Raw genomic sequence first — 72,089 nt, forward strand, 5'->3', positions numbered from 1 at the left:
AGTCATGAGATACCGATATGCACATATACAGGTCGTGGTAGCTCCTCGTACACGAGGTATGAAAGCAGAGAGCATTGGTGGAGCTGTCATTTGTATTTATATGATTCATGTGAAAAGAGTATCAGTACGGACGGGAGGGATTGTGCCTAGTCGGTCACACAGGGAATTATGAAAGCCGAAACGAGCTATCGCGAAGAACATGATGAGAATACACTTGAACAAGGCATGTTTATTCCATGTAATTCCCGGGTTCCCGGGTTCGATTCCCGGCGGGGTCAGGGATTTTCTCTGCCTCGTGATGACTGGGTGTTGTGTGATGTCCTTAGGTTAGTTAGGTTCAAGTAGTTGTAAGTTCTAGGGCACTGATGACCATAGATGTTAAGTCCCATAGTGCTCAGAGTCATTCGAACCATTTTTTTCCATGAAATTATACCAAAATATGCAAGAACTAAAGAACTTCAACTTCTCCAGAACAGCAGCCAAGATTGAAAAGCAATTCGAAGGACCACTGGTAAAATGTGAAAGAAAACATGCATATAGATTAAGAGACATGTACAGGAGAGAATTTTTCCATCTAGAAACATTCTTTATTAACAATTTTATTGTGTTGATATGCACTACCTTGTTCAAAGCTAGTGGTGATTTGGAGCCGTATGGACACAAATGTATTTTACAAAAGCATGAAAAGAAAATTTCCGAGATAACTACACACTTTAGGCACGGGAATAACAATGAAGCTAGGCATGTATTTGTTAGTAGGGAATCTAATTAGAGTAACGTTAATTTAAATAATGATGAACTGAATTTGACAGACACCGAGCGAGGTGGCGTAGTGGTTAGCACACTGGACTCGCATTCGATAGAACGACGGTTCAAACTGGCGTCCAGATATCCTGATTTAGGTTTACCGTGATTTCCCTTATTCGCTTCGGGCAGTTGTCGGGATGGTTTTCTTAAAAGAGTACGGTCGACTTCCTTCCCCATCCTTCCCGAATCCGAGTTCGTGCTCCATCTCTAATGACGTCATATATATGGCATGTTAAACACTAATCTCCTCCTCCCCAATTTGACGGTAAATGAATCAAAAGCACAATTGCTGAAGTAAAAACAAATTGCGAATTAGCTAAACTAAACAAAAGTCAGCAGGCAGACATCGCCTTTAACCTAAAGAGTGCAACAGGCAAAGCCAAACAAGACATCCATCTACATCATACTCCGAATGCCACCAAATGGCGTGTGGCTGAGGGTACTTTCTGCACCACTGACTGAGCCTCCAACGATGTTCCACACTCAAATAGCGCGTGGGAAAAATAATTGTCAGTAAACCTCTGTACTGGCTCTAATTTTTCGAATTTTCTGCTCATAGTCATTATGCGAGACGTATGTGGGTGGAAGCAATACGTTTACCGACCCTTCCCGGAAAGTGCTCTCTCGAAATTTCAATAGTAGATCTCTCCAGTGGAGTTTGTTGAGTATTTCCGTAACACTTTCGCGCCTGCTAAACTATCCCGTGACGAAACGCGCCGCTCTTCGTTGGATCTTCTGTATCTCTTCTATCAGTTCTATCTGGTAGGGATCCCAGACAGATGAACGACACTCAGGAATCGGTCGAACAAGCTCCTTATAAGCCACTTCCTTCGTAGATGACTTAATTTATTTCCTATGAATCTGGGTTTGGCATCTGCTTTTCCCACTGTTTGTTTTATGACGTCATTTCATTTAAGGTCGTTCTGGATAGTTACTCCTAGATACGTTACAGTAGGTAGTGTTTCTAGTGGTTGGTCGTCAATAGTATAGCTGTGCAGCAGTGATTTTCTTTTCATATGCAGGCGCTAGGTTTCTTTTCCTACGTATGCGCATTGTGTTACATTTACCTACGTTGAAGGTGAACTGCCTGAGACTGCACCACTCATCAACTCTCTGTAGGTCATTCTGCAAATCGTTCCTGTCTTCTGACGTTGTTACTTCGTTACAGACAAGCACATCATCTGCGAACAACCTTAAAGAGAATGCTTTACTCGATAATCTCGTATTTTTTTCACTAAACGGCAGTGTGGGACCGTGCCAAACTGTATCAATCTGAGCGCTGTTTCCTAGGCCCTGTGGGTCTCATGCAGGATCTCTGTTCGCGGAATCCAAGTTGATTTCTACAGTGGATATTTTCATTCTCTAAAAAGGTCATAATCCTTTAGCGTGAAACACGTGCCATAGTTCTACAACATATTGGCGTTTCCCAGTTATACTGAAAATCGTAAGGCGATTGAATGCAAAATTGTATGACAACACAGCCAAAGGGACTAAAGCTGACAAAAGCAACTTGTGTTAATTAACAATTATGATACATTAACAAAACTGCGGGAGTCTTTTTAAGGAGGAGAATTACCAAGGTTGAATTTAGCCCATTGCAAAAATTTACCATTTACGGAAACACATTCAAATAACCAAACAACATTAAGAAAAGCAATGTCCTTAGGAGCCAAACTCCTTTTCCTGAATTTACAAACACGTTGCTCAACTTCTTTCGTGTATCAGATCTCCTACATAGATATATTCGTACATTATCAGGTAGATGGAACAAGCGCACAGACAATGTCATTGATGTTTTAAATTCTTTTCTATACCATATAGCATTAAATGGTGTCAGTGCGCAAACTAATCAATACCTGCGAATGTTACATATTGTCACGTACAGGATGGTGCAAGTAGATGAATGACGTACACTTCACTTAACGAAAGCTTTTTCAGTACCTGCACATACAAGGGAGCGGAGCGAACTGCCTCCAGCGAGAACACAAATGGTATATATACAGCTACAGAACATTCCAGTACAATGATGCTTGTCATTTGTGGGTACTTCGAGAATGTACTTGAACCGAATATAGAAATTAAAGTTTTTCAGTTTAGGTGAGTTTTGAACTCACCACCCTCCACGCAATATCCTAGTGTCATAACCACTACACTACGGCGTCTGCGCTACTCAGCGTTTTCTGCGACAATATTTTGATGTTTCTACTTCGAATTTTTATTACTGAGGCCATATAAAACGATAGACTGAATAGACAATGGTCCGTTTCGAAACGTGGAAGATATATACAGCATACATTTTTTACACTTTCGTATTTCCTCTCCCCAAAAGCAACTACACTGCATGACAAAAAGAAAGGAACGCAAAGAACACACGTTCCGAAGTCAGTTTATCGTCTTTCATGTACACAAAATGAGTGGGTACATAAATGATTAAAATTGCAATCCTCTGTCACAGCTAGAACTCCCACCAGAGTGGTGTTTGTTGATGTTCAGTGTTGTTACCAGACCTGCTAGGGTGTATGCGTATAAGAGCGTGAACAGCTGCGGATCAAGTGTGATCACTGTGAAGGGCGCATAGATGCCGAGTACTCGTCTGAGGCAGCATCATTAGTACCTGTCAGAGATCTAAAGAGATCTCTACTCGGCAAGCTGGTAGAATCTGACATATCCAGATTTGTAGAACATTCTGACGTTACAGTGGCCTGATGTTTGACTGCATGGATATGTGAGGACGGGCTTACTCATCGTCAGGGATCCGAACTACTACATGTGACCACCGGAAGGGAGGAACGCCACACTGTGCACCAAGCACATCGAAGCCCTTTCACATCTGCACCTACCATCTGAGAACAAGTAACTGACCTCTGTTTTCTGTGTCGTTTGCAACCACTCGTCGAAGACTAGCAACAGCTGCACTAGGGAATTACTGTATCATTCGTAGTGTGCCGTTAACATCGTAATGCAATAAGTTTGCAATCGGTGAATAAGGCGACGACCAAGGAAGAGGTCCTATTCGTCTATTGTTTTACGCCTGCCATGAGGGTGTGAGGAGCCATGGAACGTGACTTCAGGTCTCCACTGGTTGGAATTGCAGGAACGCTGATGGCACAGTGCTGCGTCACTAACTACGTGTTACGTTCTATATGACAGTACCACTGTGTCATTTTTCAGGAAGACAGTGCTCGTGCACACGTGACACGTGTCTATGAACTGTCTGCTTGATGCTGAGGTGCAGTACTCAGCAAGATCCCCAGATCTGGCTGCCACAGAACATGTTGCCAATGCCGCTGCCATTATAGAGAAAATCAAGGATCACTTTAAATAGTAGTGAGCCCACTTCCCTCAAGGGAAGCAACATCTTCTTTATGACACTATTCCCAAGTCAGTGCTTGCCAAGCCACAGAGGTGTATTGTCGCAATGATGTTGTTGTTGTTGTGGTCTTCAGTCCTGAGACTGGTTTGATGCAGCTCTCCATGCTACTCTATCCTGTGCAAGCTTCTTCATCTCCCAGTACCTACTGCAACCTACATCCTTCTGAATCTGCTTAGTGTATTCATCTCTTGGTCTCCCTCTATGATTTTACCCTCCACGCTGCCCTCCAATGCTAAATTTGTGATCCCTTGATGCCTCAAAACATGTCCTACCAACCGATCCCTTCTTCTAGTCAAGTTGTGCCACAAACTTCTCTTCTCCCCAATCCTATTCAATACCTCCTCATTAGTTACGTGATCTACCCACCTTATCTTCAGCATTCTTCTGTAGCACCACATTTCGAAAGCTTCTATTCTCTTCTTGTCCAAACTGGTTATCGTCCATGTTTCACTTCCATACATGGCTACACTCCATACAAATACTTTCAGAAACGACTTCCTGACACTTAAATCTGTACTCGATGTTAACAAATTTCTCTTCTTCAGAAAGATAAGTGGGCTTATATTGGTGTTTGTAAATTTAACTCGATTTGCAATCACTGAAATAACATCACATGCCCTTTCAGCTCATGAAGCCTGTTTTGTTGGTCTTTCCCTTCTCCTCACTTCAATTATTTACTTTTTCTGATGAAACTGACTGTTCGTATACTATCGTGTAGCCAGAGGGCCCGCCAGTGAAAAATACATTAGGACGATCCGCCCTTCGTACGTCGTACGGGAGCTGTAGTCGTGGCTGTAGAAAAAAATGAGGACGTCACGGGAAAATGCCACTTAGCCTGCTTCGGCAGGTAATGACACCGGGGCAAGAGAAAACTTGAAAATGTTCGTAGGGGAGCAAGAAAGAACTGACGACAGTTCGAATAACGATAAAATTTGCGAAGGTGAGTTGTCAGGGGTTACTAGTTAGTGAGAAAAGATAGATGGTCTCTATCAAGAGTAAAAGCAATGCGAGTGGGAGGATTTCAAAAGGAATTATGGAACCAAAAGATTAGGTAGTAGTGAAAGGAGAAAAAGTGACGTCGAGAATAGGACACGGCCCGATAGCAAGGAGGAAACGGAACTATTTACCACCGCGCAAAGTTCGCAAGCAGCTACGAGTAAACAGGTAGCAAATAATGAGGAAAAGGCACCGCGCAAAGAATGCGAGCTGCCAATAATAGTGAAATTAATAGTAAGAAAAGAAAAGAAAGAAAGTGACTGGAGGAAGATGTAATCATCAACGTTGCTGACGAAGCATTCCTAACTAACGAACTGCCAGTACAACAAACTGTTGTCTCTAGGCTGGAAGAAGCAGATGCAGACAATTGCTTACGAATTACTGAAGTTCACGAAGACCACGCAAATTACGAAGAAAAGTTGGACGTCATTAGAGCTGATGTAAATAACAATTCAGACGAAATGACAGCATGAAAGAAAAAGAACTAACAACATTAGAAGGGAACCGTGACCCTGAGTATTTAAGGATCGACAAAAGGTCGGATGAGAAAATTAATTTGTGTCCAAGAAATGAGTTTCTGTTAGAACCGAACTGTGATCTAGGAAGGTCAGATACAGAAGATAATTCGGATGAATAATGTACTGAAGTAACAGAATCGAGGAAGGCGTGACGAAATGTTGTATTGTACTACCAGAGGAAGCAACTTCAAAACAAGATCCCGATGCATACACTGCACAGACAAAACTGTTTGAGTTGTTGTTTCATTTGGTGTATTACTTACAATTGTAAGTTGAACGTAATAAATTCTACAATGCCTAAAAACCGGTATGTTCATTTTGAAACACCCTGTATAGCTGCTTGCGGAGATCGTACAAAAAAAAAAAAAAAGTGGTTTGGAGGTTTCAATAATCGTCGTCTGCAGGCAGTCGTAGGTTGAGGTTGCATGTGTTTCTTCCCTGCGGCCTAATGCATGCTGTACCGTACAACCACAGTTACAGTATGCATCAAACAATGTCTCCACGTACGCCAACACCATAAATACTCTGCCACGAAAACATTTGGGGTTACAGTCGTCTGGTATGAGACGTTCCCGTTGAGGGGGCGAGGGGTGGTCTCCACTGGGTGCCGAACCGTACAGTTATCCTGGGTTCGGTGTGGGGTGGCGGTGGTGTGGGTGGACCGCTGTGGCTTGTTGTGGGGTTATGAACCACTGAGGGCTAGGGCTGGACGAAGCCTCTCCCTCGTTTCTAGGTCCCCGGTTGAATACACAATACACACACATCACAGTATGCGTGGTTTTCCCATAGAGGGTGGTACTGCTCGTCATACTTCATGCCCTATCACCCCCTCCTGCCACAGATTTTTGGTAATGTGTCCGATTCACTTCTCTTGCTGACCCACCTTGTAGTGGATGCGACACAGCGTTGTACACAACGGTTCCATATTCACATTGAGAGCTTGCTGACATGGTGTTTACTTACGAAAAGGCAAATGGCAACGGGCGGCAGGCAACAAGGTTGTATCAGGAGACCTATTCCCGACAGCAACAACCGCAGCAGTCATTGTTTGCAACAGTGTTTACCGTTTGTCTGAGACGGTATCGTTTCAGGCATCACGGATGACGTACCAGAAATGTTCAGACACCAGACTTAGAGGAAAATGTGATTAACACTGGGGAAGGCGACCGTATCAGGAGACCTATTCCCGACAGCAACAACCGCAGTAGTCATTGTTTGCAACAGTGTTTACCGTTTGTCTGAGACGGTATCGTTTCAGGCATCAGGAAACCACGGATGACGTACCAGAAATGTTCAGGCACCAGACTTAGAGGAAAATATGATTAACACTGGGGAAGGCGACCGTAGGGTCAGTACCATGCAGTTAGTCCGCCAGTAAAGGATAAACCAGACAACCGCGTGGATCATTTTCTATGACAATTGTTACCATCCTTATCACTTACAGCGCGTGCAGGGCTTACTAGCGACAGTCTTTCCACTTCCGGAGCAGTTTTGTCATTGGTTTCTTCACCAGACAACCAGGATTTCGCGATTTGTGTCATACATCATATTCATAGATGAGGCCATCTTTACGCGGAGTAGTATCTTCATCTTTCATAACAGTCATCTTGGCAGTAGTATGCAGAACCCCCATGGTATGCTGACAGTGAAACATCAGCGTTGATGCAGCCGGAATGTGTGGCGATCGTATTTTGGGACCAGTATTCCTTCCACGGCGACTAACAAGACGGAACTATCGGCATTTCTTGCGGGTGACTTTGCCTCCCCTGCCAGAAGAAGTGCCCTTGATTATTCAAAGGGGTATGTGCCTGCTACATAATGGTGCTCCAGCCCATTTCACCGTAAACGTCCGGCCGCATCTGAATCGTGTGTTCCCTGGTAGAAGTATCGGACGACGGCGTCCAGTTGAATGGCCTGCTCGATTCACCGAACCTAAACCCTTGCTGTTTCTGGTTATGTTGCAGTCTCAAAAATATCGTGTACGCAGAGCTCATTCCAGATATGTAGACACTGGAGCAGTGTATTCATGCTGCGTTTTACACTGTTGCAGCCTGGCCGATGTGAACGTGTGAGACAGAACATGCTACGGCGCGTACACACATGCGTTGAGGCACATGGAAACCATTTCCAACATTTACTGTGACTGTAGCTGCTTGGCACAGTGCGTATTAGACTGCAGCCTCTGTAAGAACATATGGCTGAATAAATGATCTCTAGCATGGAAACCATGCGTTTCCAGGCATAAGTTCATTAAAAAATGGTTCAAATGGCTCTGAGCACTATGGGACTTAAAATCTATTGTCATCAGTCCCCTAGAACTTAGAACTACTTAAACCCAACTAACCTAAGGACATCACACACATCCATGCCCGAGGCAGGATTCGAACCTGCGACCGTAGCGACCACGCGGTTCCAGACTGAAGGGCCTAGAACCGTAAGTTCATTAGACCTTGTTTGATCCGTATCTTCTCATCTCTCAATCGCTAAAGTTTATACACAGTGGAAAAATCACACTGTATGTCATAATATAACCACAGATTTTCTTAGGGTCTTCTCATTTCTTGTTTGCTTCTGATATTAAAACTCTATCAGTATTGCATCGTTTTATTCCTTTGTTAGTTGTTCTTCTTTAATGCTCGTTAAACTAATACTCCACGCTACTATTTTAAAACTTTTCCAATGTCTTTTATTCTTAACGTTTTTCCTTCCTTTGGCCGTCAAAGGAAGATCAGTTTGATTTTATGTTTGATATTTATGAGCTATGATATGATTCCCATGTTGCACGATGCCATCCTGTAGCGAGGCTAGCTATGTAGTGGAGCTACAACATTTAGGTATCCCAGCGAACATGTCTTTGCCACGCGGAGTGGCCGTGCGGTTTGAGGCACCATGTCACGGACTGCGTGGCCACTCCCGCCGGAGGTTCGAGTCCTCCCTCGGGCATGGGTGTGTGTGTGTGTGTGTGTGTGTGTGTGTGTGTTGTTCTTAGCATAAGTTAGCTTAAGTAGTGTGTAAGTCTAGGAACCGACGCCCTCTGCACTTCGGTCCCTTAGGAATTCACACACATTTGAGCATTTGAACCTGTCTCTCTGTTTGGATTGCCTATCTTTGATGGTTGCTTTCACTACGACTATGGTTCTATATCTCCAGGTTTTGAAGCGTTTTTGTAATTTGGAGAATTTCAGTACATTTGTTTGACTTTCCTTAGACCATACCTGCCCGCTCCCCTCCCCTCCCCCCCTTCCCCTGCTCCACACACACACACACATACACACACACACACACACACACACACACACACACACACACACACATACACAAAGTTTTCTGATACTGATTAGCGATGAGAAACAGAAGACCAACACCTTGACTGGCACTTTTAGAAAAAATCCACTGGACAGAAAATGGACATGGAACTCAGCTGGAGTGTGCATATCACCTAGTGAAGTGTGACAAGCAGTTGCATTGCGTCTATGAGCTGCTCGTTGGGTGCATTGGCCACACTGCAGATCATGTTACGTGGTGTAGCTGCAATTCTCTACCTACATAATTGGCGCAATATGTCTTCCGCTAATTCCTGGGCTGAAATTACCTCAGTGCAAGACGGAACACGACTCACAAGTTCTGTTGGCTCACTACCGAGAAACAGATATCTGACTCAATTATTCTCCCACAACGGAGTATTTCAGCGTCTTCGAGACTCCACAGAAAGCTAATTAATCGTCATACGCGAAAACAGAATAATAGCTCTGTTCACAGAGAAACCACTTCATGCATCCCTTGCATCGCAAGAAACATTTCTATTGACATCTAACCGCCAGGTTCTTCACTGTCGTTACCACCAGCTAAGTCTCTAGGTCGATCCCCAGAGAGAACTTTGATCAGTGCCCTCAGGGGAGTGTCTGTCCACGTCATAACCTGTTCTCTTCTGGACATTTGCCGTCTACGTTCGTTCTAGGGCGAAGTATCCCAGCGGCCGTTACAAAAACATTACCCCCTACTAAATGGGTCATGGATCCTCCAGCCAATCACTTAAAGTTCACACTCATCTCAGAAGATTTTCTGGAAGATTTCATTTCCCTGTACATCCTTAGCACTCCATCAATTTCATACTCATCTCTGCTTTTGGTGGTTAGCGTTCTCTGGAATTTCCCTAGAGAAGAAACCTCGGATTTTTGGTCGCGACCATCATTTGTGACCTCGTGCATTCCCTTGCACTAAAAATATATTTTTTCGTCTTGTTCCGACCCCGAATCTCTTTCTCCAGGTACGCTATTATGAAACGTTTTTATTCCACCAGAGTGCAACCTCCCACCTGCCCTGTGTACACTACGGGGTTTCTGCAGTTTCCAGCATTGTAAACCGTCAGCTTCTCGCTTTGCCCTCCCTCTCACAGGTGAATAAACGCCCGCCCCTGCAAAACGTGACTACTCTCTTCCCTGTCCTCTTCTGCCAACAGCGGCTTCTGGGGAACGTGAGACCTGCCTCGCTCTTCGTCAGTGCTCAGTTCTAATTAAGTCTCAAATATGTAGTTATTACAAAAATTGTTTGTATGTGGTGCTAGTCGGTATCAGCAACTGAAATGATTGGTAACCCGATTGTACATCGTGAACAACGATCTAATATAAATATAAATCGAAGAGAATATACACAATATTAAATAAATTTTGTAAAAATCCTGCTGCCTTACGGTTATAAGGCATATTATTGAGGAAAGGAACAATACAAATATGAAATGGGAAGCTCGTCCAAAATCAGTGTTAGGGAAGACAAATGGAAGAATTAGATAAATTGGAAGTCATCTGGGAACGAGTGGCGCATCTGCAAAGAAAATCGCATACAAAATGCTACCGAGACCAGTCATAGAACATTTTCCAAGTGTTTGGAGCCATTATGAAGTTGGACTTACAGAAGACATCGAACATTCGAAGACATCGAGCTAGGACTGTTACACGTCTGTGTGGGAGAAATTCTGAGGGCATTAAAATGGGAATCCTTAGAAGAAGGATGATGTGTTTCTCGGGAATTTCTATTTGGTAGGTTTAGAGAACTTGTATTCGAAGTAGTCTTTGTGAGCATCGTGCAAACACCATTGTAAATTCCGCATAGCGATCATTGGAATAAGGAAAGAGAAATTAGGCGCCGGCCGCTGTGGCCGTGCGGTTCTAGGCGCTTCAGTCTGGTACCACGCTGCTGCGACGGTCTCAGATTCGAATCCTGCCTCGGGCATGGATGTGTGTGATGTCCTTAGGTTAATTAGGTTTAAGTAGTTCTAAGTCTAGGGGACTGATGACCTCAGATGTTAAGTCCCATAGTGTTTAGAGCCATTTGAACCATTTGAAGAGAAATTAGGACCCGTGAAGAGACATGTAGACAGTTTCTCTCTGGCTTAATATGCGAACGTATTACGAAAGAAAACTGGTAATATTATTACGATGTATCCTCCGCCGAGCCCTGTAGAGTGGTTTGCGAAGTATTTATGTGCTTGTGGGTCTCAGTATACGAGGAGCGTTCAGTAAGTAAAGCAATTTTTTTTGTCGGTCAGTTATGGTTCAAAATTAAATACTTTGTTGTGGAACGTAGAGGAATATTTCACATAAGCCTCTAAAGTTACATGAAGTTACGATGGTTGACGGCGCTATACGTGGCCTTCAAATGGGCTTCTATAGTGGAGTTGCGTTACAAGCAGAGTGCTGTCACTGAGTGTCTTTTGGGCGAAAACAAGGATACTACAGATATTCGTAGGCACTCGCTGAATTCTACGGAGACCTGGCAGTGAATAAAAGCACGGTCGGTCGTTGAGGAAGGCGTCTATTTTCGCAAACACATTACTCAAACCTGTCTGATCTACCTCCTACCGCCCGGCCGCACACAGCAATATCGCTTGCAATCTGAGGACGTGTGGACACACTCATTCGAGGTGATCGACTAATCACAAACAAACACGTAGCTGCTGTACTGGACGTCTATGTTAGTAGTGCTGACATGATCGTCCACCTGTTGTGGTGCACAGAGGTGTGCGTTCGAAGCCGCCTAACAGAAGAGCATAAGGACCAACGAAGGATCATTTGTGAGAAATTGCTTGCGCAACACGGGGCTGCGGGTCAGAATTCTTTTTCGAGCATCGTCGCAGGCGATGAAAAGTGGTTTCATCACTTCGAAACGGAAATAAAACGGCAGTCCATGGAGCGATTCCACACCACAGCACAGCACACCACACCACACCGACGACAAAATTCAAAGCCGCACCCGCTGCTGATAAAGACATGGCGATGGTCTTCTGTGACTCTGAAGTGATTATTCTGTTTGAACTCCTCCCTCATGATGCAACCATCAAGTCTGGAAAGTATTTTGCTGTCCTCAGGAAACTGAAGAAATTCAGCGTGTTCGTCGCCACAAAAATACAAACGAACTTATCCTTCTCCATGACAACGTAAGGCCTCACCTAAGTCTGCCCACCTGAGAGGAATTCACATAACTTCATTTACTGTTTTCCCTCATCCACCATACAGCCTGGATCTCGCTTCTTCAGACTTAGATCTGTTTGACACACTGAAGGTTGCACTTCGCTGGAAGCACTGCAGGCATACGGGCCCTGCCAGTAAAGTGCCTTAAGGTCGGAGATTACGATGAAAAATAGTTTTCTAGCCGAAAGAATGAGGAGTACGTTTACAGGAATCGTGATGAAGCCAACCCTCATTCAGGAAGAAAAGTTTGGACTGCTTATTGAAACCTCCCCTCATGTCACTGTTTCAGATCGATTTCCTAGATGAATCCTCGTGAAGGATATTGTTAAATTTTTTTCACCTACTTAAAGTACAACAGAGAGGTATCTTCGTGACAGAACATGAAATATTCATTGACACGGAATCTTATAATGTGATTTCTAATGCTTTAACGTTATGAAGACGAACGCAGTTGCTTCCAAGAACATTCCGTCTGCAGTTCTGTTATTTGCTTGACCCGTCATGTGAAATGCAAAATTACAATTTTCTTAGGCGCTCATGTAGATGGCAATTTCTTCTAAAATAAAGGCAGTAGTTCTTGCATGTCCGATACGCTCCATATCACACCAATTGTATATTAAAACCCCGTTACATTGAGCTTAAATTGTATCTCCTGGAGATTTTATTATTGCGTCTTGCAAAAAATATCTAACATAATTTCTTATTCAAAGGGTACCGAGAACGGAAAGAATTTAGTTCCACTACTCTTTAGTTCATTTTTATTCTAATATCACCGCCCATTCTTTTGACATTTACAGACAGCACGCTATTTTTATTCCGCGGCGGATGTCTCTCTCACCCAGCATCGTTTCCATTCTTCTTTACTTTGCTACATTACGAATGGAAAACAGTCGGCAATGTTTGTGATGGACTTATGTCAGGTAAGAGAATATGAGTGTCAATATTGATTAATAAATACGAAGGACAAAGCATTATATGAATTACAATTGAATCATTCTTTGCTCGTGCGAATTCTCCAATAAGTTTTAGTGATCGGAGAAATTAGGAAATTGGTTAGTTGAACTGTACTATATTTCACCCCACATGTTAGGACGCATTGGCGACAGCGAACCAAGCAAGTCGGTGGGTGTGGAACGTAGGACAGAGCTGCTGAGTCACCACCTGTCCTGTCAAAGCTGTGCGGGACCCCAAAAATTATAAAAGAAGAGGTGTCCAGCTCCTTATCAAGTAGACACACACACACAGACACACACACAAACATACACACACACACACACACACACACACACACACACACTTGTTCACACATAAGCACATTATAGAGCAATCAGTCACACACATCCGTGCGGCACAATGGGCAATAAACTAAAAGCAAATTCAGCTTCCACCTCTGGGTTCCAACCACCGTTTACACAACGTTTCCCTTTTCTGTAAGGAAGATGCCAGAACTGGAAGTCCCCTCTCGTTTACTCCCATTTCGAAACTCCTTTGCCCCACAACCAGTCTGCCTATTAGGAGCGCGAAAATAAAAAAGGAGATTCATAATAGGTTGGGTCAAGTGGTTCAAATGGCTCTGAGCACTATGGGACTCAACATCTGAGGTCATAAGTCCCCTAGAACTTAAAACTACTTAAACCTAACTAACCTAAGGACATCAAACACATCCATGTCCGAGGCAGGATTCGAACCGGCGACCCTAGCGGTCGCGCGGTACCTGACTCTAGCGCCTAGAATCATTCGACCACACCGGCTGGCCGTAATAGGTTGGACCCCAAAGACTTCGCCCTACTCTTTACTGTAGATCATGATACGTACTGTAACAAGTGCTCAACACCTGTGCGAGAACGCGTCTCATGAGCACAGTTTATTTTTTTATCCATTTAATTAACTTTAAAACTGTGTACTGGACCGGGACTCGACACCGCAGCCTTCGACTTTGTGGAGTCTTATCTGGATGTCTCTACTGGCTGTGAGAAGCAAACCCTCTGGTTTCGAATATTGGTCCGGCACACTGTTTTAATCTGCCAAGAAGTTTCAGTTCAGCACACACTCCGCAGAAAAGTAAAAATTCATTTTGGAATTTGTTAAAAGGTTGGTATCTGGAACCACAAGAATAAAACACGAAATTAATCACCGACGTGTCATCCATAACATTAAATAAGTGCAAAATGGGTACAAAGATCAGGAATCCAAGATCACCACGAAAAAATTTAAATTTAGTTCATCAACGTGGTTGATGGTAACTCAGTCTAGAATGAAGATGATGAGAAAATATTATGCCAAGTGTTTCAATATTAAATACACAAACGTCGCACTTTATATATTTCCTGACTTTAACGGTCACGCCGAAAACTAAAAGCTTACAGTAGAGCACTCACCAGCGTGCTGAAAATTGTGAGCTACGCCAGACAACTTTCGTGGTCAAATCCACACATCTAATAGGACTACTTTTCTCCTCTCCTTCCTGATCTTGTTACTCTCATTATTAAAGGAAAAGATTAAAATTTAAAGTACAGCACTCCACTGAACCGCTTCACAAAACACCAAATTATCCTCTGTGTCCATTGTCAGTATACGTTACTCTAAGTGCCACTTCCCACTTACTCGTACTTCAGGTACTACTCTATCAGTGGTTGTGCATTTTTATGATTATTGTCAGTGAATTCTTTAGGTTGAATGGAGGCAGAATTTAGAGGAACTTTATCACATGTTATACCGCTAAATATAAAATGTGATATTAACACAGACAACTCATACAGCAGAGGAAATGTAGTGAGAGGGAGCACACAAAACAACTTACATAAGGAGGTGGCCACTGCTCGTTATGGAAGGAATTCGCTGGTGTCAGCACCAGCATTCCAGAAAATCGCTGTCATGAAACATCAGCATCCCCAGAATCTGGTTGATTGATTGGTTGATTTGGGGAAAGGGGCGAAACAGTGAGGTCATCCGTCCCATCGGGTTAGGGAAGGATGTGGGACGAAGCTGGCCGTGGCCTTTCAAAGGAACCATCCTGGCATTTGCCTGAAGAGATTTAGGGAAAGCACGGAAAACCTAATCAGGATGGCTGGACGCTGGTTGAACCGTCATCCTCGCATTCGGGACGACGACGGTTCCAACCCACATCTGACCATCCTGATTTAGGTTTTCCGTGATTTCCTTAAATCTCTTATGGCAAATGCCAGGATGGTTCCTTTGAAGGGACACGGCCAGCTTCGTTCCCGATCCTATCCTAACCCCGTCCTTCTCTAGCCCTGTGGGACCGATGACATCGCTGTTTGGTCCTTTTCCCAAAATCTAACAATAAACAAACCAGAACACCTTCCCTATCTCTCCATCCCCCCCCCCCCTCTCTCTCCTCCCCCTCATGGGCAATGGCATTCTATGTCATCATGCGGTCAACCAATCCTTGTGAGGCTCTGGGTTACTAACGTTGCAGCCAATGGCGTACAAGCTCATCCCCCTAACCTTCAACAGTTTTAATTTTTGTAATTCGACTGCGTGAGTGCCATCGTTTGCTGTTTGCACTTTACAGTGCCAGCAGTGATCTGCCAAACACAAGAAGACCGACAGAAAATATTTGTCAGATCCTTTTGTATTAAGAATGTGGTTTTCATAAACAAAGTCAACCTATGTGAGAGCAGCAGCAGCAGCTATCTTACTGATTCCATGCAACTATTTGTCTTTTTGCATTGACTGTGGGTTTTATCTGACATGCTAAATTAATGTCATGGGATTTTCTGCATGCATTATATATTTAATGTGTTTATTCGTAGGTGGTAGTATGCACACGAAATCAGTGCTGTGTTAATAAAATTAAGATCAGAAACTTGACAGGACTGGGTTGTTGGTGTTACTTATAGTACATTAATTTCTTATTATCACTCTAATTATACGATGCAGTAGTGAGTATCGGGTTTAAAAAATGGCGATGTGAGATACTTGGTTAGCATAAAATGATGTCACCTTAGCACAGTCTTCAGAATGTTAGTCGTGTGCCAACAAATTCTGAAATTGGTAGTATTGCCAGCGCAAATTACAGATACGTAGGACACTGACTCCTGAAATTGATAAATTTGCCGGAACTGATAAACTGAGTGTAAAAGTGTTCAAATGGTAGGATACCAAATCCAGAAATTGCTAAAACTGGCTGTAAGATCGGCAAATTATTAGGACACCAAATGTAGAAAGTGGCAAACCGGTAGGGAAAACATGTGGGTTAGGCCATACAATTGCTAAACTGGTAGGATGCCAAAACTCGAAACTGGCAACATGAATGCGATATTGATAATTTTGTATGACGTCATGACTGGTTATTGGAAAAATGGCAGTAAAAATAGTGAACTGGTAGAACAGCAAACTTGGAAATGAGTGAAATTGGTATGATAGGTGAAAATGCAGATGTACTAACCAAAAGAAGTGAACATTTTATGCAGATACATAAATGGCTCCATTCTTGCAAATATGCATTTAAAGTAAATATTCGAACGCTATGCATTAATGGAGGAACTTAAGATCAAAACTGGAGAGCACGAAGTAGTTGAAGTTAAGGAACTCTGCTGACAAGCCAGTAAAATAACCCAGAACGGACGGAGCAAGGACGACATAAAAAGCAGACTAGCACTGCAGGGCATTCCTGGCCACACGAAGTTTACTAGTATCAAACACGTCTTAATTTGAGGAAGAAATTTCTGAGAATGAATGTTTGGATCACGGTATTCTATGGTAGTGAGGCATGGACTTGGGGAAACCTGAAAAAACGAGAATAGATGCGTTTGAGACGTGATGCTACAGAAGGATGTTGAAAACTAGGTGGAATGATAAGGTAAGGAATGAGACGTTTCTCCAGAGAACCGGCGAGGAAGAGAATAAATGGAATTCTCTGACAAGAAGGAGGGACAGAATTATAGTACATCTGCTAAGAGATCAAGAAATAACTTCTATGGTACTAGAGGGAGTTGTAGAGAGTAAAAACTGTAGAGGGAGGCACAGATTGGGATTCATCTAGTAAATAACCAAGGATGTAGGCTGCAAGTGCTAATTTGAGATGAAATGTTTGGATCAGTAGAGGAATCCATTACAGGCCGCATCAAACTAGTCAGAAGACAGATGATTAAAAAAAAATGCATTAATGATTGCTGCAGATAGGTTTAACTGTTGGCATCCATATGTTAGAGTATGACATTGTATAATGTCTGTATGACATCCATGTCAAATAGGCAGCAGCAGCAGACTTAAACTCGCATTTTTACAAGTCTCAGCCTGTCCTTACACACAAGAATTCATTTCTACCGAGTCAGTGATTGTTAAATGTTTTGACTGAATACTTTTGCAAGCCCCACATTGTCAGGACTAGTCGCAGACGCACATTCTGTCTACCGTTCTTTGTAAACCGGTGCCTATGCCACTGCGCATATGTTGTATCACAGCAACAGGAGCAACATTTTTTCATCACAGTGCCGTCAAATAATGATATTAACTAATTATACCTGAGTTGCTCAAGCAACGTTGTTTTGTACATCTTAAGAGAAAGGACCAGTATGTCTAATGCAAACTGTTATCTATCTGTCTATTGTTTTAATTCTTCTTCTTCTTGTAGTTCTATTTCTTCCTCGTTTTTCCTGTGCTGAAGCCTGTTTCCTTCTTTCGACGGTCTATACTTGTTTTACCAGTTCGTGATTTATTTCTTACGATTTTCACGATCTCCCATTCGTCCATCCTATCAGTATTCGTTGTGTTCATACAGTCTCTTATGTTCCCACACAATAATGGCGTCCATCTTTCATCCTGTTCTAGTACTTCCACTTCTCTATCTGTCAGTGCATTCCCTGCAATCCTTCGCAGAATGTTTATTTCCATAGTTACCCAAAAACATCTGTTTTTGATGTTTCAGCTCTTGTTTCAGCTGCGTATATCGTAATTGGTCTTACTATTATTTTGTTTATTCTTATATCTTATCTTTCACTATATCTTTGTTCTTCCACATTGTATTATTTGAACACGCTGCCATCTTTTTGTTGCTTTTGCTATATGCTGTCCGTTTCTACATTTGCATTGTCTGACAGTTCAATACTGTTTCGGTATTTTATTTCTTACACGTCTGATCTACGTTATTCTATGCATTAATGGGATTCCATTTTATTTTCTGTGCTAATCGTTTCTGAAATAAAGCTCTTGTAGGTTCATTCCACAGAGACTCTTTATTAAAATTTTATTCTTTTAAGGTAGGTTGTTTAGCAGTCTTATTCTTCCTACATGCAATCTGAGTTTTACTATTAGCAGGCGGTGATCACTCGCTATGTTGGCAGACTTTACTGCCCTAACATCTAGGACTGAGTGAGATTGAGTATTCCTATTTGTAACAATGCAATCCATTGTAGCTTTATAACCACTATAGTTACGAAAAGTGTATTCATACTGATCTATGAGGTCATACAAGTATTATTTACTGTTAGTTTGTTGCTTGCGCATTCGCTGATCATAGTCTCTCCATTATCATTTAGAAACTTTTCATTGAATCGCTGTTTAGCTGCGGGAATGTCACTATTTCCATTAAGAGCATTGAAATCCCCCATTATGACTTTAAGATCGTTTGAAGGTATCAGATTGATAATTTCTTGTAACTGCTCATAGGACCTCTCTTTCTGCTCTAAGTGTATAATCCTCAGGAATGTACAGAGAGATAATATTCAGTTTGTTGTGAGCCAGTTTTTTCTGTGATGTGCAGGCACTTTTCAATAAGAAGTTTGTATTCTTTGTGGATAAGTATTCCTAATCCTACTTCAGCTCTTGTCCCATTCGCAACTCCGCTATAAATGAATAGGAAATGGTCATATTCCTTGTACCATTTGTCTTTCTTTTTTGCCTCTTGGATACTATATATTAGGATTTGATGATGTTTCAATATCGCTGTAAGAAGTTCGTCTTTGTTGTCAAAGGATTTTATGTTCCGTGTTCCGTTTCTCAGAATATTTTTATTTCTCGACGTCTTGGACCTTGGTGGTAATATTTGTAGCCCGTCCTGTCTGAAATATAGTACTGCTACTCTGAGCACAGAAATTACATCTTCACTAGGTGAACGGCTGGCTGTTGGCGGGTTCGTTTTCTACATTTTCCTTACTTTGATTGGCTGCTAGCACCACAGCTTAGGAGTACAACCTGCCCCATGAGCCTTTCTTTTGGAGTTCTGGCATCTCGTAGACTTTGGTGTTCCCACAGAATTAATCCAAAAGGCAGCAGGATGTGATGAAATTTTTCTTCAGGGTTTTCTTTCCTTATCTATTAGAGATCAAACACCCAGTTCTACAAGACAGAAGATTTGAACGTCTGAGTTGAGTACAGGAAAAGAACATTTCCTCCGGACCTCTAAACCTGAAACCGTTCGTGTCGAGAAAACAACAGATGGCTAGGAGAGGCTGACAGGAAGAAAAAAATAGGAGCTTCATCCCAGGAAGTGAAAGTAATGTCAAATTCATCTCAGCGCCACGGTCGTTAAGCCGAGTGCTTCCAAAATGGGAGACCTCTGTTTTAATTGTTTAATGAGGAAATCTAGATGCTGTTGTATAGAAGGTATTATCACGTCTTGCAGTGTATAGTTGATCTATTGCATGTTCTATCTTCGATTCGTATCTACAGTGTTGGCACTAGACATACGGAAAAGACATTAATCGGACATTGTTACCATTATGACATTTTGTAAACTGTAATCTGCAGCACGTATACACCGAAAAGGGCGTTAGCGTATGCACTTAACGTCTTTATCAAGTGCGATCAGCCTTCAAAATTGGAGGCTGCATTTAATACAAGTGAGTGGACTGTGTCCACTAGAAAGAAAGACAAACTGTTTCTGCGTACGAAAGAGTCGATGTGACATCCTGCGCTATGCAGGGCAGCCACTATATAAGTGTTGAGAATGCTGATAAGAATGTTTGTGTGTAAGGATGACATTTCTATTTCTAAATTATTTACTGCTACGTCTTTTCGCAACACATTTCTCAGAATTGATCACATATACCACTGGATTTATCTGTAAAACTAAATTACTGTACGACAGATAGTTCAGGAAATACAACATTGTAAACAATGAGCGTGGTGAAAATGAAACTGCAGGGCGAAATTCACTAGAGACGCAGGTGAGATATGTGTACAAATATGTGTGAAACATGTTAACTATATGTGAAATATATTTGTTATATTTCAACGTAGCAAAGACGTGGGCAAAAAGCTCATTCTAAGCCCCTGCAACGATATCATCAAAATTTGGTAGTAAGAAGAGCAGGCTTTTATTTAGGTGAGGGTGATAATGCGGAGAGAGAAGGGGGCGAGGCAGATGGATAGAAAAAGAGGGGGAAGCAGAAGACGGACTCAGATACTGGGGGGAGGAGAAGATGGACTGAGAGAGAGGGCAAGGAGGCAATGGACAGAAATAGAGGAGAGGAGGGGATAGACAGAGAAAGGAAAGAGGAGGAGATGGGTAGAGATAGGAGAAGGAAATGCTCTCTGCTGGTAGCCACGGAATAGTCTTTCAGCGTGCGCTGTGGACAATGACTGTGCTGCCGGAATCTCCTGCGGTTAAAAGCTGAATTAAATCACAGCAGTGGGTTGCGTCGTGTCATGAATCTGAAGTTCTTGTTTTCCCTGTTTTAATTCATGGCAACCGGTGCTGGATTCCAGGCGGTGCTTCATGGAAAACTGCATTCCTGTTGATAAGATTGTGCATCTTACGGATATTTATGGTCTCCTTAACAGCACAGTCCCAGATAGATGACGCAGGTCTTAAAAATCCTGCCTTTTCGTAAAACATGCGATGCCCCGAATCCAAGCAATGCTCTGCCGCCACTGATTAATCAGAAAGCCCCCGGCGTATATGACGATGGTGTTCGACGCAATGTTCTTGCACGGTTCGGCATATATATACCTAATGTAAGATTTTCCGCATGGGATCTTAGATACACCACTTTTCCTAAGGGCAATCAATTTTTCTGGTGGCCGGAAAACACACTTGATGTCGTCTCTTTTGGGGATTCTTTCTATTCTTGAACAAATGCTGCGAAAACAGGCAAGAATGACATTGTAATGGGTGCCCCGCATATTCACTTACATCCCTGCTTTCAATTTGCTTCGAACGGAAAGCATTGCACATTTGTCTATCGGAATAGCCAATCTGTTGGAGTACCGTTCTTAGGTGTTTTAGCTGACCAGGTAGACTGTCGGCATCTGAGACCACATATACTCTAAGCACCAAAGAGCGTAATACACTACCGCTCTGTGCAGATTGATGACAACTTGTGGACTGCAAATAAAGCACTGTGTGAGTTGGTTTACGATAGGCGCTGTGTTCCAGTATACCATCGACGTTTCGTCTGATCATGGCATCTAAGAATGGTGTAATGCCACCTTTTTCCAAATGGCTCTGAGCACTATGGGACTTAACATCTGAGGTCATCAGTCCCATAGACTTAGAACTACTGAAACCTAACTAACCTAAGAACATCACACACATCCATGCTCGAGGCAGGATTCGAACCTGGGATCGCAGCAGCAGCTCGGCCCCGGACTGAAGCGCCTAGAACCACTCCGCCACAGTGGCCGGCACCTTTTTCCACTTCTACTGTGAATTGAATATTCGAGTGCAGTGCTGCCGCATCACAAATGTATTCCATATCCGGAATCCAGAGGACTTCCTAGGCCGCCTGAAGACACTTAAGCTACAGCGGTCGAATCTTTTGGTTAGCTTTGACGCTGTAGTATTTACGAAAATAACTCTGCAGCTTATTAGCAGTAAAGTTGAGAAAGACATTGTGGCATTGTTTAAATATGGGCTTATCTCAACTTCTTTCTTATTCAATGATAAGGATTTTGAACAAGTGGACGGTGTCGCCAGGGGAACTCCTCTGTCTCCCATGGTGGTAAACTATTTTATGGAAGACTTTGAGGAAAAAGCACTGCAGTCGGTAACTTTCGAACCTTTCTGCTTCTGGTGGTATGTAGACGATACAATTTTGGTCTGGGCACACGAAATAGAGACATTATCTGCTTTTTTTCCCCCGACATCTGAACTTACTCCGCCCGAATACACCCGAATATACAGTTCACAATGCAAGTGGAAAAATATGGCATTTACCATTCTTGGATGTGATGGCCAGAAAACATAAGGTGTATCCTAAACCATCTCACGTGGGATTATATTTTCAGGCCACAAGTTGTCATCACCATGCACAACGCGGTAGTCAGTTACGCTCTTTGGTGCTTACAGCAGATGTGGTCTCAGTTACCGACGGTCTACATGGGAAGCTGCAACTCCTAAAACTGGTATTCCAACAGAATGGCTGTTCCGATAGACAGATGCTATAAGCATTCCGTTCAAGCAAATTCAAAACAGGGTCGTAAATGAAGATGCGAAGTCAGCCATTACAACTGCGTTCTTGCCCTATTTTCGCAGCATTTGTTCAAGAATAGAAAGAATCCTCAAAAGACACGACATAAATTGTGTTTTCCGGCCACCAGAAAAATTGATTAATTTATTGTGTGCGGTCAAAGACAAACTTGGCCTTAGGAAGAGTGGCGTGTCTAAGATCCCATGTGGAAAATCTTACATTGGGCGGATATGCAGAACAATGCGAGAACGTTGCGTCGAACACAATCGTCGTATACGCCAGGGGCAACCTGATAAATCAACGGGGGAGAGCATTGACTGTATACGGGGCATCGCATGTTTTACGAAAAGGCAGAAATTTTATCCCCAGTGTCATCTTTCTGGGGTTGTGTTTTAAGGAGACCATACATATCCGTAAGAAGGAAAGTCTTATCAACTGGAATGCAGGTTTTCAATTAAGCACCGCCTGGTCTCCAGCACCGGCTGCCATTAATTAAAACAGGGAAAACAAGAACTTTCGATTCATGACTCAACGCGACACACTGCTGAGATTTAACTCCTCTTTTACAGCAGGAGCGTCTGACAGCACAGTAATTGTCCACAGGGCATGGGCGGAAGGCCGGCAGTTGTGGCCGAGCGGTTCTAGGCGCTTCAGTCCGGAACCGCGCTGCTGCTACGGTCGCCGGTTCGAATCCTGCCTCGCGCATGTATGTGTGTGATGTCCTTAGGTTAGTTAGGTTTAATTAGTTCTAAGTCCAGGGGACTGATGACTTCAGATGATAAGTCCCATTGTGCTTAGAGCCATTTGCACCATGTGCGCTATGCCTTTCTGTAGCTCTCAACAGGGGGCTCTAGGAGCGCCGCTTTCCTTAAACTGCGAGTGCCTTCACGTGCAGGCGTATACCCTGCTGCTGGCCTGATAAATTTCGATGCCGCCGCGCGATAATCATCAGTCGCGCCTTGGCAGCAGTGACAGCAGCATATACCACCACTTGAAGATGACGAGAAATTGCATCGATGAAGTACTGTGGATTTACACAATACGATAAGGCGGCAGATCCGAGAAGTGTATTTGCAGCAGATCCGTCGGAAAAGCCTGAAGAGTACAGCAAAGTACGGATTGTTTAAGATGATGTCTGTTTTTGGTTCTTCTGTGGGCGGAGAGACGATTTATAGTGCTAAACGACATGTAGACATTGGGCTATGACGCATTTCCGTAAATTACAAATACTCTGACCAATCCTGATACTACTATGCATCAAACCATGTGGTGAAATATCGTCGGAGATAGTATGTCTTTCCGCTATAGGATATAAACACAGAGACCAATAACTAGGTAACCTGAGTAGGTTCGAAGCCATTGGCAACTCCTTTTAAAATAAGAAAAAGTTTGCTTATTTTTTTCCATGTTGCTCGTTTTCATTTGACTGCAACTTAGGTATAGGATAGTTTAGTTAATAATTGAGATGTTTGAGAGTGTTGTACACCAACATAACTCATCGTGGAGTTATATATCTAACTTCTTACTTTTGGCAGTGTCTAATGGCATGGTATCTTAAAGTACATAGTACAACAGGACAATATAGACATAGTTTCACGATTGTCAGTTTATGTAGCATTTTCATGTTTTGATTTGTGTCTCCTTGTTTTATAGCGCTTCACAATGCGATAAAGTATCTCCGACGCATATTGCAGTAAATATTTCACACGTTTTCGACAACTGTGCGTAACATTTTCAGCATCGTTCCTTATGGTGCCTTATTACGAATACCTGAATCAGAAACGAAATGTCCTATACGATTTTGTATACATTCGGAAACGATGCAGCAACCTCAGAGCAGTGTAAATGAACAAGAGTAGTAACAAGGCACCTAACAAACCGACACTCCTCTATTTCATTCGTACACACTGGATCTGAAGGTCCGAGCGCGGACTTGAAAATTTATAGACTTCCGACCGCAGTCAATTACAAAAAAGTTGTATGTAGCTGTGAGCATAGCGTAAAAAACTTTTTAGACTTAAACTCATTGATTGTAGCCTTGTTGGTTGCAACTTCTGTTTTTAATTTTATTTAAAGTCCACATTTATTAACAAATGGAAATATTAATGTATCCAAACATATTATAAAAATTGTGTGCATGCACTCATATGTGTGTGTGTGTGTGTGTGTGTGTGTGTGTGTGTGTGTGTGTGCGTGTGTCACTTCTACTCTTAAATCACTGCACCGATTTCAATCAAACCTGGTACACTTATCTCTTACTGTCAGGCTTCTGTTATAAGAACTACCTACCTATCATAGTGCACTAGATATGACGTCACAAACAATGAGATGCGCTAGCACTGCTACCACATCATGACGTTTAAATTCACAGCTTCTGTGCTACTAACGCTATTCGCAACGTATTTCTCAGACAGTATCCAAACATACTGCTAAATGTGCCTACACAAATACGTCACTGTACGACACGTAGCCTAGGTGAAGGTACATAGCGTCATAAACGTTCAGATGCGTGAAATAAGGCCGCATCATGCATGAAGTCTTAATACATTTTCTCTTTACTGGTGATACACTCCTACAGTCCAATCAACTTTAAAAAATCCCTGACACATGGTAGCGCCTATTACAACTTGCAACAGCGAATAGCCATCTATAAAACTGTTACGATTTCTGCACCACTTGTTAGCAGCAGACACAGTGGCTGCGCCAAAGACTGAGACGGGGTGGAGTTTTGCAATTATTTATTGAACTTTCTTTACAATTTCTCCCTCTTCGTCGCTGCCCAGCCCTGCGGATCCCTCTCAGTGGCTGCTGCTGTGTAGATTCTCCGACAATGCGCGAAACGCACGCCACTGATAGCACTCAGGAGCCTCAGGCCACCAGTGCTCCGCTGAAAACAGGATGCCCCGTGGTTGAGATGAACTCGTCTCTGCTCGGCGCCCCCAGTACGGGCACGCCCACGGAGCCGCGTCACCGTGAGGTCAGCTGCCGACGCCTGCTGTACCGGTCAGTCGCGATGTCGGCGAGGTCCCATCATGGACGGACCACGCGCCGTGGGGCCGGGTCGCCGCGATGTCCGGGCGTCAGTCGCCGGCGGCACCTGTGACCAAGACCCCACTGCGGCCGGTCCTGCCGCAAGTTCTCGCTGTAGTTAGTCAGTCATGGTGCCGACCGAACTCGGGCCAACCCCCAGACCTGAAGTTGACATCTGGCGGCGAACGGATGACTCCTGCGAGCTGGAACAGTCTTCCGGAATCGTCACCTACGAAGATTGAACATTCGGACACGGACCACGTCCATCCTCAGATCCGAACTGCTTCCAAATGGCTTCTGTCTGTTGCTGCCTGCGCTCCAATATTTATATATCCGACAGGAGGACGCTTTTTACCCTCGGTGGTAGCTTTTTGTTATTACTCCCGCAGTATATTGCAGCATAACTTAGCGTACTGGCCTCACTTCCCCTTACTCAGCACTCTCCACGCTTCCCTCGGAGCTCGGTCTGTGTGCGTCCTTGCGTCAGCCGGTTGGTAGACTGCTGCTGTCAACGAGGTTATCTGTGCGTGCTTACTTCGCAACGCCTCGATCACCGGCGTGCCTCTGTTTTGCCATTCTCCACTGCGTTAAGCAACGCTTACTACATGTGGCCACAACAGAACTATGAGGAGGTGCTCCTTAGAGACATTCACGAAATCGCGTTGTAGCAGCTCCACGAGTTGTAAGGATGTGAAGGAGATCTACTCACACATTTGTAAATTATGCTTATTTTTTTGTACGACTGTTCAATATTTTGAAGATGTTTTTACGGATACACGGAAAAGAAATTTTTTTCGATATTACGTTACAAACACTTTTCAATTTTTCATTATTTATGTTCCAAATAGAGCCAATGCCCTTGCCGCAGTGTTAATACCGGTTCCCATCAGATCACCGAAGTTAAGCCTGTCGGGCTGGGCTAACACTTGGATGGGCTACCATCCGGTCTGCCAAGCGCTGATGGTAAGCGGTTTGCACTCAGCCCTTGTGAGGCAAACTGAGGAGCTACTTCATTGAGGAATAGCGGCCCCGGTTTCGTAAACTGACAGAAGTGCAGGAGAGCGATATGCTACCTACATGCCCCTCCATATGCGCATCCAGTGAAGCCGGTGGTCTCAGGATGACACGGCAGCCGGTCGGTACTGTAGGGCCTTCATGGACTGTTCGGGCGGAGTTTCATTTGGCTTGATTTCCTATAGAAAATTAGCGAGTTGAATGCTCAGGTAATGCTGGGTTTGTCAGCTAGTAAATAGTAAAAGAGAAGATTTTAAAAGAAATATGTTCGTATTTTAACTTACGAATTGCATGAAAATGGCAGTATTCACAGCTATTTAAAATTTTGGTAAAAATTGCAAAACATAAAATATAAGGTAAGAAAATATTTTATTTCTAGAAACTGAACAGCAATATGGATGTGCACAACTTCTTCATTTCACAAAAAGGCATTCCACAGAGGCCGCTTATCAAATTGTAATTTATTTTCATGCAATTAGTAATTACATATAGAAATATGTTAATTTCACTAAAAAAAATGGTTGAAATGGCTCTGAGGACTAAGGGACTCAACTTCTGAGGTCATTAGTCCCCTAGAACTTAGAACTAGTTAAACCTAACTAACCTAAGGACATCACAAACATCCATGCCCGAGGCAGGATTCGAACCTGCGACCGTAGCGGTCTTGCGGTTCCAGACTGCAGCGCCTTTAACCGCACGGGCACTTCGGCCGGCTAACTTTACTAAAAATTATGAGTCAACATACATTAGCTTTTCATTTGTTTACTTACGATGAAAGTAAGTAAAAGTTATTACAAACTATCCTAGAATCAGCGTGATTATTAGACATCTACACTCCACACTAATAGCAAGACATGAACCAACAGCTTCACGAGTACAACATTTTTAGGCAGCGCACTCATACCACACACTGATCAACTACCGTGAGGTTCGACAATTAGTTGGAAGTATTTTGTACTTACTAGCGGTTGGAAGTCCTCAGATTTTCTAACGCGACTTTTTCAGAATTTTTTAAGTCTTTATCGTGCTGCTTTATGAAATCTATGTCCAGGTTCAAATAGTATTGGTATCTGTGCACTAACACCAACAATGTGCCTACTGTCCTCAACCTGAACCTGCTGTAATGGTATAGAATGAAGTATCTGTGCATAACCATGGGGTTCTGACTGTTATTTGTACGGGAGCTACCAGATGCGGCGCGTCGAGTCCAGACACGGCAGTAAAAGAGCATTTTTCTTTTCTTGGCCTGCTGCTACTCGGCAGCCTCGCAGAGGATATGAAGGCGCACTCAGAGGGCGCCGCCAGGAAGTAGAGCTGTAAACGCCGCCATTTCCTCGCCGTTTAGGATGGGCGAAAGGGTGGGGTGAGAGTGCAGCTGGGTAGCGAATGGCGCACCTTGGACCCACTACTTATAGCATACTTTACAGGACTAGGGGCGCAACTCGCGGCTCCGATGTGATTCATCTCAGAGGCGGCTCTTTTTATACTAAAAACTGTTGCACTGTTCATTACTAATTACGCGAACCCACCACATCTTCGGGAACCTCAGTATCTCGTGTATTTTATTAATAGCTGAATAATTAAAGCTATGGTATGCATAAAGAAATCTACCCTTAGTTGTACCTCACTTGTTATGTACAAGTTTGCTAAAAATGCACCTGTAAAATAAGGAAATGTTGTCAAACAACATTGTAACTGAAACTTCCTGGCAGATTAAAATTGTGTGCCCGACCGAGACTCGAACTCGGGACCTTTGCCTTTCGCGGGCAAGTGCTCTACCAACTGAGCTACTGAAGCACGACTCCCGCCCGGTACTCACAGCTTTACTTCTGCCAGTACCTCGTCTCCTACCTTCCAAACTTTACAGAAGTTCTCCTGCGAACCTTGCAGGACTAGCACTCCTGAAAGAAAGGATATTGCGGAGACATGGCTTAGCCACAGCCTGGGGCACACAGTTTTAATCTGCCAGGAAGTTTCATATCAGCGCACACTCCGCTGCAGATTGAAAATCTCATTCTGGAAACATTGTAACTATTGGCATCACGTTTTAAGACAAGTTGGTAAAATCGGCCGCGAGAAAGAGGTGCAACACCAAAACACGAAAACCGCGAGGTTGGGGAGACGGCAGCCTGAGTAACGATAGTACATAACAGAAGACAGAGGCGAGAGGATGGATGAGAACTTGGTGAGCAAATTCAGGCACCCTGTGGGATTGGACGTGAGAATGAATTCGGCTGATGATATGAGGGAGATGTATAAATATTCAGATATTCAGCAGTTTCAGAAGGAATATCGAGGGGATAAAATAGAAGTGACAATTATATAGGAAAATTATTAAACAGGTTTTATTTTTACGAAGTACTGAACGGAGAGAACGAATTCGGTGTAATCAAAGGTAAGGGCATATGATTAAGGTTGATGCCAGGAACAACGACTGGGGAACAATGAGATATAAGTAAGAAACAGGGACTTGAAGGCCTACTATGTCAATGAAGCAGTTACGTACGAAATAAATGACAGAAAAAATCGATGCACTCGAGATGAGCTCACCATCATCTTAAAGGTGGAACTTCTTGATAAAAATGTTTTCTGCTTATAGTGATGAGTGAAATTGACCATACTCTCACTCTCCTATTTTATCATTTCAACACTGACCCACAATATCCTGGCGCAACGCAACCTGCTTGCTTTAAAATTGATAAATTGACTTCAGATAATTAGTGCAGAAGAATAGCCCTGAATTAGAATAAATCCTGACGATAACCTACGCACTTTGTAAATCACTTACCTCACAAAAATCTTCATTACCCGAATTACAGCAATGCCTCAAGCACTAGTACTGCCAGGTAGATAAAAGATTCAAACTACTGAAGGCTCTAACTATTAATAGACATGTGGTTAGCAAAGGAAAGATTTTGTTGCAGAGCAAACAATGTATTTACCTTAAGAATGTGACAACCAGTTCAAAAATTATATAATCATGAGTAATAAATCACACTGACGGACATACATTCAGAGCGTCTGCTCGCTCTAATACTGCAAACCTTCAACACCGATAATTATCTGACTACTCACATCTAACTTCCATCTGCTGGCTGTTCACCTCCAACTGCCATCACTGCTGACTGTTGAGTTCCAACAACGAGTCCGACCAGCCACAGAGTCTCTTACAGTGTGCACACAGCGCTCTCAGAGTTATTAATGCAGAGCGCTACATAGCACTGCCAACATACAAAAACATAAACAGCCTACTTACAAAGGTAACACGAAGCAGATTATTTTAAGCATCCGTTGCTAAGGAAATGTTCCGAGATACTCCAGAACACCTGATGAGAATTAAAAGTTAGCACGCAGCACATTCTTTCAATCACATTTCTGTGGCAGTCAGATAATATCACAGGGAAAAATATGAACAAATAATCATTAATAAAATTTTCTCATTAAATAATTGACATGTAAAAGAGCATAAACAGTTTAATAATCTATACTACTGGCCATTAAAATTGCTACACCGTTAAGATGACGTGCTACAGACGTGAAACTTAACCAACAGGACGAAGATGCTGTGATATGCAAATGATTAGCTTTTCAGAGCATTCACACAAGGTTAGCGCCGGTGTCGACACCTGCAACGTGCTGACATGAAAAGTTTCCAACCGATTTCACGTACACAAACAGCAGTTGACCAGGGAAACGTTGTTGTGATGCATCGTGTAAGGAGGGGAAATGTGTACCACGACGTTTCCGACTTCGATCAAGGTCGGACTGTAGCCTATCGCGACTGCGGTCGCGACATTGCAGCTCGCGTTGGTCGAGATCCAATGACTGTTAGCAGAATATGGAATCGGTGGGTTCAGGAGGGTAATACGGAACGCCGTGCTGGATCCCAACGGCCTCGTATCACTAGCAGTCGAGATGACAGGCATCTTATCCTCATGCTTATAACGAATCGTGCAGCCACGTCTCGATCTCTGAGTCAACAGATGGGGACGTTTGCAAGACAACAACCATCTGCACGAACTGTTAGACGACGTTTACAGCAGCATGGAGACCATAGCTGCGGTTACCCTTGACGCTGAATCACAAACAGGAGCGCCTACGATGGTGTACTCAACGACGAACCTGGGTGCACGAATGGCAAAACGCCACTTTTTCGCATGAATCCAGGTTTTGTTTACAGCATCATGTTGGTCGCATCCCTATTTGGCGACATCGCGGTTAACGCACATTGGAAGCGTGTATTCGTCATCGCCATACTGGCGTATCACCCGGCGTGATGGTGGGGTGCCATTGGTTACACGTCTCGGTCACCTCTTGTTCGCATTGACGGCACTTTGAACAGTGGACGTTACATTTCAGATATATTACGACCCGTGGCTCTACCCTTCATTCGATCCCTGCAAAACCCTACATTTCAGCAGGATGATGCACGACCGCATGTTGCAGGTCCTGTACGGGTCTTTCTGGGTATAGAAAATGTTCGACTGCTGCCCTGGCCAGCACATTCTCCAGATCTCTCACCAATTGAAAACATCTGGTCAATGGAAACTTACTTCAGATTCGAAGCAGAAGGACTACACATTATTGTGGTGCATATCATGTAATAAATGGAGCAACATATGCATAAGAAACTAAGCGTATAGCAACTGTAAGACTTATAGAAAATGTCCCACACTTTGCTCTTCTGCTCTTCATAGGAGATATGTTGGACATAGGCTCTAGCTTTTACACGTATAACAAAAAAGCAACTATGTTTTATGAATTAACGTTCATTGAATTTCTATATTTCGGTTTTTAGATTTCATTTCCGATAAGTATCCGATCAGTGATTTCTCAGCAGTTGTTTTCTCCGTTCGAGGGTAGAACCAGTGCGGGCTGCGCAGCGTCGCTCTAGCAGATGTACACCTAGCTGTTGTTTCATGGTCGACACAACACACGATGGTGGGGGCGGGCCATGGCTGCCTTTGTGTACGGTTAGCGAGTACTGTCCGTTAATGGCGGTGCTATATGTGCGTGATCTGGCGGATCAGACGGAGCTGCGAGGCAGACTTTGGATGCTTCACAATAGACGACTATTGGATTTTTATGGCAGAGAACAAGCAACACTTCACTGCGTTACGTTCGTTTATAGTCAGTTCTGGCTTGCGTTGAAACAAGTGACAAATTTATTTGCTTGATGTCGCGGTGCGCTATTTTTGTGCATTCAGTGGGCACAAGGTGTCTGCATGCTTAGGAGGAGGAGGACGAGATTAGTGTTTAACATCCCATCGACATTAGAGGTTATTGGAGGCGGAGCACAAGATCGGATAGGAAGGACGGATGAGGAAAGCGGCCGTGCCCTTTCGGAGGAATCATCCCGGCATTTGTCTTAAGCGATTTAGAGAAACGACAGGAAAACTTAATCTGAATGGTCGGACGCGGGTTTGAACCGTCGTCTTCCCGCTTGCGAAGACTGTGGTCTAACCATTGACCCAACTCGCTTGCTGCGTGCTTAGGAGTGGCAGGAAAATCGCTTCGTGTTTCATTATATGTTCTTCTAAGTGTAGTGTTTGAAATTTTTCGTTTGCTGGCTCAGTTATTCTAGTGGCGTTAATTTTTCTGAAACAGCCACTCAGGTCGAAAAGAATTAACCTGTTTCTCCACTCCATGTACATGTTTTGAAATAAATCTTAATGACAGATTCTGGCTAATATTCTCAGCTGGGAAGAGCCAACTTAGTCTGGAAAATCATACTTTTTTAATCGAAATATGATTTCAGAGTCTTCCTTTGATCATAAATGATGCTCAGTGAATGTGCAGTGTACAGTTACAATATCTATTAATCGTAGTAATCTATTAATCATAGTAATGAGACGGTTGGAATAACGAACAAGACACTAGCATTTTTTCATATGTAACATTTCTTGTATATATCTGTCGTATTTTCCAAATTTTTACGTCGTATTCCCTGGATTTTCAAGGGCATATGGAGTGACTTAATTAAAGTACAGTCACTAGTGCATCAAGTGGGGCCGGCCGGGGTGGCCGAGCGGTTCTAGGCGCTACAGTCTGGAACAGCGCGACCGCTACGTCGCAGGTTCGAATCCTGCCTCGGGCATAGATGTGTGTGATGTCCTTAGGTTAGTTAGTTTTAAGTAGTTCTAAGTTCTAGGGGACTGATGACCTCAGATGTTAAGTCCCACAGTGCTCAGAACCATTTGAACCATCAAGTGGGCCTTAGATATCGACAATACACCTATTAGCCCAGAGTAAAATTAAACTATAATAGTGCTTTGGACTATGGATATATATAAGCTAGTCTTCACCTTTTGTACACACATCCTCTGAAAAACAACGATCCAACACAAAAATGTTTAACCATTATAAGGCGGGAACAAGCGACGTACTAAGTGTAGTTACATACGCACGTCTTATGTTAGGGCTTCTTGTACTGGTACCTAAAAGTACTGGTTTTATGGCCTCTATCCTAAACGGGAGACACACTGTACTAAAATGTACTGTAGTGAAATATGTACCGCAGAAAAGAACAGAATTACAGTTACAAACAGAGGACAATACACTGAAATCTGCTTCGATTCTTTAATTAAAGAAACTTTTGTTTTAAATAACGGCGCACATTCTCTCTACAGATGCGTGGCGCGAAGCGCCCTATAATATTACACGTAAGTTGTTTACGTGATCTGTCTAAATGCTGAACATCGCAGGGTATCTTTGATAAGGTTAGGCACGAGAAAATATTATTATTCGTGGGCGTCGCGTGGCGAAATATTGTTGTCTCTTCGTATAGCAACGTAAATTATTTTTAACATCGAAATATTGTCTTTGAAACAGTTCCCGATCGCCGTGAACTGGCATGTTTGAATCACTGAACTGATAGACAAAAAATTAACGATAAATATTGAAAATGCCCTCAGGTTACTAATATAGTCATATAAGGGCCGCCACAGAGAAGTTATTTATTCACTCTCAGGAGTTTACGCCTGAGACACGCTGTGAAAATGTGAAAAGAAGTGCTATGTCCGGTAATAGCGGCCAAAAATGACTTTTACTGGCGCCATCTTTCCGCACTGCTCCAGTCACCGAAATTAGGAAAGTTACTACTTCCTGCTTGGGAAATGACGGTCTGCTTAAATGAAACAGTAACATCTCTTTCTATAATATATCTTAACAATTATGAAGATATTATAGATTGGCAATATTCAATGGGCGACAGTTGCGTGCATTCCAGAACAAGAGAAACATAGTAGTGAATTGTTTGTCCTTGTACAATGCGTAACAAATAAAATCTTGCCATTCTGATTGCACAGTACAAACAGTTTCTCCATTGTAATACAATTTCTATGCTGATATTATCTACATTATTCTTAAATTAATTTTAGTTCCTTTTTTATTTATGCAAACCTCTGTCGAAATCTTTTAGTATGGTAAAAAATATTTTAGCAAATAAAAATGTTCAGTTTATTTAATGTCATCACCAAGTATGGTAAATTCTGGTGAATTCTCTTTTCATGGAAGCATAAATTCTAACATAATATGAGATGAAAGAAGACAGTTCTATCTTACATTAGAACTGCTGGAAGCCACACAGTAGATATGAAGCGAAAGAGTCTAGCCTATTATTTGGAATTGTCCCCAACAGCGACGACAGTTAAAATATTTATTAACGACTGCTGGCGTCTGCTTTGTCTATAAATACCAACGGTTAGTGTAAATATATTTCTTTAATAGATATGTAAAACAGAACTTCCTACCGGGAAATACTATAAACTTCATCCAACCCGAAGGTGTAATAACTGTAGGAATTGTTCAAATATTCGTCATTAACTGCAGAGAAAGATACATCGGTAGTTACAGAAATGAACGTGTTCACATAAGTCACCAGAATAAAGCAGCAGCTCACACATCGTAAACATCACCCTTGAGATGTCGTAGTGCACGAGAAGCGAGTTTCATACTTTGGATTCATTTTCCGGAACGCTTCGTGCGGCCACTAAATAACTAAATAAAGCAAAAATCGCGACTGGCAGTGCCAAATGTTGTTATATGACAAACAAAACCGAAATGCGTTTTGGTAGAGGGCTGTATCGCTTAAAATGACGTTGCAAAACATGGAGGCTAAGTTTTCAATTGGCTCAAATAAGGCGGCGCTTAGCCAGTCTGTCGTTTATATATGTCGTTGGGAAGAGCACAGCATAAACGAATCTAAGAAAAACTATCCATCGGAACAGGCCTCGGAAGGCCCAACGCTGCCGACCGACCGCCGTGTCATCCTGACCAAAGGTGTCATCGGATGTGGATACCGAGGGGCGGAAGGGCATGTGGTCAACACACGGTTCTCGAACCTCGTTGTCAGTTTTCTCAGTCAAGTAGCTCCTCAGATTGCCTCACAAGAGCTGAGTGCATCCCGCGTGCCAACATCTCTCGGCAGACCTAGATGGTCAACAAGTCCGACAGCGCTTAACTTCCATGAACTCTGAGAACTGGTGTTACCGTTGGTGCAACGTCGTTCGGACGTTATGAAAGATTACATACAAATACTTGTCCACGATAACTGTCAATAGGTGCGTTGGTTAGAAAGTTCGTTCCGCTTGGAATATCACGTTAGCGGAAATTCGACGAGGCTGGGCTCTGCACGCAAGACGCATCCCAAATGTACCTGGAGAGTTTCGAGTGCTACCTCCGGCACTCCTGCCACCCACTACTGATCGGAATGTCTTAATGGAAACAATTAATTCAGTCGACTGTTGGACAGCAGTAGAAACATTGGCTGTAGTTTTACGTACCTGGTTAACTATTCATTTATTCTTATCAGTGAAACCAGTCTGTGAGAGCAACAGGATCAAAACAGTCGCTGCGGTCTGGCGCTTTCAGTTTCGAGCGAAATCATTCGATAGACGGTTTTCGCACTATTAAATAATTGTTGCTGGCATCGTTTTCTTACCGCTTACAGTCACTGATATTCCCTTCTTTTTTTTTAATCCCAACAATCAACTTGCAGTTCGCTTTTTGGTCGGTGTTGAATACGCATTTTCTTAATGGTGACCTTTGCCTGCGTCAGAATGCTGAAACGACCATTGCAGTTTGCAGTCGGAATGCTACAAATCATGTATCTGGGTAAAAAGTGATACTCAATGAGATGTAGAGTATCTGGAAGGACGATGCATATTGTAAATTAAAGAAATTCAGAGGAAATTAACGAATAACGACAAATAGCTCCCAAAACAAATGTTTCCGGAAAAAGATAGTAAATCATTAAAAAGGAAGTCACTGGCCAACAAATTCGTCTTGATTGATTCAGCAACGCTATTGATATTTATGATAATTCTCATTTATTTATACGTTTCTGTTGCTCATTTTTATGTAAATTACGTGTTGCGATCACTCAGCATCATCTCCAGGTCATAGTAGTTGCGTCAAAAACCTGTCTTGTCTACTCAGAACTTATCTCAAAGTACTCTGATATGTGTTTCTAATTAGATTAGACGGGTTGCTCACGCAACTACTAACATATGAAGGTGATACTGAGCGATGGAAAAATGAAATATAAATAAAAGTTCCCCAACACAGGCGGAACAAAAAATAAGAATTATACAGAAAAAGAAATGGTTACATCACCAAACAATTTTTAAAAAAGGAGCTCCTTATGATTATGTTTTCTGTTCACTCTCAGCCTTTACTGTAACACCAACAATGGTACTGGGTGCAAACAATCGGGGAGATACAGATAGAATTCTAATAAAAAAATAGTGATCGTTCGTTTGCTTAGACATAAATTTATAATGTAGCACCAGCTAATAAACTTTCAAAATCAAGCAAAAGTCCATATTTAATGCCGTATTTAAATATTTTGAAAATACCTTAGTTTTGAGAATGTACTGTTTCTTCACCTCTCCTTAAAATAAGATTCTCTTTAACTAAACGGGTAACGTATGGTCACGTGTAGCCAAAAACGCTGAAGAAGTATGTAAATGAAATCACACAAAACCAGAGATTGAAAGCATTCATACAGCTGACGAGGCTGCAGCGCCTAGTTTCGTTCAGTTGTTTCATTTGACTGAAAACAACCGATTGTAGAAAAAGTACAACAAACTGGCCAATTGGTTGTTAAAACCAGTCAGCTGTCCTGTCGCTAAGATACACCTGCGAATCCTACCAATAACCGTCGCCCCATCTCTGCATCCCCACCGCACCATCACTCTCACGCCATTTTCTCCTCCAGCCGTACGGGACCTAGCCGCCTGTAGTGAAGATGAGCGGCATAGCATTAGTATAAAATATAATAATGCGTCTGCAGTATCTAGAAACTTCGCCGGAAGATAATGACACTTGTCGAATCGAGGCGATATTTTAACGCTGCCACCCTGCTGGAAACCCGAGATTCAACAGTTGTATACCCCGGAAGTCTAGGTTCACTACTCGCATTCGGGAGGACGACGGTTCACATCCGCGTCCGACTTTCCTGGCGTAGCTTTTCCATGATTTCTCTAAGTCGCTCCACACAAACGCTTTCGCAATCCGAGCTTGTGCTCCGTTTCTAATGACCTCGCTGTCGGCGGGTCTTTAATCTCTATTTTCTTCTACGTCCACACATTTACATATGCAGTCCTCAAACCATGTAATCCGCAATGAGGAAGGTCACTTACCACGAGATTTCTTCCAGTTTCGCATGACCTCACCATACAATAACGCCCTAAGAGCACTCCGACTTCCTCGTATCAAGTGGATCTTGCATTCGCAGTACAGATCGTTTCGCTCGTTTGGTCTGCACGAACAGCGATAACTTTGAGTAGAAAAGCAGGTCTCCTGTACGGGGCGTAGAAGTTTTGCTGCTTAAAAAGACTTCGAATTTTTGAGTTTGCAGATTTGAGCAAGATAATGTCAAGCTAAATATTACTCTGGAATGATTTCGAAAGGAACGTTTCTTTTGCCTGTCGCTTCATTGCTTTTAGGCACGAGTAAAGTGCAAGCTACTGAAAAAAACACTATTTAACAGGCGTTACATACACCCAAGTTGAATCAACCAAAACACATGCCTAGGGGGAATAATGAAAGAAGAGGACATTTAGAAGCAGTTCCACCATGGAACACATTTGTTGTTAGATTTGATGAGGGCCGTTTTATTTCTCAGTCACACGCACCAAGATCTGCTGACAAGTTCCCATATGCTTCTCAAGAACCCTTAGTTACTCTACACCGGTACACTGACAATGAAGTTACTGCTTATGAAAGTCAGTAACTTATGTCCGTAAACGATCAACTGTCAATGCTCTTACTTGAAGTTTTCCCAGCAGATTGAATATTCCACCACTTCCCGGGAGTGCATCTGGGATAGTATTAACTCTCGTACCGATATTCTGGCTGACAACCTTTCAGCCATTCCCAAGGAGAGTCTTCCAAGACTTTTCAAGCAATTTACACTCTGGAGTAAATGCGCAGACACAACACTGATGAACACATGAGTGTCAGTAATAGATAAAAATTTACCGATCACTGGGAAAAACAAATCAAGTGAAGAGTCAGTGTACCCTTAACGGTTTTGAAGTATTTGGTTGATTATTATGGTTGCCATATACTGGAATGCTTGGAAGTGAAGACTTACAACGATATTTGCTTTGAGAACGCAGACATGAAGTGAGGGTTTTCCATTACATCTCGAGAGGGTGAGGCTCTCTTCTTGATTGAGCCAGTTGTCTGCTAATTGTATTTCCACAGCTCCCTTGATCACTAAATTCCAGTAGGTTGAAGCATTGCGCAGTGTTTTACTTTTCCTGTAATCTATGGAATGGCGAGTGGAAATAGTATTTTCAGCCACTGCAGATTTGTTGGCCAGAAGAAGGGGAGTGTATCGTTGGTGTTCTCAAAGGAGATACTAGGCTGTTTGCTGCTTGGTATTACAACATTGTGGATACACTGACTCTGCGCCTCCCAACCTGTATGTAAAATTAAAATCATATCCAGTTTTCATTTAGCCATGCTTGCCGGTACCAATTTCAACTAGATTACAGCTTTCTTCTCATCTCATCTTAGGAAGCCCAACAGTTATTTTCACTTGTGGTGTGAATCTGTAAATTGATTTTGTTATTCGGTCATATGTCATCCTTTCAATGTGCTCATGCAATAACTTTCTGTACCATTCTGTTTTCTGAAGTATGATTTTGACGTTCATTTCATTTCTCATTTCACTGTTCTTTACATCCATAGATATTACAAAAATAGATGTGCATAACATATATATATATATATATATATATATATATATATATATATATATATTCCAAATCTTCTCCTAAACCACTTGGTCGATTTCGAGCAATCTTGGTATGCGTATCACTTACTGTCTGTGATTCATTACTTTGGAGGTAAGAATCATCTACCTGTCAAAGTTTTGGAGCTAGAGTGAAAAGTCGGAGCAGCCCACGACGCGCAGACATACATACTTCAGTTATCCAGTATTTAAGAATTAGAGCACTTAGAGACTTGAAACTAACTTTACACATTTCAAATCTTTACGAAACATTTTCTTGCTGACAACCCACACAAAATGATGAAAGGAGAAAGTTTATCGCTTATGCATTTTGACTGTTTATTCAGTAAAACTGCAGCAGGAGGCATGATGTTTTAGTTTATTACTTCTTAACTGCTAACTATATACACGACTTGCAGTGTTCACATATACCACCGAATATACCAGCAAAATTATTTCTTTGTACGAGACATGATTCAGGAAATACGACGTCATAAACACTGAGATGCGTGAAAAATTGCCGATCACGGAAGATGGTTAAATGTATTACATTGTTGCTACAAAACGTACCTCTATTAGCAACACTTTGCGCAGAAAATAGTCACGTATGCCTCTGAATGCACCTACAAAAATATATATAATTCTAATACCCATAGTCCAGAATATGTGACGTCAAATGTGTGGAAAACAGCCGCATCATGCACGACGTTTTAATTTATTACTTACTTACAACTACCTCTATTCCCAACACGTTTCGCAGACAGTGTCAGTATATGCCGCTGAATGTATCAAGAAATACACTGGTGTCCAAAACTAAAGCAATAAACGGAAATTTTGCAGGGTTGCGTTTATTTTGCCACAAAGTAAAGTTGAAACATTGAAAGGTACACACAAACAACTGCAACATGCTTAATGGTAGACAAAAATATTCTTCGTTTTTCCAACGTGACGGATTTGCACACAAATTCCGACAACTGGCTAATGTCCTCAGTATAGGGTGTGACAACCTCTGGCTGCAATACGGGCCTGACAACGACGGGGCATGCCATGAATGATGTCATCAATCTCATGTTGATGCAATAGCGCCCATTCTTCCTCCAGAGCTGTTCACAGTTTTGGAGAATCGTTGGTTGATGCTAACATGATGCAAGCCATCTACCTAGTGCATCCCTGACATGCTCCATGGGATTCAAATCGGGTGAGTCACGCCACACATGCAAATCTTCTGTTTCCAAGAAAAATTGCCGCGCGGAGTGGCCGCGTGGTTAGAGGTGCGATGTCACGGATTGCGCGAGTCCTCCCTCGGGCATGAGCGTGTGTATTGGTCTTAGCATAAGTTAGCTTAAGTAGTATGTAAGTGTAGAACTGACGACCTCAGCAGTTTGGTTCCTTAGGAATTCACACACATTCGAACATTTGGACAAGAAAAATTCAACCACCTGTGCTCTATGAGGTCGAGCATCCGTCAGTACGAAGTGTGGGCCCACAGCACTTCGAGAAAACCGCAGATGAAGTCCTAAGATCTCGTCACGATATCTGACACCAATTAAACCTTGCCGATTCACCCCCAAAATTTGATGAAACGGTGTTCGAGTGGTATACATATTCGCTGGCTACATCGTTAGGGATCAACCTCGTTATCGGTCTCTTTCCACAATATTTGGGTCCCCGAAATCATGTTCCACGTTCTCTACAGATGCGAATCCCTCGATAATCACTCTCGAGGCTAAATCGGCACTCATCTGTCAAAACAACATTGGTGCACTATTCGACTGCCCAAGTGGCATTTTAATGTCTCCACTCTAGGCGTTCCCTTCTGCGAATGTGAAGAGAGAAGGGGCGAGGAGGATATGAACAAGCAGTGAGGGGGAATAGGACATGGAAACAGACAGGGGGTAGGAGAAGAAGTACAGAGAGAGGGGAAATGGTTAGAGAGAGAGGATAAGTGCATATGGACGAAAAATGGAAAGAAGTGGCGATGTGCAGAGACATATGAAGTGATAGACACAGTGAGGAGGAGGAGATGAAAAGAGAGAGAGGAGAGGAAATGGACAGGCAAATAGAAGAGGAGATAACGAACAGGCTGAGGGGAGAGGAGCTGGTGGACGAAGAGAGGGCAAGGATAATCTGTCGATGTAGGGTAAGAGGAGGTAGACAGAGAGAGAGGGGAGGAGGAGAAGAGGAGAAAGGTGAAATACAGATGGAAAAAGATAGGGGGAGGAGAAGATGGGTAGAGATAAGGAAAGGCGAGATGGACAGAGAGTATGTTGGAGTGTAGCAAGTCGACGGAGAAGGGATGGAGAAGGAGACAGACAGAAAGAGGGGGAAGAAGAAGATGGACTAATCGGAATTTGGAATAAACATCCAGGCAACACTTGGTACTCAGCTAGTGGCCTTGGGAGTCTCATGTTTGCTGTTTCAATGAGTGGCGGTTAGAGTCCAAGTCTCTGAACCATACATAAGAGCTGGCATTACTGCTCACGTTGTAAATTTACAGTTCAGTCTCTTTTCTGGTTTCTACGAGGAGCATGCAATTTTTAGTACATAACAGGTGTTGGACTTTTTAGAATTTGTATTACTGATCATTCGATGTAGCCAAATATATCACATCGAAGATATTTAAAAGTGTTTATTTGTTCTGCGAGTATATGATCCATATTTTTTCCTTTTACATACTCCTTACAATGGAAAGCTATTATCTTTAATTATTGTCATATTGCAATGATTTGGTACCTTGTGGAAGTACCAGATACGTGTCTATAAATAACCTTCGTAGCATTTACAATTTCGTTATTCACTGATAATGCGCACTCTTTTATTCTGCAATGTCTTTACAGTGCTATTTATGTATTAAATAAAGTGCGTGATGAAGGACATCGTTGTCTCACTCCTTCACACATGGTTCTCGCAGATGGACTTCCCTTTTTACTTCATTATGTATTTTAATTAAATTTCTGCAGCTGGATCCTTAATGTATATATTTATTCATTGCGAATGCTACATGTATTTGCATATATTCGAATTAATCAGCCTCTCAAACTGGATTACACACTAAATCCAATCAAAATCCCATCACCACATAAATAGTTTTCCTAAATGCCCTTAGTAAAAGATCACCACACAAATTTGTTCCCACGCATCTCGTTAAAGTCGCTAGTAGTATAGCTGGAAATTAAGTATGTAGTATTAGCGGCATATTTGAAAACTGACATTTCAAAATTCGTTATAGTTTTATTACTGTATGAATGTATGCTGCTTTTTGTAACCAGACGCTTAACACAATATTCTCCACTATTTCAAGCTCTTGTGAGAAAAGTTGCTCCAAATGGTTCAAATGGCTCTAAGCAATATGAGACTTAATATCTGAGGTCATCAGTTCCCTAGAATTAGAACTACTTAAACCTAACTAACCTAAGAACATCATACACATCCATGTCCGAGGCAGGATTCGAACCCGTGACCGTAGCAGCCGTGCGGTTTCGGACTTAAGCGGCTAGAACCGCTCTGCCACAGCGGCCGCAAAGTTGAGCCAAGATGACCAACATTGCCTCAGTTAATTCACGTGTTTGTATTTTTCTGTTGTCTTTTAATATTATATGTGACTTGCTCTGTCGCAAAATTACTCAGTTCTCGATACTCTTGAACGTATCTAGTGTACTGATGTAAGGCAGCACCTAACGTGTCCACAATGTCTGAACACTGCTGCTGTAAGTCCCATAGTGCTCAGAGCCATTTGAGCCACTGCTGCTGCCTAATAGTGATGAATTTTTTTGTTTTTTTTTTTTTGTTTTCAGTCTCGTCCTTCGTAACATTCTCCATCACGCTGAAGTTTTCACAGTTCAGACAGCTTTTGTGTTTCTTTTCCACGATAAAAAATATGCTGTTGACTAGTACTACCCATTACTTAGGAGGAAACAACCGCATGAATAAGGTCGGAAATTTTCACAAGATACTCCCGCTGTTTTAGAGTTTACTAGAAATTCATCGTTTAGTATGGAATAAAAAGAATTAAAATATTAATTATTGATTCAATGCACTTGCACTGACACTAGAATTTTAGAGATGTCCGTGACTGAATTTGGAACGAAAATTTACATGTTCTCTCTGTTTCTGAATTACGGTTTCATATGAAGAACTGATGAAGATTGTGGACGTTTATTTACCATCACGAAGATATAAAACTAAGAAAGTAATTTATGAGGTGTACTAAATGTCGTCGGGAAGGGCATTCGGCAACAGTAAGCGCCAAAATTATGGCACAAACGATGCTCTCGTAAGAGAATTGACGGAACACAAAACACGGAGAAGATTAGGAGAAATAAGGATTAAGGGGGATGGGGAAAAAGGGAAATAAAGAAGGAACTGGTAGGGGGTAGCTCAAGCCTAAACAACGAGGTTTCAGCTGCCTGCTGCAGATATTGCAAAGCGGTTCATCAAGCTCGCAGTAAAGTAAATTGCATTTCGTTTACACGTAAGGCGAAACTGCCAGCTACAGCTGATGAAAGGGGAACTGCGTTAACGAGCGTGTAACGAACAGTTTGGCAGGAGGTATGTCTTCCAATGAGAATCACGAGGCCATAGTTTTGTTTAAACTGGGACTTGAATTGTAACAAGCATACTCAATAATTCCAACGGAATCGAACGTCTTTTATGTTCAGTTATATTAGGCGGTATTTGGAAATATTCCACTACATATCTTAGGTATTCTCAGGGACGACAATTCATCTTGCACGTAGATAACATCCATAAAAAAACACCGGAATTATGTAAGATAATATTGCTTTATACAAATTTAGCAATAATCCTCCAAAAAGACTTGAGAATTCCGACGCTGTTTCAGCAGACACGAGTGAAATCACTGCTACCAGGCTCTCTTTTTGTTGAAAAACCCATTCATTCTCTGATGTAAATACGTAGGCTTCCACGTACAGTGTCAATCGAATTAAAATCGTTCTGGATGTATTGCCACGTCGCTTTACAAAATACTTCAAGTATTAAAACACCGACAATTCGGTTGCATTCTAGTGGCTTTCCTCTAGATATAGACAATCTCTGTAACTAATGTTTAACCTAGGATCGTCTGTCAATAGCAGCATATATTTCAGATTCATATCGAGTAACTTCGGCCCCTAAATGCGAAAAAATACGACTGTTTCAATTCATAAAATGATATTCCACTGATCATAAGGTGGTTTGCTGGTATTCGTTTGAATATATTCGTACAGAAGGCAAACTGTTTGCTGTTTGGCGCACTGTATCGTGAGATAAGTAAAAAACAGACTTATTTCAAAAGATAATTTATAAAACTTACTGTTATTATTTATTTACAGAGTTAAATGCCACCTTATTGGACACAGACTGTTTAATAGTTGGACCTGACACACATCAAGAGAACGTATGAACTGTGGATGATGCAGCTTTCTCGTGATTAATATATATATTTTCATTTTTTGTACTACTGTGCAATGTTTCCATGTTTGTTCCAAGATGCGACTTGATGTGGGATGGAACACCGACGTTTCTGGATATCTCAAGGGACCAAACAGTCTTCATGTATCTTGTGGATATGTATAAAACTGCGTTTATATTGCCCCTGTCTTTTTGCGTGTAGTTCCAGGAATCTCCACGCCAAGTGTCGCTCATCTTCCATTTAACGGAGTTTCGTCTCGCCAGAAAGTGTTCTTCATTCCATTGCAGTACTCTTATTGGGTATCTTCAGACACTGTGACACGAAGTTGGTGTACAGGTGCGAGCTGGGATGTCCTGCGTACTACACGAGCTCAAGCTCCGTCTTATGCTGTTCTCTCAAGGGGTATATGTTTTACAAAAGATCAGAGCTCGCTCCCGAAAATAATTCCTTTCCGGCAGTGAAGATTTAGAGTGAGAATTTTCCCGGCAGAATCGCCGAAGACAGGAACATGTGGAAAACACTGACGAAAAGAAGGGAAAGGGTGACAGGACATGTATCACTACATCAGAAGATAACTTCCATGGCACTAAGCTAAAAACTACAGGGAGACAGATATTGCATTACATGTAACAAAGAAATGAGGATTTATGATGGAAGTGCAACTCTAAGATGAAGAGCTTAGGGAAAGAGAAGAATTCGTAGTGGGCCACATCAAAGCAGTCACAAGATTGAAAAAAAATAAAAAGATAACGAGAGAGTTCAGAAATTTTAAATTTTGCCACAGCAGTCGAGGACAGCCATAATCGTCTTCTTGCTACGGATATAACTCATTCCAACTGTCCATCTGCTCCTTCCCTCTCTGTCGATCTTCTCCTTCCCCCTCTAGCTACCTCCTCCTGCCCTCTTTCTGTCCATTTCCTCCTCTCCTTTTCCCCTGTCCATCTCCTCCTCTTTCCTTATCGTCCAATTCACCACCGCCCTCTCTCACTCCGTCTCCTATTACCGCCGTCATTGTAGATCTCCTCTTTCCCCTTCTCTGTCAATTTCCTTCTGCCTGTCCTCTCTCTGTATTGTCAGTCTCACCCCAATAGGATATTTCTGGTTCTTACCACCACAGTATTTCTTTCTAGATATTAAATAATATGTGTACCAAGTTTCGTTGAAATCGACCCGGTGGTTTAGGAGGACATGATAGAAATATGTGTGGATTCTTTCGTTGATCGTCTCGGCAGTCGTGACGGAGAACCAGTAACAGCATACTTGACTATTAAACTGATAAATTTGTGAAAACATTGTCATATTTGATGATAATCACTCTACCTTTGGACGGAAGCAAGGGTGAAACAAACAAAAAGAAAAGGTTTTAAAGGCCAGTCGACATCAGGATCGTTAGAGAATGACCAAAACCTCGATAGCAAAATAATAAAGAAGGTAATGTACCGTGCCTTTTCAAAAGAGCCATCCTCACATTACTCTTAAGGAGTTTAGGGGAATCACCGAAAATCTAAATCATGATTACCGTATGGGGTTTGAAACGCTATCCTCCGGAACGTGAGTCCAGTGTGTCGCTACAAAAGTACTTCGTCACACCAACCATACGATCCGTGCTAGGACGATTAGGGGTTGGTGCATCACCAGATTATATTGAGTCTGACCTACATCACGTACTGCACTCCAGTTTACATCTTAATATATGAGAAACCTAGGGTATGCATCATCTTGGTCCGCAATACCCGCTTTTTACTTTGACTCGAAAATTTCGTGTACAGATAATTCGATAAATTGAACAGTTGGATAGAAAATACTATTTAGTGTGCAAATAACGTAAAAATTGGTGCTAAATTGCAGTTTAAGAGATGTGTGCATCTGTGTTCGATAATTTACTAGTAAAGGATTATGTGCCAGATAATTTTCAGTTTCCAGGGCTTCCAAAAGGTCCATTTTTAATCCTTTCTGTGCCAAGTGGGGAGCATGGGATTATAAATATTAGCTGTTGAAACGTCCCCTTTTGACAATTTATACATGACTGTGCTTAAACTGACACACAATATTTTGTTAGCGCAACGCAATCTGACTTTCAATAGTCCCTACAAAAGAATGGCCCTGACTAACATTAACCAATACGTTTCACAAATCACTTACCTCACAAAAATCTTGGTTACTCGAGCTACTGCAATAAAGCGAGCGCCACTACTGCCAGCTAAATAAAAGATTCAAACTACAGAAGGCACTAACTACTGATAGGCATAGTTAGCAAATGAAAGATTTTAATAGAGAACAAACAATGTATTTACCTTAATAGTCATAATATATATAGCAGTTCATGACAAATTACAAAACTCCGCCATCTCTCTCCCCACATCCACCACTGCTGGCGGCTCACCTCCAACTGTGCAACGCTACGCGCTGTTTACATCCAGCTGCCGCTGCCCAACACTACAATGGCAGACAACAATGCAAACTAGACACAGACTGCACACAGCACAGCCAGTGATTTTCACACAGAGGTGGCGTTACCAATAAAAAAACCTAAACAGCCTACTTACACTGTGACTTTTTTAATATTTAGTATTGAACACATCAGCAAAAATTTTGCATTAGCCAGATAGATCGTGTAGGTGTGTTACTATTCTAACTGTTTCCGTACCCATCGGAAGGTAGCCTGTAACGTTGTTTGTAAACATACATACAGTTATCATGAGGTCTACCTGCGGGTAGTACGCTTAACTCGAATGGCTTGCATCATTTCAGTTGAACTTCAATCGCCAGTAGGGATGCATATGCGACATCTCTGGTACGGTAGAGTCAGTAACCATAATGCCACCAAGGAAAATCGTGACTGACTGTGGCACACACCATCATGTTACGTGCAGAAGGCTGATCAGCCACGGAAGTTGCTTGACGTGTGCACCGAAGTCAAAGTGATAACGGGGGGACATGAAATCGGATCCAGTTGACATTAGTGTTGGAGACTTACACCTCACAGTCTCTGCACGCATGACAGGTGCACAGGATGATGGTTATACCGACTTTTGAGTCAAAGAAACCATTGGCTCTGTGCTCCAGAGCTGAGTTCTGCTTTCGAAGAGGCCAATGAATGCATCAAATTGTCACGAGACGACTACTTGATGCGAATCCCCATTCCCGATGTCCATGGGGAACACAGCGTCTCACACCACAGCGCCGTAGTCTCCGTTGGCTTAGAAATCAAGCTGAATGGATGTCTGAGGACCGACGTTGAATGTTGTTTATGAACGAAATTCGGATGCGTTTGTACCCTGATAAGCAAAGACAACAAGTTTGGAATCAACTAGGTAACATAGAATAGCTCCAACATTGTATCCAATGTGTGCAACAAGGCGATGGTGGAGCGATGTCTTGCAGTGTTGGTACACTTTACCACCACATACCTCATGTGCTTGATGAGTACAATCTTACTGCTCTGCATTATAGGGAAGAGTTTCTGCAATGAACGGTGAAACCGTGCCGCCAACGTTTTTGAATGATAATGTGCGTGGTCATCGGGCTGTTCTCGTGGACAAGTTCCTTCAACGTTCTAGTGTTTCCAGAAGGGGGTGTCCTGACTGTTTTTGATGTCGACAACGACAACATAGTCGGCGTGACTTACACAGAATCGTCACTGAAGAGTGGGACGGTTTGGACCAGAACTGGCTTGACGATCTCGTCGATGGTGTGCCACGATCCCACGACAGATTTAAGCACACGTCCGAGTAATCGGACGCTCCAGCACGTATTGACTTTGCTCAAGAGTGCTGTGTAAACCCCCTTGGGAAAGAGAAGCAAAAAAAAAGTTTTTAAGTGATTTTTGTTTAATGACCTGGACATATACAAATAAATGGACGGTCATGCCTCTAAATTAATTTTTTTCTCAGTGCCATCGTAAGGTGGCAGAATAAATGGTCAGATTCGCACCTTACATGAGACCTCTACAAATTGCAATGAGAAGGTGTAGATGACACCTAACGTAAATCGACGTTAATGAGACTATTTGCCTATCAATATTCAAGGGAAAAAGGGATAGCAGTCAGTTGATGGTAATTAACAACCCATTCCTATTCAATGCATGTTTTTGAGTGAAAGGTAGAACAGGGAACGTGAGTCGAGTCACTTTTAGTTTTGAAAAGCCAGCTTCACAATGGCATAGCGAAACCGCACTGTGTGAGTTACACCGGCGACCACTTAAAGGGGTGGCAGGGACAGCGACCCTGGGTCAGGTGATTCAAGCTGGAGGGCCGCCTGTAGGGGGCATCAGTACAAGGGCAGAGAAGAAGCTTTAGAAAGATGCGTTTCGAAATTCCAACGGGATACGATCAAAAGCAAGTGACGCATTTTCGTCCAGCAAGTGCGACACACGGAAAGGTCAATGTACTTTAGGCATCTATAATGGGCACAAAACGTACGATTAGCGGAAACTCACTAGGAAGGAGAAAACTACTGAAGTTTCGACGTATTTGATAGAAGAGAGAATGGACGCTCGATTGGTAGAGGATGTTTCTACAATATGAGAGGAACACTCCTATTGGTGGAAAATAGCCATGATGTGAAAAAGGAATCCAAGTGGAGGGAGGCAGTTCTGCCACGAGTAGAACAAGAGAGAAATTTTGTGTGGTCTCTTCTCTGAACTGGCGTCAAGTGCAGAACGGAGCGCTTAACGCTCCATACGACGCAGAGAAGAGATTGGTGTGGACACTGCATTCACAGTGGCTGCACTCCAGCTAAAATTAGCTGTAGCAACGTTTAGCTCCAACTGTGGAGAAACGAGCCTGCCAAATTAGTTAATTGCTCTTGCGGGAACTGAGAGAGCACTATAATGTGCACATTGCTCCAACTATGCACATGTATATCGCCACATAATAAGTCTACAGCTTTTCTTGCATAACGAGGAACACAGGGAAAGTTTCTGCTGGAAAGTTCAGCAAAGGCCAGTGGGAGAGAACAGCCTTGCAGACAGCAGCACGTCGCTGCTTAAGGTAAATACCATGTGCAGAGGCGTAAACTTTGTTGCTTTACCAGCTTGCGCCCACTGTAAACTCGAGCGGCCGTGGGTAATCTTGCGGTCAAATTTGTCACTTGACTAGCCGTCCTCTGTAGACTTGATTGTCATCCTCAATAGTACCGAACTTCGAACCGGAATCGGACGATTTTCGTAGTACTGACCAACATCATAACTTACGTGTAGGAGCAATTTGGTAAATAAACGTCCAATTAAACTGTCATATTATTGTACTTAGGATTAATATAAAGAAACTTCCGATTAAACTTTCACAATATTGTGCTCAAGGTTAATGTTCTTTCAGAGAGTTAATATTTAACATTGTTGCGTATAAACGTATTTCACTTTTTGACGTTGGCAAGATGCATTATCGATTGCGCTGTTTTTATGTTGGCCAGTTGAAAATTCTGTGAAAAGCTGTAATTTGGTGAGAAATATTGTGTCATTAAACTTGTCATATCGCCTCACACAGTGTTCTCAGTTCAAGAATAAGCAAGCAGAAACAAAAACCCCCGGAACCATACACCATGAATTTCCAAGTAAAGGGGTGATTCGTAACTTTTGTTGATGTGCGTATAAGTGTCTCATGTGTAATTTAATTTGAGACGTGGCGTTGAGAAACGGTTGAAAACGCTAAAGTTAAACATGGCCCATGTAATCCCTGGTACATTTTATAGAGAATCTGCAACTGATCTAGGACTACTTTTAAAATACTATAGATCTGCCCAACAAAAAACGAGCCCAGTAGGCAGAACAAAGAGCAGCTACATGAAGTGCTCAATAAGACTGCCGCCCTATCTCAATGTTTTCAGTTTTAGAATCTCTTAACGAAGTCGGCGCTTAAACATTATTAGTATGTCGTAGGGAATGAGCACCTCTACAACACTCAGAATGGCTTCCGAAAACAAAACCCAACTCGTGCCTTTCTCAACGATATCCGGCAACATTGTATTATGGTCATGGAGTGGTTGCAGTGTTTCTTGACATCCGAGAAGCATTTAAGATTATATCGGACCAACGTTTATTAACGAAAATAAGTTCGTATGGGGTATCAAACGAGATTTGTGACTGACTTGAGAATTTCTTGCTAGGGAGAACGCAACAATACTCCATGGAGAATCGTCAACAGCTACAAAAGTAACTCCGGGAATGTCCCAGTGAAGTGCACCTGAACCCTTGTTGTTGATGATGTATATCTATGATCTGCAACTAATATTAAACGTACCCGCCTTTATAGTCGTCTCCGTTAAAGCGCCCGCTTCCGGCATGGTGAGACCCACGGAACTCTGAACAAAAGTGCACTGTCGACCAGACAGGATGTCGGTTTTAGGCTGTTTGCCACATCCCACAAGGTGAATATGGAGCTGCTACCCACTTTCTGTCTCAGATACACGCTATGCAAACGTTTATAAAACTTTACTACATCCGCACACAGAATATACTCTAGTTGCCGACAGATGGGGTACACTTATTTCGTACCGCGAGGTGAATTGGAGACTGATGACCTTAGATGTTTGGTCTTCTTTAATCCATAATGATTTGCAGCAGCATTGGTAGTAGCCTCATGCCTTATAGATGGTTTAAATATATAAAATGAAGTATTGTATGGGAAAAGTGTCAGACCATGATGTCTTGAATGTGGTGCGAAGGTTGGCAACCTGCTTTCTGTGTACAGAAGTATAAAACTGTGAGTTTCACAGAAGACATTCAAGTAACATGTTATGACTACAATAACAATGAGTCAGACCTAGAATCACTCAACCTATATAAAAAGTTCTGTGTACCAATTTGTAGGGATATGAAATGAATGTATCACTTAGGCAGTAGGCAAAGCACGTGGAAAACTCGTTTGATTGGCAGATTGCTGGAGAAAATGCCGTTTAGGAAGAAGTCTGTTTACAAAACACTTACGCGCCACATCTTCGCATATTGCTTATGTGCGTGGGACCCATACCAAATAGTACTGACAGGGAAAATTGGAGACATTTAAAAGAACACACGAATACCAACAGGTTATTTGAACTCATGGAAGAGCGTCTCGGAGATGCTGAATTTTTAATTAGCCGGTATTTTTGAAGATAAACGTCAATAACACCGAGTAATGGGTCTAGTCAAACTCGAGTGCACGTATTTTTAACATTGTGATCAATTTCTGTACCATATGATGCATCCGCGGTGTGGTTGACAAGAAACCAAAAGTCCTCGTTCCCTGGTTCTAACCCAGCTACTGGCTAAATTTTGAATAAAACTCATCACCAAAGACGGCTGAAGACTTCCGGCATAAGAAGTCACCGTCGCTCCGTCAATGGCCTTGTCAAAGAGAGCGAAGGAACCGACAGAGGTTCAGGGCACCCTCTTGGCATTGGCTTAGGAAACTGCCTGTAAAATGTGGAAGAATCAGCAATAATCATCTGCGTTATGATACAGGAAGTAGTTTGAACCACTGCATTAAATGTGGCCTGTAACTGAAGTATCGCGATAATCTCTCCATTATTAGAAAAATTTTTTTGGATTAGCCCCATCTAAATCTCCGGAAGTGTACTGCGAAGGAGCTAGTGACCATGAGAAAAAGATCTGTTAACCTACCAAGAAATAACATTCTACGAGCTAGAATATGGAATATCGGAAGTAAGAACATAGTCAACTAGAAAATCGACAAGAGAGGGTAATTGAGGTCCCCTAGATATTTCAGCTAATAATAATGAATATCTTCAAGAATTGCAAGAGGAAGAGGTATACTTGGAAAAGACCCGCAGTACGGGAAGATTACAGCTGGATTACATCATGGTGAGAAACAGGTTCCGAAATCAGATACTGGTTTGTGTGTACCCAGGTGTAGAACAAAGATTCAGATAACAATTTTAAAATAATGAAGAGTGGACTGAACCTTAAAAGGGTCATCCGGGAGAATTAGCATGCAAGGATGTGGGATACTGAAGTGCTGAGGAATGATGAGACACGTTTGAACTTCTCTACGGATATGGATACTGCGTGCATATCTCCAAAAAGGGCAATCACAGATTTGCAGAGACAAACTTAAGCACAACAAACGTGACGGTGAAGAAACTGTTCGCAAGAAAAAAGTGCTTAAATTGATCGACGAAAGAAGGCAACATGAAAACTGTTCATGGAAAGCTCGGAAAACAGCTACACAGACCATTAGGAAATAAATAAATTGGACGTATAGGACTTCCAAGGCCAATTGGCTCCTGACAAAATGTGAAAAATCTCGAGAAAGGGAAGATCGTCGGGATGACTGTCCCAGAAAATAGAAAAGTCAAAACAACGTTTTGTGAAATTAAAAGCAAAGGTGACACAGTAAGAGTCCAATATTACTTCCACTGTTGAACGCAGAGGAGAGAGTGGATGGGTCAAAATAGGACACTGAAAGGCTCTATCACAGGGAGAAACTGTGATATGATGTGAAAAATGAAGAAACTGGGAGTCGATGTGAAACTAATAGAGGACCTGGTATTAGAATTTCAAACAGCTCTGAACGGCTTGAGACAAAAAAGGCAGAAGGGATAGATGATATTCTATGGGAATATCTAAAATCTGTGGGGACGTGGAAGCCAGATGCTCTTCCCAGTTGATGAACAGACACTAGGAGACTCCCGAACTACTATCAGAATTTCGGAACAATATCATCCACATGATTCTCAAGGCAGCAATGGAAAATCATTGCGAGACCTATCGCGCAATCACGGTAACATTCATGCATTCAAGTTGTTTAGAAGAATAACACAGAGAAAAATGGAAAAGGAAATTTAGGTTCTATTAGATGACGATCAGCTTGGATTTAAGAAAGGCAGCTCTGACGTTGCGCTTGATAATGGAACGAAGACTAAAGACATGTTCATAGAATTAGTCGACCTGGACAAAGCGTTCGACAATGTAGGATGATGCAAGATGTTCTAAATTTAAAAATGGGTATAAGAAAGGCATGCGGTCATTCACCTCTTCTGTTCAATCCAAGCTTCGAAGAACCAGTGAGGAAAATAAATAAAAGGAACAAGATTGGAAGTGAAATTAAGCATATAAAGAAATTAACGATAATATTTAGTGACAATATTGGTGTCCTCAGTGAATATGAATAAGAATTACAGTACCTATTGAATGGAACGAACAGATTAATGAGTACAGAATATGGTTTGAAAGTAAACCGGAAAAAGCCAAAATGAATGAGAAGTATTAAAAATGAGAATAGTGAGACACTTAGGGTCACAATTAATCATTAAGTAGAGTAAGTAAAGAAATTCTGCTGCATTGGAAGCAAAATAACCCGCTACGAACGAAACAAGGATACATAAAATTCAGACTAGCACAGGTAAGAAGGGAATTTCTGACCAATTTAGTTTCCTGCTCTTTGCACAGACAAACTTAAGCACAACAAACGTGACGGTGAAGAAACTGTTCGCAAGAAAAAAGTGCTTAAATTGATCGACGAAAGAAGGCAACATGAAAACTGTTCATGGAAAGCTCGGAAAACAGCTACACAGACCATTACGAAATAAATAAATTGGACGTATAGGACTTCCAAGGCCAATTGGCTCCTGACAAAATGTGAAAAATCTCGAGAAAGGGAAGATCGTCGGGATGACTGTCCCAGAAAATAGAAAAGTCAAAACAACGTTTTGTGAAATTAAAAGCAAAGGTGACACAGTAAGAGTCCAATATTACTTCCACTGTTGAACGCAGAGGAGAGAGTGGATGGGTCAAAATAGGACACTGAAAGGCTCTATCACAGGGAGAAACTGTGTTATGATGTGAAAAATGAAGAAACTAGGAGTCGATGTGAAACTAATAGAGGACTTGGTATTAGAATTTCAAACAGCTCTGAACGGCTTGAGACAAAAAAGGCAGAAGGGATAGATGATATTCTATGTGAATATCTAAAATCTGTGGGGACGTGGAAGCCAGATGCTCTTCCCAGTTGATGAACAGACACTAGGAGACTCCCGAACTACTATCAGAATTTCGGAACAATATCATCCACATGATTCTCAAGACAGCAATGGAAAATCATTGCGAGACCTATCGCGCAATCACGGTAACATTCATGCATTCAAGTTGTTTAGAAGAATAATACAGAGAAAAACGGAAAAGGAAATTTAGGTTCTATTAGATGACGATCAGCTTGGATTTAAGAAAGGCAGCTCTGACGTTGCGCTTGATAATGGAACGAAGACTAAAGACATGTTCATAGAATTAGTCGACCTGGACAAAGCGTTCGACAATGTAGGATGATGCAAGATGTTCTAAATTTAAAAATGGGTATAAGAAAGGCATGCGGTCATTCACCCCTTCTGTTCAATCCAAGCTTCGAAGAACCAGTGAGGAAAATAAATAAAAGGAACAAGATTGGAAGTGAAATTAAGCATATAAAGAAATTAACGATAATATTTAGTGACGATATTGGTGTCCTCAGTGAATATGAATAAGAATTACAGTACCTATTGAATGGAACGAACAGATTAATGAGTACAGAATATGGTTTGAAAGTAAACCGGAAAAAGCCAAAATGAATGAGAAGTATTAAAAATGAGAATAGTGAGACACTTAGGGTCACAATTAATCATTAAGTAGAGTAAGTAAAGAAATTCTGCTGCATTGGAAGCAAAATAACCCGCTACGAACGAAACAAGGGTACATAAAATTCAGACTAGCACAGGTAAGAAGGGAATTTCTGACCAATTTAGTTTCCTGCTCTAAAAACAGCCCTTAATATGAGGAAGAATTTCTTGATAATGAACTTTTGACGAACATCAGTAAAACTGTTCTTCAAAAGTCAGTATGGTATTTAGTCACAGGCAGTGGGAAAACCGGAACAGACGAGGACAGAACCATTCGTAATGTGGGGTTACACAAGAATGTTGAAAATTAGGTGGACTGATGAGGCAAGAAATAAGGAGTTTCTCCGCAGAACCGACGAAGAAAACACTGCAATCAGTGAGGGCATGACAGGACATATGTTAAGGCATCAGGGAATAACCTCTATCGTGTAGAAAGAGCTGTAGAGAGTAATAACTGTAGGGGAAGACAGAGATTGGAATGCATTCAACAAATAATTGAGGACATCGGTGCAAGCATTACTCTGAGGTGAACAGGCTATGGCAAGAAAGTCATTCATAGTGGGCTGCATCAGATTGCCTAAAGACTGATATTCCTCAAAAAATTAAGTACAATGGCGTGACAAAAATCATGGATACCTATCAATATCGTATCGGAACACGTTTGCCTGGCGTAGTGCATAGCTCGACGTGGCGTGACTCAACAATTCGTTGGAATTCCCCTGCAGAAATAATGAACCTTGCTGCCTTTATAGCCAGCCATAACTGCGAAAGTTTTTCTGGTGCAGGATTTTGTGCACGAACTGATGTTTCGATTGTTTCCCATAAATGTTCGATAGGATTTATGTCGGGACATCTGGATGACCAAATCATTCGGCCGGCTTGTCCAGAATGTTCTTGAAACCAATCGCGAACAAATATGACCCAGTGACGTAGAGTATCGTCATCCATAAACATTGCATCGTTGTTTGGGTTCATGAAGCCCATGAATGGAGGCAAATGCTCTCCAAGTAGCCGAATATAACCATTAACCATTTCTAGGCAATGATCATTTCAGTTTGACGAGCATCCAGTCTACTCCATGTAAACACAGCCTACACCATGATGGAGCCACCATAAGTCATCACTGTGCCTTGTTGACAACTTGGGTCCATGGCTTCGTAAGGCCTGCGCGACAGTCAAACGTCCATTAGCTCGTACCAAATGAAATCGGGACTCATATGACCAGGCCACGGTTTTCCACCCGTCTAGGGTACAATCTATATTGTGGCAAGCCCAGGATAGGCGCTGTACGCGATGTCGTGCATTTAGCAAAGGCGTTGGTCCCCATTGCCCATTAATGAGAAATTATGCTGCACTCTCCTAAGGATACGTTCTTCGTGCGTTGATTTCTTCGGTTACTTTAAGCAGCGTTGTTTGTCTGTTAGCACTGAAAACTGTACGCAAACGCTGCTGCTCTTGGTCGTTAAGTGAAGTCCGTCGGCCACTGGGTCGTTCATGAGGAAAGGTAGCGCCCGAAATTTGGATGTTTTTTGATGCTGTTGACTTCGGAACATTGAATTCCCTAACGAATGAAATTTTCCCTGCGTCTAACTCCAAGAACCATTCCTCGATCGAAATCTGATAATATCCGTCATGAGGCTAAGTCGGAAACATTTTCACATGAATCACCTGAGTACAAATGACACTTCGTCACTGCGCTGCCCTTTTACAGCTTGTGTAAGCTATATGTATTAGTGCATGTAGCAATCCCATGGCCTTTTTTATCTCAGTTTTTATGGTGGTTTACTCTTGAACCTGATACATTCCGATTTGATAATGGTTAAAAGCACCTGAAACTGGTATCAGTTACAAAAGTGCATGCACACTAGACGAACAATAAAATGTGTTTAGAAACAATTTATTGTGCAGAGCATATAGTTCTTTTGCAAAAATCCGCTGAAAGCGTTCTTAAAATTATTCAGTAACCAGCATTAAGGGAGAATATAGAAATATTCTTCAGCCGCATTCGTATCGCTGCAGTAGGAGCTACGAAGAGTAGACTAATTATTGGCTGCAACGGAGTCATTTAAACATTCAGTCTTCCAACACACCACCAGCAGCTGAGACGGGAAGAAACCGTAACCTGCGATAGAGTGCTGAGTGACGATAACCAAGTAGTTAATAGTGGTGGTTTGAGGAATGCGTATATACACCTAGATCACACACTCTCCACTGACAGAAGAAACTATATGAGTGCTGGCCGTACTCCGACGGGGCGTAGACAGATCTGAACATCAGGGGTGGACTAAAGACTCACTAGCGTGGTTATGCGACTGTTTGATTTCCCGTCCAAAGAGAGACTCCTGTAACTGAGAACCTAACATGGTCTTTCTCCCCCAATTTGATGATTCGTGACGAGAAAGTCGTCTTGGAAACGAGGATATTGGTAACATATTTTCTTGTTCCGTTCAGTATGTGTTACTTTGCTTTCAATGTAGCAGAATTTCTTCATCTCATCCCCAAATTCCGTGTTATGTTTTCTTCCCTTGCTTTAATTTCAATCCATAATACATACTGAGCAGACTGTTCATTGGATTCAAAAGTTCGAGTTGATCTATGCTGCAGATAGACCGAAACCCTGCCTTGTGGTCTTTTAATCCGAGTAGTTGTCTTTTCGTCTCGGTGAACATTTCAGGTACACGATAACTTTCATTCATAGTTCTGCCTATTTGTTCACTGTGAAACGTGCTTGGATGCCCCTTACGTTATTTGATTTTCAAACAGCTGAGCAGAACTGAACGTACTCAGACATTTCGCTCTTTACTTATCCTGATCAACACTAAACTGACACACAATATTCTTAGCGCAACGCAAACTGACTTTCAATAATCTCTACAAAAGAATGGCCCTAACTAACAATAACCTATATCTTTCATGAATCACTTACAAAAATCTTCGTTACTAACGCTACTGCAATACAGCGAGCGCCAATACTGCCAGCTAAATAAAAGATTGTAACTACTGAAGGCACTAACCACTGATAGGCATACTTAGCAAATAAAAGATTTTGATAGAGAACAATCAATGTATTTACCTTAATAGTGTTCAAAAGTCAGAATATATATCAGTTCATGACATCCAGTCTTACAAATTTACTGTCTCTGATGGACAGACGTCCAGATCATCCGCTCTCAAAACTCCGCCATCTCTCTCCCCACATCCGCCACTGCTGGCGGCTCACCTCCAACTGCACAACGCTACGCGCTGTTCACATCCAACTGCCCAACACTACAAAAGCGAATAGCGAATATTCCAACAATTCCAACCAGCTACAGAGTGCACACAGCACAGCCAGTGATTTTCATACAGAGCGCTACGTGGCGTTACCAACATAAAAAAGCTAAACAGCCTACTTACAACTGCTACACGCCTGCTGATGTTCCGGAGGCATAGTGTTATAGAAGTGCAGCACAGTAGAGAAATAAGTAACCGCTGATAACAATATGAGCTACCTTGTAACAATGCTGCCTGCTAGGATCCTTAGCCGGCCGATGTGGCTGAGTGGTTCTAGGAGCTTCAATCTGGATCCGCGCTGCTGCTACGGTCTCAGGTTCGAAATCCGGCGTCGAGCTTGGATGTGTGTGGTGTCCTTTAGGTTAATTAGGTTTAAGTAGTTCTAAGTCTAGGGAACTGATGACCTCAGATGTTAAGTCCCATAATACTTAGAGCCATTTGAACCATTCGAGGATTCTTAGCTTATGCACAGTTTAGGGAACGCTATTGAGCTTATGAAAGAAATGCTGATGTTAATTAAAGTGTGTACTGGATATTTGTTAGAAAGTTACTCATAGTATGGCTCACAGTAATCTTATGTTTGTTGTTTTTGAAAAAAAAAAATTCACTGAAGTTGATCGTTTATTACACTAATACGGCTGAGACAAATTGACGTTCATCGTAGTACGAGCACGGGTTTAGAGCCTTAATCCAGATCAAGATTTTCAATCAAAGCTTATTAAGTGATTATATTCAACTCAGAGTATCACAATAACAGTGAAACTAGCCACAGACTTAGATAAAAGAAAAGTTGAAAGGTCGAGAGGGGTACCCCCATCTTCCAGTCTTACAGTTCTCTCTTGACATTGAATACATATTTTTCAGGGAACCTTGCACCTATTTATATTTCCGAATGGTGTTTATAGCTTCCACGGGCGCCCATGCCTGATGGTCATGGAGGCCGCCTCCTTCCTCCACCTTACTCTCAGGGTAAGGAGGAAAAGTATATTGTAGTCAGGTGTTTCTCTTCCAAGAAAATGATTTAAAATTCGGTGTTACGCAGGTTTTTAACTGAGTCAGAACTGAAATTTTTTATGGCTTCTTATAAGTCGCCATTCGTCTTCCAAAACATTAAAAATACTCCATACCCTCAGCCTCAGATCTAGCTGTCTCCCTCCCCCTCCCCCCCCCCCCCCCCGTCCATCCACGCGGGATTAGCCGAGCGGTCTTGGGCGCTGAAGTCATGGACTGTGCGGCTGGTCCCGGCGGAGGTTCGAGTCCTCCATCGGGCATGGGTGTGTGTGTTTGTCCTTAGGATGATTTAGGTCAAGTAGTGTGAAAGCTTAGGGACTGATGACCTTAGCAGTTAAGTTCCATAAGATTTCACACACATCTGATCATCATCATCTTCCCCCCCTCCCCCCATCCGTTCCCCTACAAAGTATTATATGGGTGTTTTTATCAGGTCAACAGTGTCTATAAAAGTGTTTCAGTTATCAACGGTGGCTACTGAACTGCCTCGCCTGCGACCTCGTCTTTGATAAATCGAAACACATTAATGTATAACATGTCACGAGGTTCATTAACTATTATTCTTGTTAAAAAATTGGGTGCCTAAGCTGTTAAGCTGATTGCGACATAGTTATCACCCTTATCTACCAATGTTATCGTCGGCATAGTGTGGATAATATTCTTCTGCAACACCGATGGCATATCTCTAATCTTATAGAGTCTACACACTAGCTTGAATAATGTTTCGTTGCCTCGCATCTAATGAGACATCTCTTCTGTCCTGTTTGGTCGTAAATCTTTTAAAGCCTCTAAAACCTATCAACTGAACCTTGTACATACTCCAAATATACAACCATTTATTTTTAAATTATGTTGTCATGAAGTTCCTCTCCTTACCAAGTACCTTAAGTGCAGTAATTTCGACCTATCCGCCTTTTCCTCTGCTGTTTACAATGGAATTAGCTTTCCACATTTTATATTGACGCCTTTATTTAGTTCCCTATATCTGACTTGAAACATTTTCCAATTTCGCTAAGAGATTCTTCCAGTGGAGAAGAAGTGCTTTGCACTATTTTTTAAACGAAAAAAATTTCCGTATCTTTATAATTAATACCACTGTGATAATAAGAGGGTCATCGGTTAGTAAATGGATTTTTTCTTGTTCAGTTAGATGAAGCAATAACAAGAAAGTACTTAAGACAGAAGCTTGTCAACCTGTGCTCTGTACACTAACATTCGTTGCAAATGTTACTCTGAGATGAAAAATTTGGATCAGGAGAGAAATTCGAATACCTGCAGCATTCCGAAATTCACACTAACAGTATTTGCTACAGTTCGGTAGGACCCAGAATTGACATTAGAATATTTTAAATGTCAAACAACAATGTGTTATGCAGCCATAACTTATTCACATTTACTGGAGCGAAATTTTGTTTTGTTAATACACATTCCCTTAAAAAGTGTCGCTTGAAGCGTTAGTCGATCATACTAATTACGCAACTTATTACAATACCTCCAATTAATACCAGCCCTCGACAGAGTTACCAATATCGTATGCATGAACGAATGGTGTATGCATATGAATGATCCCCGTGTTTACAGATTGACTGCTCGTTTCCAAAGGCGGTTGATTGTCATTCCAATCGGAAACACAGTATAAAGCTTTCAAATTCACATTTATTCCTTTAGTACATCTGTTTCGCATCACTGGAGCGCAGGAATTAATTTATATGTGTGTCGCCTACCAACAAATTCAATAAACCTGTCTAAACTCTGTCATGGTTTATCGCAGTTCCATAACTATTCGTGTTTTTCACTTAGGTTAACTTTTCACGAAGGAACAAAGCTTTATACATGTTTTTCAAGGATCTCATAATACTTGTGTTTTGATTCCTAGATATATTAGGTAGTTTCCTAGTTTACTTAGGTATATGTGAGAAAGACTGACTAGAAAAGACAGACTACATCACGCTGAACGTTCAGAAGCATTTGCAACGAAATATGTTCTTAACAGGAAATATTTAACAATTTATGACTTTATTCACACAATATGACGTTACTGTCGCATATTAATTAATTAATTCATTCATTCATTTAATTATTTATTTCGCTGTTAGTTCATTGAGTATACCGGACGGATAGGCTTGGAAGGGCAGACTGGCCCTCGCACATTAGGGCAGAGAGGTCGCTAGAAACGTTTCTGCTGCATCATTTGTCGGCAGAAGGCAATCGATGAAGAGGTGCTGCTATGGCCGTACGGGCAGTTTCTCGGAAGTCGTAGGGAACCTCTCCGCAACTTCTGAATGCCAGGCAGGTGCCTAAGGCCCCTGTGGTCAGCGAATATTGCAGCCTGCTCACAGCCCCTCGTGAATAATTCAGCCCGACATATTTGCCATTCTGCACGTACTTCAAAGTGTCAGGCGTCGCAGTACCATCCGATCAGCGGAGGAGAGTTGCGTTCGTTCTAAAAATTGGTTCAGCTAATAGTAGTATGTCGCTGTAGACAGTGTTCTTGTTCTGGAAGGTTGACGAATGATGAAGACTCTGCTTCGGCCCAGTAGCAACTTTGTGTTTCGATATGCCCGTCTGCTACACAAAAAGATAGAGATTATATGTACTTTCACCTGATTTTTCATTAATTTTACCACAGTTCTCACCCGTCACATTGGCAGAAGCATAGAATTGTCCCCTACAAGTGGGGTTTTTGAGATGGGGAGTCAGAAGGAGGTTACAATCAACTGGCGCTCGGCCACAGTCTGGAGAGATGATTTTATCGGATCGAATTCTAGCGACTGTCTGATTGTGTTCACCACGTTTTGCTGCTCCAGAGGAAACGTAAGTCTGCAATTTGTGGCAGCAAGGTCCATCTTTTGAGCAGCTCACGTACTTGTTTCTTTCTACTAGGCAACTTGTGTTGCTCATTTTAATTACTGCAAATGATAATTTTGAATATGTGAGCAGCACTGGTTAGGATCATGGTACTTCGTTCTCCATGCAGCCTCCCTGATAAATCTTGGTACCTCCCACGGTGGTAGCGTGGTTATTAATCAATTGAAGTGAATAATTATATGACTTTGCTTTCTGTCAGTTTGTTGTTAATTTCAGAAACCAACAGAGCAAACAAACCTCCATTACACACACATTTTAGTAAAATTCAATTCAACAACTTTTCCTCACTAGGCGACACATCAAAAAATAGGTATAATCTGTTGTATACCTAACTGGTTAACTTCACTGTGCCAGGATTTCCTTTGTGTTCTCTGGCCAAATAGAAGGATGATTTTGTGAAAGCAAACACCATTGCAAACAATCCTCTTGTATCAGTACGATTTGAGTTTAATCAACTAAGAGGAGCAGAAAGTTTCATGGCGAAACGTTTACCGGCCACCAATCAGTGACGCAAAATAGTGTCATTGGGAGGGGAACGTGTCCATCATTGAGGTCCGTATCCAAAAACGGATGATAAACACCTTCTTTTTATTCACTGACGAAATTTCTCACTTACACATCAGGACGAGACCTGCATATTACAGCTTGGATGGGACTAACGACAATCTGCCTAACTCCTAGTCAGTGCGAAGAAAGATAATGTTTTTGAGTGGTTATATGAGTGGAAAGATTATCACGAAAGTTTTACCCAACATCAGACACTGTACCAACCTACACAGAATTTGAATCCGAGATAATGAAGTTTAACTGGTAGGCTGCAGAGGAAAATACAGTATGATTAAGTTTCGTAAAATGTACCTCTGCTCGGAGCAACATGTTTCCAATCTTATCTGCTGGCTAAGTTCGTCATTAATACATCAAAACATGAGAGTCACCAAGTCACGCTCGCCGAATTGTTCCACAGGTTTAAGATTACAGGTGTACTGAGTTACTTGTATTCCATCGACAATCTGCTGCCAGAGCGGATATCTCCTCATGAACCGATTATACAGTGGGGGTGAGCCAACAATAACATCATAAAAGCCTGTCACATGGACAAGCAGAGATATGATCGGAACTGGCAGCCAAACCCCTACCGCGTCGGTGATGGCATGATAGTGTCAAATCTGGAAATCTGGGAGGCACCCCGGTGGTCCCGGTCGCCTAAGGTGGACTGGAGGCCGAGAGGCGACCTCTCCAGTTGTTAGGATGCTAGGAAATGACTGTGGACGCGTCAGAAACGCCAAAGAAATATTAATTCATGACACCTTTATTCCTGCCGAGTACAGTGTGGCCTGCATAACACAGGATGGCTGAGCTTGGTGATATCAACGACCTTCCCTGAGTTCTCGCTGACCGTAGCGATGACACCAGCTCCGGGCTGCACCAGTCTTGCTAGCGCACCGCCACGTGCTGTGACGTAGCAGCGGAATGCCCTTACTTCGGCCGCGCGTGGCTGGCAGCGCCCGGCTGGCCGGTCGGCTCGGCAGCGGACAGCAGGCCGCTGCGTGTAGAAGGCTCTGGGTTGGAGTCCTGGCGCTGTCGGCACGAGAAGCGTTCTCGTAGTGCAGAGTGTACTCTATCCCACCCCGTCTGGTGGCTCGTCCGTGGTGGACAGGCGGAACGGGCTGCAGTCCCCCAGCGTCGTCAGCTCACCTGGTTGTGACGGCGGATGCACAGGGCGTAGGCCTCGCACGATCTCGACGACGGCTCACTGGTGTGATCAGCATTGGCAGCGAGCGAGTCTGCCGCGATGTCTGCTAATCCTGGGTTGATGATTGACAGCGGCAGCAGAGAGGACCAGAGCTGGTACTGTCCCCTCACGTCTGCTGCTGGATGGGCTGCCCTTACTGCAATATCTCCTTCATAAAGATTAACATGTCGATCATCGAGCTGAGCGCTACGCAGCGTCCCAGTACACATCTAACTGTAAGTCTAACAGCGAGTGCATTGTCGCTATCAAAGCTGGCGTATTTAATGAAGCAATTTCCTGACTTCATGCTCGTTTGTAGTGAACGCATTCGTTCCACTTATACTACAGATTTATCTGTCGTACTCACCCCTTAGGTGTTCTTGTGACAGAGCTACATGTTGTTACGGCAGACTTACGCGAAGTTGTGAAATGCAGTACAGCTGACGCTATACCTCTGTCTTGCACTCTACGAGAGTCTCTGCCTAACACAAACCCACGTGCTAAGCAATTCTCTCTTGCCTGATGTGTGTAACCAGGCCATTGCCCCTGCGTGATGTCACATTCTGATACATGTGCAATCCTCTTACCTCTTGGCTAACCTACTGCCTCTGGCTTTCGGCATAGGCAACGAAACTTTGACAATATTCCACGTTTCCAACTCTTTACTATTCCGCAACACTACACTAGTAAGGCAGTTGTGAGTAAATTGTCACAAGTATACACCGGGCCTAGGGAAGTCGTAGGAATTTTAACACTTGTCACCTTCTTATTGTTTACCAAAGAAGAAAGAAAATCTTTAGAGCTGATCTGTACCTTATGACTGAGGCATTGTTCTTTGAAGGTGTGGGACTCGATCTCTGCTTTCCTGAAGCGGTTTGGGGGGAGGATTATGTGACGTACGTTGGCTCATCTTGCTTCTGTCAGAGGAGACTGGCACATTTTCACAGCTGTCACGACACGAGCGTCATCGGGAGACAGTGGCGGGAGGAGAGAAGGACGGGAGGAGGGTAAGTTGGAGCAAGCTGTTAGCATCACAAGTGCGACGACCAGCAACGGTTGGTAGGAGATGATAGACGACTGTTAAAAGGATACCACAAAGAGTTTTTGAAGAATTTTATAAAAGCTGAAATCCGTCGATGGTTTTGATCTATGTATAAACTAATGCTAATGGTTTTAATCTCTGATACTGCATAATTTCGGTGCGTAGCTGGACGCGCAGTGGAAATGGAACGTGGGAGGTCGGGTTGTTGGTGGTGTCTGGGGGAGGGTTGCTTAAGCCTGTATGAATTTGGAGTCTTGTGGGTAGTCGGGGTGGTGTAGTTTCCTCCATTCTCCATTGATTGCTTTTTGGCGCCGTAATTCAGGTGGTGGCATGTTGCTGATGGTGTGCAGCCAGGACGTGCCCGTAATAATCCTCATTGACTCGTTCAGGTATACGTCCAGCTTCCTCGTATGGGTACTATTTTGCCACACTGGAGCACAGCGTGAGGCAACTGGGTACACCAGCGTAAGTACTGTAGTACGTAGAGTCGATGCGTCGGCACCCCATGTTTCTTTATGTTGTTTTGGGTCTTCAGTTTTTTGGTTGTTTTTTCCAAATGTTTTTCATACGTCAGAGACTGATCTAGTGTGACACCAAGGTATTTAAGCTGGAAATTATATCTAAGCTTTTCTTGGCAGAAGCTCACATTCAACTGCTGTTTTGCAATTCTGTTGTTTAGATGGAATGCGCAGACTTCTGTCTTTGCTGCATTTGGCTGGAGTCTCCATGCTTTGTAGTATGTGTTGACTGTTTCTAAGTCTCGAGATAACATAGCTCCTCCTTCCTCTAGTGTGCTGGTTTGTATGCCTATGGCAAGGTCATCAGCCTAGCAAATCTTTTCGCTAGAGTGTTTGGCATGCCACTGGTGTACAGATTGGAAAGTAGGGGTGCTGGGGCAGACCCTTCGGGGAGCCCATTTTTCAAGGCAATGACCTGCTCTGTTGTTATCCAATTCTAACCTTTAAGTAACGGTTGGTTAACATATTTCCCACGAGTGTTGTCAGTTTCTTACTTGGGACATGCTTTTTTAACTTCAGCAGGAGTTCTTCTAGCCACACAGTGTCATATTCTGCTGACAGATCAACGAAGGCCACTGATGTCTTTAGTTGCTTTTGGAATCCAGCCTCAGTGTAGGATGTCAATACTAGCACCCTCTCACAGCAGCTCCGCTTGCTTCTGAACCCAGCCTGATGTGTTGGGGTTATGTTGTTTATTATTCCCTGTATTCTGTTTGGCCGAGCGGTTAAAGGCGCTACAATCTGGAACCGCACGACCGCTACGTCGCAGGTTCGAATCCTGCCTCGGGCATGGATATGTGTGATGTCCTTAGGTTAGTTAGGTTTAAGTAGTTCTAAGTTCTAGGGGACTTATGACCACAGCAGTTGAGTCCCATAGTGCTCAGAGCCATTTTAACCATTTTTATTCTGTTATGGATGAGTTGTTCCAGTAATTTGAAGTACACCCTCAGCAGTGCAATTGACCGGTAACTTAGTGGTTATGTACTGGCTTTCCAGATTTGAGGATTGCTAATATGTGTGCGAACTTGAACGAAATTATGAGACGTGAATCCAAAATTATGAGACATGAATCCAAAATACTCTCATATTATGTGCTGTTTTATTCTACAGAAGAGATTTTGGCGTTCTCCGAGGTAGTGTTATAGCCCCTCTGCTGCTCCTTATCTGTATAAACAATTTAGCAGACAATCTAAGCAGCCATCTTACTTAATTTGCAGATGATGCTGTCATTAATCGTCTAGTAAAGCTATCAGAAGATCAAAACAAATCGCAAAATGATTTAGAAAAGACATGTGTATAGTGAGATAAAGGGAATTAATCAAAAATAATGAAAAGTGTGCGGTCATCCACATGACTGCTGGAAGGAATCCTTCTGAACTTCCGTTACCCGGAAAATCTAAACACCGAAAGTCCAACTAAATACCTATAAACTACAATTACGAACAATTTAAATTGGAAAAAAACGCATAGAAAATGTTCTGGAGATGGCGGACCAAAGACTACGTTTTATTGCCAGAATACATATCTACACTACGCTTGTCCGTCCCCTTTTTGAGCTGCACGATGTGGGATCCTTATCAGATCGGATTAACGGACTACACCGAGAATGTTCAAAGAAAGGCAGCACGTTTTGTACTATCGAGAAATAGGGGACAGAGTGTAACAGACATGGTACATGATTTGAGGTGGACATAATTAAAACAACTACTGCAAGATCTTTTCACACAATTTCAGCCATCAACTTTCTCCCCCGAATGTAAAAATATTTTGCTGACGCCGACCTACATAAGGAAAAACGATCATAACAATAAAATAATCAAAATTAAAGCTCGCACGGAAAGATACAGGTGTTCGTTTTTTCCGCGCTCTGTTCGAGAGTGGAATAATAGAGAACTATTATGAAGGTGGTTCCATGAACCCTCTACCAGGCACTTACGTGTAATTTGCAGATGATCCATGCAAATGTAGATGTAGATATTCAAATCTACATAACCTGGGCGTATACACGTGTCTACTCTCCGGTAATTTTTGCGCATGTCTTAACCTCTTACTGTATGCTTGTTATCATGGCACTGCGATTACAATTAACAACAACAGTAGATTTTAATTATAGTTACTCGTTCCATATTGGACCTGAAATTTAATTAATTTAACAATGCAATCCATAGCGCTAGCTAAAGCTCGAACCAACACATTCAGTACAGAGGCGGTAATCATTTGCTTTATCATGACCACAGTGGAAGTATTCTTTGACGTTGTTCGGCTAATGCTTTAATCATTCTTCCCGCAATCGCTTTTTTCGTATGTCAAATCATTCTTTGCGATGACGTTCAATACAATCCGGATTTAGTAAGGAGAAGGAACTATGTTCCGGTTATTTTGTCACAAAATGTGGTTCTTTATAGTTATCTCCATTTATTGGTCTAAAACATTGCCTTCAACATGAGGTTACATATGTAACATTGGCCCTAGGTTTGGTAATCACGTTTAAATTAATGAAAACGGTTATGGATTTTACGTTATTTTGTCTCCTACGTACAAAAGGAACTTCAATCACACTATAGGGTAGGGGCACGGGTTAAATTCAGTGACGTTTCACGTAGCAGCATGCAGCATCACATTCACACAATGGCAGGTAAACATTATAGTAAAGAGGTATGGCGAGGGGGAGAGAAGCTGATCGTGATAGGAATTCCGACTAATTACGCCAGCTTGCAATGTTGGAAAGCAAATCAAATCTGAAGTTCCTGAGGGGCTTTGTGTAGCTGCACTTTGACGGACACGCAAATTATGCTATACACTATCAGAATAGCTACTGTATGTGCTGTCGTTTAGCAAAGCTAGTTGGTGTGGACTGACTTAACAAATAAAGTCTGCTGTGAAGTTTAAAATTCGATATAAGCTTAAGAATTAGGTTTCCACAGGCTATTATTCAATGTTAATAGAGTCAGGCAGGTGGTTTGGAAGGACTGGGAGTACCGAAAACACAGTGGCGGTAGCACACGTAGTCCTTTAGCTCTGACAAGAGAAACTTAACGAAAATTTCTAAATTATTACGTAACACATGGCAGATGGCTATCAAAATCGTTATAACGTACTGCATAAATTAAACAGCTTCTGAATCACTCTCAGTTTGTGCTAGACATGAATTGCTGCTACCATACACACATGAATAAACCTCACTTACAGAGAAACAAGTTAAATTCGAACGAATATTCTCACAGGAGGGGTACCAAATTTCGGAAAATCGCTTATGGAAAACATTAATACCCTTAACGCTCTCTAATACTTCAAGTGGCTCAGAGCAGATTTCACGCATTCACGTGGTGAGCACTGCATTTCCAGCAAAAGTCACGAAGAAACTGCCCAGAATTTATAAAATAACTGTGTGAGAATACTATTCTCTTTCGCAAGCATTTAAGATGATTAACCACCTGAAAACCTTGAATTTCTAGTTGTTGATCTGCACTCACAGCATTGGTGCGAACATGTGCTCATGACCATATTACAAAAAAACTGACACAAAACTGAACATTATCCCACAAAACTTTTCTAATCAAGCAACAGTTCGATACAATCTTTCAAATGAAAATATTTTACTCATAGCTATTCCCCAAAGAGAGTTCATAGCCGATGGCCAACACTCACACTCAAAGTCCACCACCATAAATTAAGAACAATTCTAATGATTAGACCAACACTTCCCTGACCAAAGTGGCTCTTAACTAACACCCAACTTTTGTCCTTTATTTCATTACCGTCATTGCTTCTTCAATGATTAGACTGAACGGAGGGGATGAAAGACTACATCCCTGTCTTACACTTTTTTTAATCCGAGCACTTCATTCTTGGTCTTTCAGTCTTATTCCTTCCTCTTCGTTCTCCCTTCCAGTCTTGTTGTTTCCTCCTCGTTCTTGTATATACTGAACATTACCCGTCTGTCCCTATAACTTCGAACCTCTTGGATCATTTGATATTGTGTAAAGCTTTCTCCAGATTTTCAGTCTTCCTTCCTTTATCAACTGGAGAGTCAGAAATGCCTTTCCTGGAGCCAACCTAATCGTCATCTAACAGATTCTCATTTTTTTCCGTTCTTCTGTATATTATTCTTGTCAGAAATTTGGAAACATGGGTTGGTAAGCTGACTGTTCGATAATTCTCACTTACCAGCTCTTGCAATCTTCAGAATTGTGAGGATGATGTTCTCCGAAAGTATGATGGTTTATCTCCAGTCTCATTCATTCTACACACTACAGAAAATAGTCATCCTCACAGCAATGTTGTCATTGATCCATGACTACTGAGGATGACCTCAGATCATTAAGTGATTTTATTTTTTACACCAGAGAGTGGAATATTAAGTGTTCCGAAACCGGTCTTGTACACAATAAAAGATTGTGGATTAAGTAGCAAACCTGCGGTTTGTTCTTTTTTCACAATGGACTTGTATAGTTGCGGCTACCCCAGAAGAAGATCTATCTGTACATTTGCCTTTCCCTTTATGTACTGCATTACTCTTTCAATATCCGTGTGTATTTTCTCTATCTCTTCATTTTCTGCTTGCGATATGGGAATGTTTATCTGAACTGCTTTTGTCGTTGTTGGTTTGCAGTAGAGTTTGGTGGGAACAACCCTGTCAACATGACTGTTTACAGCAGCTCATCCTATGCGCCACCTTCCTGTCCATAACGAATCCTTTTCCAGTTATTCCATTTTCTGCTGATGTTGATATTACTTTATACTCGTCTAACCTGAAATCATTGTCTTCTTTCCATTTAATTTCACTGATATCCACGATATTTACATGCAGTCTTACATTTCTCCTTTCAGATTTTCTAGCTTCCCTACCACATTCGAATTGCTGATATTCCGCGCCCCGACTCGTAGATCGCTATCCTTTCCTTGGTTTACTTAATCTTTTCCTCATGGTCACCTCCCCATTGGCAGTCCTGTCCAGGAGATCCGATTGGGGGACTAGTCCGGAATATTTTGTCAATGGAGAGATCATCACGACAGTTTTTCAGTTACAGGTCGCATGTCATTTGGATGGACATTACATTGGTTTCCGGTGCCTTCTGCGTCCTCATGCTATTGCTTATTACTGGTTCTTCTGCCTTTAGGGGCATTTTCCCACCCGAACTCCAGGAGAGTGCCCTAAAACACTTTCCGCTCCAACGCCCTCTTTGACAAGGCCATTCGCAAGTTGAGGGTGACTTATGCTGCAAGTCACCGGCCTCCGTTTATGATTATTTTTATTCAGTATTTAAGTAGTGGTTGAGTTTCACACCAGGGACCTAGAATGTTTTGATTACTAGTCAAAGACGGTACACCTATATTACGGGTGCTCCAAAAGTGTTCCCCAGTAACGACCTTACACCAACTACTCTCAACCAGAAAACAGAAAAATAACTACTTAATAGTGTCGCAATGCAATTTGTATTATACAGAAACCAACCCACCCATTGTTCTAGGTGTCCAGACCTACAACTAAAATTGTTGAAGTTCAGCCAAAAAGTTCAACAAATGATAAGTTTATTTCCATTCGACAAAATTGTCATTCGTGTAGCAGAATTGGCAATTCGGTACTCTTGGACCAATGACAGGGCGAATGCTACACTAACCTTCCTCGCTACTTTTTTGGCGTAGCAGAAGGTATATTGTGACCTTCTCTTCGTAGTTAGTGCCGCCAACAATACTGCAAACAGCTGCAAAATACAACTGCTTTCCGAAATACCTATCCTGTATCTTTCCAGCTGCATGTCAGAAAAATTGTATTACCGCTGTCTTCGACATCTTAGAATGTCATCATTGGTCTATTTCAATATTTCGCATAGTAACTCGTCAAAAGAATGTGCAAAACATTTTCATAAAAGTGTAAAAGTCACATTTCTACCGAAGTGCTGTACGCATCCTTTTTACGAGCTATTATTTAACATAGTCAGTTCATGTGACTGGAATTTACATATTGGAAACTACTAATGGGTGTGAGCAGTTGCTTACGAACGTGAAGGTATACGTCCCCTGCCTGAACCAGCATTACTCACATTCATCTTCGGTCAGTTTTGAAATTAATCAAAGCAAACAAAATTTCCTCCAAAATCGAAAAAATAGTGGTGAGAAATTTATCAGGAAGGAAACATAACTTTTTTTGTAATTCTTCTTCTTTTTTGTACTGCACCAGCGAAGTGCAACGTTACTAAATGAAAACTTCAGTTCATGTTCATACATGAGTTTTCACAATTTAGAACAGGTTAGCCTTTAAATCTGACATTGCAGTAGAATCATCGCGTAACTGTCAAGTGAAAGGAAATATATACCTGACGTTCTCTTAATTAAACTCTTACACCTTTCTCGCGACAGGAAGGGCATTCGGCTACTGCTGACATCGCCAGATCAAATTATTAAAATGCCAACCCGATGAATATGCACGACAGAAGTCAGGAAAAATGTGAAGAAGGATTCTAATAACAACATGAAAACACATCAAATAGGCGGATTATCAACTAAATGTGGTTTGATGCCGTCATATATATATACTAATTCTTTGAATTATACTTGTCATCACCACATTCTAATGACACCGATGGTTCCCGACAATATGTGTAGTGTATTTTATACTTTAATTTCCCTAACAGTTTTCTATATCTACTCATCCTTTCAAAGCCAAAGTAATATTATTTCTGGATGCCATAGTAGACGTCTGGCGAATCTGAAACTTTTTGTTGGCGTTAGGTATCCGACTTTTTCCAACATCATTTCCACACAGTTCTGTCCCCTGAAGGTACACATTCAGAAAATTGCTTCTATCATCACAAAAACTGGC

This window comes from Schistocerca americana, chromosome 4 (assembly GCF_021461395.2).
Source record: "Schistocerca americana isolate TAMUIC-IGC-003095 chromosome 4, iqSchAmer2.1, whole genome shotgun sequence".
NCBI classification, from domain to species: domain Eukaryota; kingdom Metazoa; phylum Arthropoda; class Insecta; order Orthoptera; family Acrididae; genus Schistocerca; species Schistocerca americana.